We start from the raw sequence: 66,638 nt of genomic DNA on the forward strand, positions 1-66,638 counted from the left end.
AATATTCTCTCTGTGAGAATGTACATAAAAGCTCAATAATGTCTTACAAAGAATTAGAAATGAGTAATAACTTCTACATGCATGCACTGACAGGTTTAGGAACTTTTCAATGTGATATCTTCAGTATTAGTGGTGCAGGAAGGAGAGAAATAGGTGGAGTGCTTGACTAGACACGCAAAATGTACAACGAGGAATTTAAAGTATAAGAAGCTGCTAAAAGTGTTTCCCCCTGCTGTCAAAGTCAGCTAAGTCTGTAAAGATTTAGGGCATGTCCTCACCAGAAAATTGATATAATAATTTACAGTTGCTATGCATGTAAAATATGTAAAAGTGGGGATGTTACAACACCTCCAGGTCTGATGCCTCTGAAATACTCCATACACATTTCAGAGAAATGTATGTTACTATATGATATTAATGAAAGAATAGATCAGATTAATAATTGACTGAAAAGTTAAAGGAACAGTACAGATGAGGTGATTACAAGAATTTATTTGCAGTGTAATAAAACCTACTTTCTGGCAAGTTTTGCACTTTGTAACCAGCAAGTTACGATTTCGTAATCAATCTTTTTGGTCTGCTCAGGAATGTTGTTCTTGGCTATTGTAAGGAGAACCCGGTACAGATTAAGAAGAGGTTCCTGATAACGAAGTGAGGACTGTAAAACAAAGAAGTTTAAAAAAAAAACACTCATGAATACAAAATATTATTTCTAATTCAAGATCTCCTCTACTAAGTACTGTTTAAAGGGAAGTTATATACAATTAACAAACATTTATAATCATAAAATATAATTCATCTAAATTTTAGCCTTTAAAATAAAGAATTAAGTAAAATAGACAAATATTATATGAAAACCAATGAAACAGTTGTTATAATTAAAATGGTATATCTTTAAGTTTGGGTCATGGTATTTCAGTAAATTTCATTTCTATATTACTTTTAATTATTTCTAGAGAGACAAACAGAACTATAAGTGCCTGTTCAAGGTTAGATTAATAAAATTTTAATCTTTGTTTTAATGTAGACTTTGATTATTAGTATACTAATTATTTTAAAACGTTTGTGTATATGATCATTAAATGATTCTTTATTATTTATATTGTATAATCTGCTTTAAACAATTTATGTTTTTAAACTCAGAAATGTGTTCTCGTACCTAAAAAATGTACAATATCAAAGATATAAATGTTGAAGTTCTTATCATTAGAGTAGCTGCTCCCGATATATAATGAGACACTTTTTTTTAAAACAAGAATGATAAGTGCTTTCTATTTTTCTCTTCACATCTCATTTGGTATCTTTAAAGCTTTAAAGAAATAATCAGTAATGTATACAAACTATAAGTTAAATTATCAATATCATTAGATAAAAAAATCATTCCTAGCTTTTGAGACTGCAGTTTTTATATATTCTATTTGCAATAAAAGTAAAACCTGAAACACATACTTGAACCAATTTTCTTCTTCCTCTCCACTCTTCTAAGAGTGGAGTTCAATCTACTGACTGAGGAGTAGCTTCCTTGAAATGAAGGGCAGAGACCTGTAAAACTTAGACTGCTTTCTCCATATCTGTCAACATGTGTAGTCTGGAAGAAAAACAAACACATACTCCCTAAAATCTTAACAAACTACATTTCAGTGTCTGACGAATACAGAAAAACTAGTATATATATATAAAAAAAAAAGTAAACTAACAAAAGAAAAACACAACTGAGATAGAGAATCATGTTAAATATCTTTCTAAACCATTTAAACATTTTTTAGCATGAAAAGAAAACACAGCTGAAAGCAGCATAATAAAAAAACATACTTCTAATTCACTGTTACTAAGATAAAAGAATAATATCTGATGATATGATGATACCCCAAATATAATGTAACATTTCCATGCAACTAGACATGGAAACAATTACATGGATGGCTGGTTGATTTGGTGTTCTAGCAACCAGGCTATGTGCACCAAACATCTGGTTAAAAGTTAAAAGTAAAGTAAAATTATTAAAATTCATTAAAGGAAATTAAAATAAAACAAAACAAAGTTACATTTTGAATTAAAACACAAATAGCATTAAATCCAACTTTTACATCTAGTCTACAGCAGTAAGAAGAAAACTACAGTAATACAAGTTGTGAAGGACTTTTATAGCATAATTATAATTATCATAACTTGCCAGAATGACCAACAGGTAGTTAAAAGTAGCATTAGTCACCTGAAGTTGGTCTTTCCATTCCTGGTTTCAAGTTATTGGATGTTATGGCCATTTTCTAATTTTAGATTGAACTAGATGTACTTTGATCCTTAAAAGTGAATCACATCAAAAAATGTCTAATATATAAAGTAAAAAAAAAAAACAAACTTAAATAGCATTAAAAGATTAATAGACTTTAAACAACTAAAAACATTTCAAAGGTGGACAATGTCACCATCGCCAATAACAATATCTAACAAATAAACCTTGGGACAAAACATGTTTAAAATGGTGCCATAATTAAGTCGTAATGACACCGAAACAGTAAAATGTGGCTTAATGTAACAGACAATACATTGGTGCATCAGTCCCAGATAAAAGAAAACGATGAATTAAAAACTGTGACCAATGTGTAGTCTAGTTAGGACAATTTCCTCTTTCCATTTCTGGTCCTTAAGAAAGCAAGATAGCCAAAGTCCAATAGCACGTTTTATTTAGAAAAGCTTGTTTTCACGTTGCTCACTCCAAGTCGACTGCTAACTGGCATGAAGCTGAGCCTTGAATACAGGACCATAGTCCACGTATGGAACAGAAACAGCAGTGATAGAGCCAGAGCAGACAGATTTATCTGCAGTGTCACCAAGCTCGTTCCTGCAAATACCAATGTGGCCCAGTATCTAGAAACACTGGACAGAAGTAGATGTTAAAGAGAAATGGGCCAGTCGATTTTGAATATCAGTAAGAACTAAGATGAAACAATTCAAGGACCAGTAGAGAACTAAGCGAGTCAGTATAAATAGTACAATTTGAGTACTGCTTAGCTTCTGTGTGATACAGGACAAGAGAAATGACATACAGTTCAGCAGTGAACACAGAAACTGTAGAGAGGATTCTCTGCACAACCACCAAACCATGGCTGAGCCCACAGAGTCACCTGATTTTGAACCATCTGTATAAATAGGAATGGAAGGGTGGTTTGAAAGATGTTCTGCAAATAACATACAGTATTTCCAATCAGGAGTGTCTGCTTTTCTCAGATGACTTAAAGAAAGGTTACATCTTGGGACTGTAATAAGCCATGGTAGGATTAGCTGACCAGTGGATACAGCAAATGTTTCCAAGGATAGACCCAATTCATCCAACTGTACTTGGATACAAAGGCCAAAAGGAGCAATGGCTGATTGTCTATTTTGCAAAAGCATGGCCCACTGAGGAAGGAAAACATAATCCCAGGTGGAATGTTATGGTAAGGACTGAAGTTTTGAAGCATACAGTAAAGACAGTTGCAAACGGCAGAGGTGCAAAGAAAGTTCATGAGATTCTACGTATAAGCTATGAACAGGGGAAGTGCTGAAAGCCCTGGTGCAGAGCTGAAGTCCCTGATGATGATCTTGAAGGCCAAGGTGCTGGCAGAGCCATAGACCAGTGATCCATACTCTAGTTTTGATCAAGTAATAGCCTGATATATCTTTAGCAAAGAACATTGATCCACTCCCAAGATGTGCAAGAGTGGACATGGAGGATGTTCAGTGCTCTTGTACATTTGACCTGTAGCTGCTTGGTATGTGTTATGAAGCTCAGCTTTCAGTCAAAGATAAGTCCACAGTTAGCACAACTTCACCAATATTGAGTTCAGGATCAGGGTGAATACCCCATTGGTGGCAAAAGTGCATACAAACAGTTTTAGAGAGAGAGAATTAAAACTGTTTGCAGTGATCCACTTCAGAAAACAATTGAGGGCAGTTTGTAGCTGTCGCTCAATATACTGCATGTTTGATGATTGACATGAAATGTGAAAGTCATTGACATAGAGACCGTATGCAACAGTAAGAGGGAGTAGTTCAGTGATGGCATTAATCTTTATACTGAAAAATGTGTCACTCAAAACACAGCCCTGAAGAACTCCAAGTTCCTGTAGATAAAAACGGGAATGTGTTGAACCCACATGAACTTGGAATCACCTGTCCATTAAAAATTTTTTAATAAACATGGGTAAATGGCCAAGTAACCCATATATATGGAGGTCTCATGAAATGCCATACCTCCATGTTGTGTCACAAGCCTTCTCAATATCAAAGAATATTGATACAAGATTTTGTCATTTGAGAAAAGCTTCTCTGATTAATGTTTCAGGTTGAATCAAGTGGTCCATGGTGGAGCACTGTCGTTAGAACACACACTGGGTGGGCGAGAGGAGGTTATTTTCTTCAAGGAACCAAACAAGACGAGCTTTAACTATCCTCTCTAAGGTCTTACAGAGACATTTCATCAAAGCAATTGGATGGTAGTTTGAAGGAATCTTCGGATCCTTCCCAGGCTTAGAGAAAGATAGGAATATAGCTCAGTGCCAGGCATCAGGAAAACATTCTCCTGCCAGATCTGGTTGAAAACAATCAAAAAACAGCAAGAGAAGCAGGAGAGAGATAGCACAGCATTTCATTGTGCACATCATCAGATCCAACCGAATGTACTGACAGACTGATGAAGAGCCAGTGTAAGGGGACGATTATAGTCACAGAGACAATCAGCTCAAAGGAAAGAAGTGATTACTCTGCCCAACTGGTGATAAAAGATATGTTGGTTGTGAACTTAATCCAAGAGTCCTTCTGGCTTTGACATATTACCCACCAAGCATGTGCACGGGCCTGTTGGAAAGCGATGCGATTCGAGAATGTGGGATACCTATGAAAAGTATCCCACGTCCATTTTTGAGTCTTCTGTGCCATGTGGCAGGCAAGATTCCACCACAGATGATGATATTGTGGAAAATATGTCAAGGCTTTAGGAATACTTTGAGCAGCTTTCTGTACAATACAGTCAGTTATTGCTGTCACACAGTCATCTATTGATGGCATACAGATGATGGCAGGATCAAGTTCTGTAAGAACAGTAAAGAGAGCAAGTTTGCTTGATCCTTTTCCATTGGTGCACATGGGTTGGGTGGCATTGACCACAGCCAGTCTCTCTCAAAATTGTAGAAAAATTATCACTGCTGCATGGGTTATTGTCAACCCTCCACGAAAAGTGGGAGAATAGTGAAGGGGAGTAAATGGAGAGATCAAAAGCAGTAAAGAACTGACTAGATGCATGAAAATAAGTATAAGAACCACTATTGAAGAGAGAAAAGTTGTGATCAGAGAGCATACACTCTACGGAGTGACCCTCCCATCAATATCAGCACTTCCTCAGAGGGGACGATTTCCATTAAAGCCCCCAGCATTAAAATGGAGATGGCAACTGTTTAATGAGAGCATCAAGGTCTGATTGATCATAGGTCTCTCTAGGCAACAGGTAGAGAGAACAAACAGTGATGATACGACACAAAGAAACACAAATGGCTACAGCCTCCAAGGGTGTGTTGAGTAACAAAGACAGGGTAAGCACATGCTGATCAACCAACAGTGCTACCCCTCCATGCACTTGTCCATCACACAGCCTGTCATTTCTGTACAAAGAAAACTGCTGAAAGGTGATTGTATCAGCAAGTTTCAGAAAGATTTCCTGCAAGGAAAGACATACAGGATGGTAGGAAGAAATAAGTGTTTTGATGTCACCCAGATTAGAATGTAAACTTCAACAGTTCCATTGTATCAAGGTGGCTACTTTTATTTATGTTTAGGCAAATTGGGTGCAGACCATGTTTTATTTCTTTATTGTCTTTATTCGAGGGAGGTTTACCAACCTCAATGGATCCTACCCTGGGTTGATTGGGCAAGTCTTTGTTGTTAGAAGAGGATTCCAGTGACTTAGGGTGCAAACAAATGATCATTTTGCACCTTGGGAAAGGAGAAGAAAGTGTAACCAAAACCAAAGGAAGCAGATATTGGGGTTTGCTGAAATTAATGTTAGAGACAAAGATGGGTGTTGACATTGATTCATTAACTTTTTTAACCATGGATGTCAGAAGACTTTCTGTTTGTTTTGAGAATGATTCTTTTGGAGGTACAGAGAGATCTGTCTGCACTCCCACTGTAGTAGTGGAATGAAGTGCATCAGCATAAGTCAAACATAAAGTGGTAGATAGCAATTTTCAAGCCTCAGGGCAAGTAATGTTTTGAATCGTCTTTAAACACTGTACCTTTTTATTCCTTCCAACCATTTAGGGCAAGAATAAAAGTAAGATGGGTGAGAGCCATTGCAAGTGATGCAACAAGGGTCTGTTTCATACTCAGAGGCACCATAATCCTTGCCACTGCAACGAGCACATGTCAAGGAACCAAGACATGATGTCTCCAGTGATCAAATGGCTGACACTGGAACTATCCGAGAGGGTTTGGAATGTATGGCCGTACCTTGCAGTTAAAATAACCTGCCTTGTTGGTAGCAGGTGGATGCTGTGATGTAAATGTTAAAATGAGGACATTGATCGGCATCAAAATTCCATCTTTGGGAGTGGAGATACACCTTACTGAAGAAACTCCTTGTGGTGGGAGAAACCAGTGGGAATCTCTGACTCAGGATGTTCTTCAAATCCCTATCAACAATAACTTCTTGTTACGAATTCAAAGTTGAATGAGGCATAACCTCAATAGGTATATTGCCTTGGAATGTAAGAGGAATTCACTGTGCTCGAGATGTGGATATTTCTACCAATATGTCACAAGAGCGAATCCTTCTGACCAACTTTGGAGAGCCAGTGAGACCTTCTGGTCCCTTCTGAATGAAAAAGGGAGACATTTGCCCTAAAGGTTTGTCTGAAAGAAAATGTAGTATAATAAAATAAGGTACAGAAGTTACAAATGTTAAAGATTGCTGCTCAGAATCTTCAAGATGTTATTGTTTACTCATAAACTGTTTTTCACTATTTTGGTTAACTTTTTTATTTGGATGGTCCATAATAAAAATGAATTTTTCGGTGTCCACTGTCCCCACCCACCATAAAGCCCTATGAGTGGATGGCATTACAATGCCAAACAAGAACACTGGAGCAACACCAGGGTTTCATGAGCACTATACCCAAACACCAGCATCAGATACAATGTCCACAACACCTGCTGAGAACATCCAACACTGGTACTTGGTTAACCCTAGGCCAAGTGAACCAGCCAACTGACCCAAGGGGAGCCACCCCAAGGCTGCCCATCTACAGGAATTCAAGGCCACAGTGGTATGTTAGGGTTGGACCCCTCAACCATCAGGATCTTCTCCTCCTCTTCATGGGTCACCATGCACAACACACATGTTGGTGGATCTTTAGATCACAAAAGAGGTAAACTAAAAGAACAGAACCTCCCCTGGGAGGTCCCCTCACCAATCACAGGAATCCAGAATGAGGGGAACAACTACCTGAAGAAATCCACAATGGTAAATATTATTCATCATGTAACTACACATGAAAACAATTACTTCAAGATATCCACAATGATATGTGCCTTTCTCCTTGTAATTAGACATTAAAACAATTACTTCAAAGATATCCACAATGATATGTGCCTTTCTCCTTGTAATTAGACATTAAAACAATTACTTCAAAGATATCCACAATGATATGTACCATTCTCCATGTAATTAGACATTAAAACAATTACTTCAAAGATATCCACAATGATATGTACCATTCTCCATGTAATTAGACATTAAAACAATTACTTCAAAGATATCCACAATGATATGTACCATTCTCCATGTAATTAGACATTAAAACAATTACTTCAAAGATATCCACAATGATATGTACCATTCTCCATGTAATTAGACATTAAAACAATTACTTCAAAGATATCCACAATGATATGTACCATTCTCCATGTAATTAGACATTAAAACAATTACAAAGATATCCACAATGATATGTACCATTCTCCATGTAATTAGACATTAAAACAATTACTTCAAAGATATCCACAATTAGACATTAAAACAATTACTTCATATGTACCATTCTCCATGTAATTAGACATTAAAACAATTACTTCAAAGATATCCACAATGATATGTACCATTCTCCATGTAATTAGACATTAAAACAATTACTTCAAAGATATCCACAATGATATGTACCATTCTCCATTTAAGTAGACATTAAAACAATTACTTCAAAGATATCCACAATGATATATACCATTCTCCATGTAATTAGACATTAAAACAATTACTTCAAAGATATCCACAATGATATGTATTCTCCATGTAATTAGACATTAAAACAATTACTTCAAAAATATCCACAATGATATGTACCATTCTCCATGTAACCTCAGAACTTTTATATTTTTGCTTCTTCAGTTTATTTTGTGCCCATTACTTTAAGACTTTTGTCAATATGATTGTTAATCCTTTGTTAGTTACTTTCATTTAAACTCTTATTTCTTAATTCTGTAAGCATGAAATGCATCACTTTTCTTATAATGTGATAAAACAGTTACGTGAGAACATTATATCTACCCTGGTACATACAATTTATCTTGTAAATAGAAATAAAATCAATTGCAATCACTTGATACCATGGTGGAATCCACACTGGTATTAACTATTCCCTTGTAAGTAGATATAAAAAATTACTGAAGAACATGATAACATGTATGGTGATTTATACTTTTATATAAATGGAGATTTAATATAATTACCTGAGAACGTGACTGTATCCACCATTTTCCATGGAGGCTGCTGATAAAGGTCCCATCTGCTGAGTTCTTACAATTTTACACTATGTGAGATAATCAAGGGTGGAACAAAATTTACCACATCAATCCAAAAGTATTTTGAATATTTCCTAGAGACATGAATAATCTTTAAGTGACATGCCTCTTCACTTCTTCCAAATACATTTACATTACTAACATATAAAAAAAATATATATTGCACTTGAATGTTGGAAATACATCTTTGCTAATTAAAGCATTTATTTTCTTATTGAGATACAAAAGTTTATTTATACTATGATTATACTTTAAAACTCAGGAAGGAAACTAAGTTTTCTCAAGAACTTTGCTATAATGTTGTGTATGATTATAACCAATGGCAAAAATCAAAATTAATTGAAAATTTATGTTACAAGATCTTCTACATAACATCACATTCATGGTATGAACTTATTTTCATATGCTCTCAATGAACAGGTAGATTTAAACAGTTTGAATACATCTTTGGTGTTAAATTAACTTATTTTTTGTGGAGATGGTTTACCACAGGTTTGTTACATAGCTGTGCATGTATCATACTTTGATTAAATTGTTGTGAATTGGCACTTGTTGTATATTGCTGAATCATGTCAGTAGAACCTTCCAAGATTTTCACACTATCACAAATTATTGCATCATAATATCCCATGAAGACCATTGTGTAAAGCAACTGAGGCCTCTTTCAGACAACAAATATGCATCCAAAATGCACTTTGAGTTGGTCACTTAGATATATCTAGACAGTCTGAGTGGGAGTTTAGCCATAAAGAGTGTATTCTGGCTATTTCTGAAGTGAAATTATCACAGACTGTATTGTAACAACAAAGTAAAAATTATATAATATGAACAAGATTGTGTGAGCTTTAAGAAAAGGAGACAACAATTTAAAGATTTGGATACAACTGTAATAGCCAACAGTGTAATGAACATTTGAATATATGTTTGACTTGCTTTAATTTACTATTATTTAAAAAAAAGTGAACTCTATGCTGTTTCTTCACTGTTGAAATGCCAACAAGTCAGACACTTACTGTAAAGCATAGGCCTATAAATTCACAGCTGAAGCAATAGAATAAATATTGTAGAGGCCACATATACACCATTTTAACTGGCTTTGATAAGTGGATGGTGAAGGGCAAATAACTTAGCCTTAAAGATGGTGATATATGAGAGTTTGTTACACAACAACAAGACATAAAGAGAGAAACAAACAACAAAAAAGAGAAGAAGAAAAAGAAAGGCTGAAAAAAGAAATGAAAAACTGGAAACTGAGAGAGAGGAGAGACTAAAAAACAAAGAGAATATAACAGTACAACTTGAAGTCACTAAGTTTAACAAGCAAATTGAAGGATCATTAACAATGGGCTGACAAAACTTGATGAATAGAAAGACAACATGAATGATCTAATGAGAAGTGAAAGATTCACCCCTCAAGGTCAAAACTGGGACAAAACAATTTGACATTTTGGCTTAGTTTCCTTTTCACAGTAAAAGGACTACAAGTGTATGTAGGTGTAATATCAGAAGATGCCATGGACTAGAATATGTTAAAAATTGCCTTGCTGAAATGCAATGAAATTACATAGGATGGTTTTTGTTAGAATTTAGAAAAGGCAAAGTTGACACTAGAGAAACTATATTTCAGTTTGTGGCATGTCTACAGCAATATTTCACAAGGTGAATTTACATGGCCAAGTGTGAAGATAGTTTTGAAGGACTGGTAAACCTACTAACAGATGAATAATTCATTATCATGTACTCCACTTACATGTCATTTTTTGTACCAGAAAGAGCACCAAATGACATGATAAAGATGATCAAGCTGGCAAAATAGTATGTGGAAGCCCATGGGGAGAACATAACAGGCAAATCCAATCATAACCATTCAAAGCCAACAAGAGGGATTACAAGCAGGATGCCACCACAGGTGACAAGAAGTCGTCAGACAAATGGGAGATACTACACTTGTTAGAAAATGAGACATATTGTGATATGATTGCAAGTTTGCAACCAACAAGAATCTCAAATCAAGCAGTTAGAGTTACCTACAAAGATGGTGCTAGTAAGATACTAGAGAAGAATGATTGTCACTGTTGCCAGAAATCACATAAAATAATTCATGATTAAACAGTACTTGAATGACAGTCAGTTCAAATTAACAAACGGATCAATCACAACTTATCAGTAGGTGAACACTATGTTTGGCAACAAGAACATGACAGTGAAATGAAACACTGGGAGAAGAAGTGAGAATTACTCTAGTATCAAATGACCAGATAATGGCAAAAGTACATATATGTGTGCTGACTGATGGGACAGTGAGAAAGTTTCCTATAGTAACAATAAAGGGGGAAACTCCATACTATGTGGGAGACCTTGAGACAACACATAAGAAAGCACCCATCTATGACATGGTAATCAGCAATATACCTGACAACAGAAATTTGAAGGAACCAGACAGAAAGGAGACTGATGAAGTATCTGCAGTCACCACAAGAATTCAAAAAAATAAAAGCAAACAAAACATCAACCCTCTGCAAATCTCAAAAAAGTGACATTGTGTATGTATGTCTATGGGAATTGAAGGAAGCACAGAAGAAAGACCCTTCAATGATGAAACTTTGAAACAATGTCTAAGAGACAATTGAGCACAAAAATGAGGAAAAAAAGGATATACAGAACAGAGAATCAGAAGAAAGTGCTGTATCAGATCTATCAAAGCACTTCTACCAGAAGTTAAACAGATCATTGTACCAACAAAGCACTAGACTCAAGTAATGAAGAAGTTGGCCAACAAGTAACTTTTGAAATGACACCAAGGAATAAAGAAGATGGCATACAAAATAAAGGGACTCTACCTAGAATGAATGTAGCCATAGAGCCATGAGATGAAATGTCTCTTATAGGAGTGCTATCCAACACAGTTGCCATGGACTTGATTGGACAACTAACACCTGACATGAGCAATATGTATGTGATGATAGTAGCTATGTAACACTTTACCCAGAAGCCATAGCACTACCAAAGACAGAGAAACTCGCAGAAACCTTCCTTATAGGTGTTCTGCAGAGAAGGGTTTTAAAAAGAAGTCTCAAGTGACAGAGGGACCTAGTTTACCTCAAAATTGATTCAAGAGGTGTGCAGACTCATCAGCACTAAGCAGCTCTTTGCAAGACAGTTGATGACGTCCTAAAGAGCATGATGAAAATGTTCGAGAAAAGACCACGTGACCAGGACAAGTACCTCCAGGCAGTAGTATTTGCTTATTAATAATTCTCGTATGTAAATATAAGATTTTCAGTATTCATGTTACTGCATGGAAGAGCAGTATGAGGTCCAATGCAGATACTGTGAAAACTGTTCACAGAAGAAGAAGAGTCAGAAGTGATGCATATACCAATATGTGTTAGACCTAAGAAACCAACTGTAGAAGACTTGTCAACTCACTCAAACAAGTTTGTATGCAGCCGATGTCAGACAGAAATGCTTCTATGATAAGAAGTCCAAGGATTAACATTTCAGAAAGAAGGTTTCTGTTCCTTAAAGACACAACAAACTCATCTGAAGGTTAGTAATTTTCACACACAAAAAAAATGAAAATCTGAGACCACTGGGTGTAGATGACATGTACAAAAGTGTCAACATCAATGAAGAAATTAATGACAAATTGAAGAAAGAAGTAGCAGTGTGCACCTGTCTCCACAGACAGATAAAGCCAGACAGACTGTGACCATGACCAAGAACTCAGTCAAAGTGAAGCCCTACCAAATGTTCTACATAATAAAAGCCTGATTAAGCTAAAAGTTAAAGTAATGTTAGAAGCTGGAATAACTGGGCCTTTGAATTAAGTTTACTGTTCACTGGTGGTAATCATGAAGACCATGAATGTCTCACAACCATCTGTACAGATTTCCAGAAAATAAACTTTATGACAGAATTTGGCTCCAAACCTATGGGCAACCCAGATGCTATTGCAGTGAAAATAAATGGGCCCAAGTTCTTCACTAAGGTCAATCTCAGAAAAGTGTATTGGCAAAGTTTCAAGAGAAGACAGCCTTTTTTGACACCTGATGAATGGTACCAATTCAAGAAAGATGCCATCTGGATTAATCAATTCAGCAGCAGCATTCAACTTCTTGATGAGAAAAATGTTGCAAAAAACCCACCAACATTGTGTACGATGTAACCATCTGAAGAAACTCAGGGATCTGTTCAGAAAGACACTGAGCAGTGAGATCTGTGACTCAAGAAGTGTTTGGCCACCATACTGACATTTGGAACTTCTTCAACAGTCTGTATGGAAGGAGTTCATCATCCAAATGAATCATCAACCACTTGCAAAGATCCAGAGGTATAAAACTGAATGTGTAATAATCATGAGTTAGGTATTGTACCCCAAGAACTTCTGGTCCCACATTGAATCCAACAAGAGGACTGCAAATGTTGGTGCAAGACTGTATGAGTAGACTTTTTGGATGAACTGGAAACAGTCTTTGTATATAGTACAAAAAATAATTGTAAACACGTTTCTTAAAGAGAAGCTTATTGTTATATCCACACAAGTGTTTAAGTTTAATGTAAGTGTTATTACTTAAGTAGTATAAGAGAGAGTGTTCAATTTAGTTATTTTTAGTAGCAGTAGTTTATAATTACTTTTCTGTGTACGAATCACAGACTGTGATTTATACTTGCTGTACTATTGCATTATTTTATTAGAAACTTCTAAATTTTTCTCATTGTTTTGATTGAATATTATTTTATCACAATAACTCATAATGTGAAAAATGTTTAAGACCTCTGTGAGGTTATAAAAATGTGTGTCAAAAATGTAGTTTGGGTTAGTTTGATTGAACAGATAGATCTAGCCTGTGTGATTGTGAGTTTAGCCATAAAAAGCATATATTGGTGATTTCTAACTTGAAATTATCACAAACTATATTGTAACAACATAGAAGACAAGAATTAATTTGTTTTGTAAATTGGATTCTAAAGTAACTGGACCAGGCTATGTGGATTTTGATGAAAAGAAGACAAGTATTTAATGCTCTAGATACAACTGTGCTAGCAAATAATGAAAAAAACATTTGTTTATACATTTTAATTGTTTTAATACATTATTACCTGAAATAAGAGAACTGTATGCTGTTTGTTTGTTATTGAAATTTGTTGCCAAGTCCCAGACACCAACTACAAAGAATCCAGCCCATATATATATATATATATATATTTATATATACAATAAACTAAAACACCCTGACAACAAACAAGGTAAACAGATGCAAATCTCTATGTCACCTGTTCCAAATAAATAGCTAGATTTAAAATAAAAGCCATAACTAGGATAAACAAATGCACATACTTATTTTAATCTGTTTCAAATAAATAGCTAAATTTAAACTAAGAACTATTACTATGATACAGATACACATACTTATTTTCATCCCTTTCAAATAAATGACTAGATTTCAACTATATACAACAACTACAATAAGTAGATGTACATAGTTCTTTAAGGGGAGCCATTTTCTTTTCCCATGATGTAGATTTAGTTTGAATATTCATACAGTGTAGATAATATATATACATACATACAATAACAATTACAAAATATGATACTTTTGTTGATATTATATTTTCTTGACTAATAAGTACTAGCAAAAAAAGACTATTTGTTTTTAAAATTACAAAATAGTTTTCCACTACAGTTTATGGAATCAATGAAATGGACAATCTTAGCTCAACTTTTACTATGTAAGAGAACTCATAATTTTTCAAACTGTGTGACTTAAAAAGGACATGAACTCAAGTGTTCTTGTTTTAATATATATTATTTATTATTTGAATGTTTACTCACACAATAATATTCCAAACATAACTCATAAACAACTTGATATATCTTATATATGAGTTCTGATCAAAAAGATTTCTTCTGTTACAGGTGCCAGTACAGAGGCAGTAAGCTTTACTGAGGTGTGTACAAAGTACAAATAGTGATCTACCTCACGGATAAACCACTTATCCAGACCTTATACCCGTGTTCAAAGACAGAAGCATCTCTTGCTTCTGTTGAAATATAAATGGACAGAAAATAAAAGCAACATGTTTGCATCAAATTTTTTATGAAAAATGGTACAGTAGGAACAGAAATCATTGAAATGTTAAGAACTGCTTTTAATTATGATTGCTTAAGTAAAACTGTTGTTTATCAGTGGATAAAACACTTCCAAGATGTCCAGAAATCAGTCAAAGATGACGACCATTCTGGGCAATCACCGACATCATCCACTGATGAAATGGTTGCTAAGATGAAAGAAAATAGTCAAAGTCATCAAAGATTAACTATTCATGAAATTGCTGACAAACTGAACATTTCCTTTGCATTATGTCATGTGATTTTAGCTGAAAAACTCTGCATGTGTCAAGTGTCTGCAAAATTTTTTCCAAGGCTGTTGATGGATGACCAAAAGTTTCACCATCAACAAGTGTGTGAGGATTTGAAAAGAAGGCTAGAAATTGATCCAAATTTCATCAACATCATTATTACTGGTGATTGAGTCATGGGTACACAGTTATGACCCTGAAACGAAATTTCAGTCACCCCAGTGGAAATCTCCATCATCACCACTTCCAAAAAAACATGACAGTCTTGATCAAATGTAAAGACAATGTTGATCGTGTTTTTTGATGTTCAAGGTATTGTTCATCATGAATGCGTGCCTAATGGCCAGACAGTTAACCAAGCATTTTATAAAAAGGTCCTAATTTGCTTGAGGGAAGAAATTAGAAGAAACTGCTGCGAGCTGTGGAAAATGATTATTGGTTTCTCTGTCACGACAATGCACCTTCACATAGTGCTGTATCTGTTCAAGAACGTTTGGCAGAAAGAAACATTCCTGTGATACCACACCCCCTGTAATCTCCCAATCTTGCCACATGTGATTTTGTTCTGTTCCCAAAAATCAAAATTAAGTTGAAAGGAAGGTGATTTGATGACATTCCAACCATCCACAATTGTGTGAAAGCAGAACTTAGTCACACAAAAGTTGAAGGCTTTCGAAAATGGCAGGAACATCAGGACAAGTGTGTATTAGCTGGAGGGATATAATATATTACTGATGTATGTACATTGTTCTGTGCAATAAAAGTGAAGTCTTAGAACTTTTTGACCATACATCATATATTGCAAATAGTGGTCTCTGTTCAATCATTTGCCTGTCTCCAGTTTGAAAAGTTGCACAAAGAAACAAAACTCAACATTTACTTTTGAAATTACAGAAGAACAGACATGGATAATGTTGATGCCAAATTTTATTTCACAAACAGGATATTCTACATTAAATGTTAGAAAGTAATCATACTGTCATTCAAATTTCAAAATGTAACATAACTTAAAGAATAAAAATGTACATTTACCATATGTTATTGCTGAGCACCACTTAGGATGACTAAAATGCTCAACAATTACTTTTGCAGTGTGTGGTACTAATATGTCAGAGGCTTGACACTGAGTGAAACCAAGAGTGCAACACAATAAACATTTTCTTAAAGTCTACAATATAATTTAAATTGAAAGATCCAATGGGTCATTTAGGTTGGGGCTAGAAGGGGCTCAGCCCTAGGGCTTATGGTCTTAATGGAGGCCCATTGTAGGACCCTCAAAGATTATTAGCCACTAAGCACATACAACCTTTGTATTATTTGAGATAAGTATGTTTGTTTGTTGTAAATAATCTAACTTTAAAATTTACTTTCTTAATTAGTAATTTTTACAATTACTAATTAAGAAACAAGGGCACTTGGCAAAAAAGTGTCATCCATAAGTTACTACATATTAAACTTGTTATATAAATGACTATATATTAGTTATTAAAGTTTCTCATACCTTTTCTTTAACAGAAAGAAGAATTTTTCCAACTGCAACTTCCCAGTTATCAGAAGAAATCTGCTACAAATTTGATAAATAAAAAATGGAGTTACAAAACTGTACTAAGGTACAGGTAACATGGAACAATTAGCAGGCAAAAATATACACATTCTTAGAATGAACTTCATTTATTACCTTTTAACTGAAACTATATTGACTATTAAAATACACATAGCTGCACCAATTATTAATATTTTGTATTTTCTCCCTTGTTTATAATTCCTTAAAGTGTTCTGCAGAATCAAGCAATTTTCACTTTTCAAAGTTAAATGTAAAATAATAAAAAATAAACTTTTCTAGAAAGTTCATCATTGAACCACTGTCCTTTTTAGTTGGGAAATTACAGCTCCACAATGATTTACAGATACCAATCAAGAAAGAGACAACCTAAATGGCACCTAAAGATACAGTTATGGTTGGACCTATGTTAAAGAGTCACCATTAAGATAACTGATCACCAACTTGTTTCATTGTTCCTCATGTTAAATAAACATCTGGTACCACTGGAATCTGTGGTAATTAACCTGAACAGAAAATAGAGAGAGAAGACAAAGAGGGAATCAGAAAAATTTTGTCAGCAGTTATTTAAAATGTAAGCAGTGATCTGTCATCGCACTCACAAATGGTCCCTATATTAAACAGAGAGACGACTGGGTACTTACTGTCTTGCAAAACAGCACATTCTTCTTGTGAAACTTAAAAGTCTTATACAAGAAGTTCAAGAACAGAGATGGAAGCCACACAACAAGCTGTTTTCTAGATTATGGAAAACAAGGAACTGCAAATAGAAAGTTCCATGACATAATATCTGATAATAATTTCCAGGCAGTACTGTATAAAGTTAAAATTTTCCAACACCATAAATGTACTTACAATAAAGACTTAGATCCTCTCACATAACAATTTTTTTTTCAGGTCATACTGCCCTCCACATGCACAATTTGTTACTCTCCACTAGCCTTGAGACTCACACCTCAATTCACATTTCCACATGCTATTGATGAACTGTAGTATAAAAATGAGCATGAGACAACTTTCCACCAATAGGGGTGTGATGTACTATCCTAGCACAGCTGGCATAATCTATAATAATTATTCAATTATCACTTTAAATTACTCAATTAAAGATGTACTGGAAGTAAACAAGAAGGGTGGGAAGTGTGACAGAGGTAAGTACCTATACGAAATACATTTTCAACATTGGAAAACCTTAACATTAAATACAATATCTGACCTTCCCTCACATTAGAGTTTAAATCCCACACTAAAACAGTGGAGAAACCAAAACAAAAGCAACTTAAGTGAACTCCCTTCAGAAAGTGCCTGAAGAAAACAGATGGAGCACAATACCCTATACTACAAAAGCATAGGAACACACATGCAGGGTATAGTCTTCACCTGTAGTGAAGATACGTGTCACCAAGAAAACAAGTCCAGTATGGAAAATGGATATGCTTGATGGTGTAGTAGCTAGGTGCAATACAAAGTACATGGTAGGTTAACTCTAGTCCAAAACCAGGTAGTATTGAATACATGTCTTCTAGTCTACAGAAGGAGAAGGGTCCCAAAAATCTTTACTTCAATGGCAGGAAGCAGAAAGGAAAAGCAACATTTTTTCTGGCAACTTAGATACGGCAAATGTTTGAAGACCCAGTACACAACTAAGAAAAGGCTACCTGAGAACTTAACACCTGGGAAATGGTAAAAAAAAAAAGGGAATGCAAACATGGTGGGTCAACTCCAGTCATAAACCATGTAATGTCAGGAATTTTTTGTCTGGTCCATGGTAGGTGTAGGGTCCCTATCATTCATACATGGGAGGCCGTATGCTGACTGGTTATATGTGACTCAAACACAAGACTGCATGAGAACTGATATTCAAGTGATAGTAAAATGTGGGAAAAAGTTAGCCAGGAGTAAAATGCATGAGGCAGACTTGTTTAACAGAAAACCATACAATATTGGGAATTTTTCATCCATTGCTCAGTAGTAAAAGGATACACACTATATGCACTAGCAGAGCACCACCACCCTACTCTCTACTGATTGAAAGTTGTCATGCACTTGACGAAGCCTTCATGGTCCACCACTCCAGCAGTTAGAAACTGGTAAGTTCCAAGAACTTCCATACTGCACTGAAAGGGAGATATACCATGTAGAATACAGAGAAATGAAACACTTTACAATATTTTAGTAAAACTACACAGGCAGATGAAAACATATCAGAACAAAATAGGGGTGGGGTTAAAGGACTTAAGTAACAAGGGCATTATGCTCCTAACAAATGGTAGCAACAAATCAACCAAATATGAAAGGATAATGCTGAAGAAGATAAACACACAACTGTAGAAAAGATAAGTAAAAGAGCATGCACCAAAACACCATTGTAAGATTGGAGATTTCTACAGAAATAAGGTGAATGAAACAAACTTGAGGAAACTAAATTGTTCAAAAGAATAAAAAAGGTTTAGGCAGTTTCAAGTCAGCATTGGTACATGATTAGGATGCAGGTAATAATAAAAAAAACTGACAAAATTCCTTCCATCTCAAACAAGAAACATAAGTGGAGATATGTCATGTACAAAAGAAAGGCAGAGGCTTCATGAACTTGTCCACCACTTGCTGTACAAAAGCTGTCACATCTGCCAACAGACAAACCCAATGCTTATAAACTGCCCAGTCATGAAATGATGATTGTATACTTCAGAATGGAGGAAGTCAGCTGTGCTAGAAAAGTGTGTTACTCTCTTACTGTTGGAGGGTTGTTGCATACTTATTTGCATGGAAACATGAATCTGGACAGAAGTCTCAAGGCTAGTGATAAGCAAAATTTATACAAAGAGAGCGTAACGCAACTCTAGGAAAGCAATTATGTTAGTATAGGAAAGGTATCATATCAGTAATTCAGTATTTTCCCATATGGATGACAGAAATAAAGAAACTGTATAGTAAGACCATCCTCTGTCACTGTGTGCCATACCACATAGGGGTAAAAGTAAATGAGACAGTTAACAAGCTCTGCCATATCCACTCAATTCTAATGAAAGAATATGGCTCCACGTGCATTAATATGGCAAAAGTGACAACCATAGAAAGTATTCCTCACAACATTCAGAAGAAAGGAAACTGTATGATACAGCAGTAAAACTAAAATACGAGCTTGTCAACAGGACAGTAAATAAACAGAAGTCGATTGGTAAAGTAAGTAAAGGATTCCTCCTCTACTTGCTGCCAGACAGCCAGCTCTACAAGAAGGGTCATTGAACCTCCTGGTATTATTAGCAAGTGCTATTCTAAACAAATTTCTAATAAAAAAAAAAACAAGATTCACTGTTATTTATATTACAGTACTACATCTCTAGTGAAAAGACTTTCAGTGAAACCACGAATTTCCAGTGAAGTGGCAGTAATGAGTTTTTCAATGTGTTGTATAAAACATTATTAATTGAAACTTTAATCAATAAAAGTTTGAATATAAAAATGACAAACTTTAATCTTACTACTTGTAAAACAATGTTTTATTCATTTCTGTAAATTGTACAAATTATAGTTTATTTTATCATGATGCAATTTTATTATACATGTTGCAGGCACAATAGTTTTTAATTTTTTTTTCCATAGTAAGAGATAAATAAACACTCACTGTTTTAACAAATCAAACTGATATGTCTCTTGGGACAGTTTCTTTAGATAAATGAGGACTTACAATGCTCTTCTGTATCAGAAGAACAATTAAACTAGTACAGAACTATGAATAAAGAAGACATTTATGTACAAAAGTATGAATAAAGAAGACATTTATGTACAAAAGTATGAATAAAGAAGACATTTATGTGCAGAAGTATGAATAAAGAAGACATTTATGTGCAGAAGTATGAATAAAGAAGACATTTATGTGCAGAAGTATGAATAAAGAAGACATTTATGTGCAGAAGTATGAATAAAGAAGACATTTATGTACAGAAGTATGAATAAAGAAGACATTTATGTGCAGAAGTATGAATAAAGAAGACATTTATGTGCAGAAGTATAAATAAAGAAGACATTTATGCACAGAAGTATAAATAAAGAAGACATTTATGCACAGAAGTATAAATAAAGAAGACATTTATGCACAGAAGTATAAATAAAGAAGACATTTATGCACAGAAGTATAAATAAAGAAGACATTTATGCACAGAAGTATAAATAAAGAAGACATTTATGCACAGAAGTATAAATAAAGAAGACATTTATGCTCAAACAGTTGTGCCAATGAATGTAGCTAACAAATCATCCTAGCCACTACATTAATTTAAAATTTGAAAATACTTTTAATCTTATCGTACTTACTGATTTTAGGAACTCAGAAAGGCCGTCCCAGTCTGCTAACTTCCATGCTGATTCTACACGAAATGGATTTATCTCATTTGACCATTCTGGTCTATAAAAATAATGCAACAAAGAAAATTTATCTAAACTTTCACATTTTTCACAAGAAAATGTCGAAGTTTATTTAGAGTTAGTGCTAGTACAAAGCATTATGAATATAAGAAAATAATTATAATTAACAAATGAATCTTATTTCCTGTCAGGTGTATAGCTAGACAAATTATAAAAGAAGAAATACCCATGTTTAAGAAAGCAACTCTATTTCCTGTTGGATGAAAATAACTTAAAAAGTGTGCATAAAACAAACAAACACAAACCTCTCATTTAGAAGACCAGTAGCATAGGTAAGTGCTGTGTTTGACTGATCTAAACCCATCAAGCATCGAAGAAGACCCTGATGGTGACTAATTGTGTCTGATTTAACTTTTACAGCTCTTTCATAACAGGAAAATGCATCTTGTAGTTGACCTATCAAACATGATAACAGAATTTGAAATTCAGCAATTTGATCTTGATGAAACTTTGTAGAATTGATAGCTACTGCCTGTTGTGGAGACACAAGTGTAGAGGACAACGTTTCAAAAGTCTTCTGCTTTTTGTCTTTAAGACTAAAGGCGGAAGACTTTTGAAATGTCATCCTCTACACTTGTGTCTTCACAACAAGCAGTAGCCGTCCATTCCACAAAGTTTCATCATGAATATTCTGCCTAAACAATCTATCAAACAATTTGATCTTATATTTAAGTACTTCAAGCAATAAAACAACAAATTTATTTTTAACAATAGTAAGAGTTCTAAAGGTTACACCTAATGAATCATTTAAAATTTAGATATAATGATGACAGATTTTGTTTATATATATCCACAAGACCAAGAAGAAAAACTTGCTATTTAAATAATTGTTAATTAGAATGTTCCAGAAGTTATCTGAAATACATGTGAAATGATATCTTCACTTGTCTTTGGTGACTTCATGTATTCTTGTTTTATCACAAGGTTAAAATAGCAATGTGGGGATTAACAAAATTAACAAAAGTCAAATAGCTTAAGATAAGAGCACCCATGTATATATACACATATATGAATTTATGAACTAAAAACAAACAAAGAGACCACTATATAATAATTACCAAATATATCAACATGTAATTTTTTACTTTAAATACATCTTACTATTAAAAACAGAACAAATACATTCATTTCATAAATTATCAGTAGTAATATTAAAGCAATGTAAAGTAAAAATGGGGTATAGTCTGAAAATAAAATAATAATTTTAAAACACTAAAAAAACAATGAAATTTGGTTTGAATGTCCAACTGGACTTTCCAAATGAGCTGTAGTTTCAAAGCATTACAAAAGATTCAAGTAAATTTGATCTAAGTGTGAAACTGTAACTCTGGTGCCAAAACAATGGTACAAGGCTTCAATTTTTAATGTCAAAACGACAATTATGACTTGTCTGAAGCTTCAAGCTTTATTGTCAAAACAATAAAGTTGGTTGAAAGATCTAACTTTTGATGCATAACACTCTGATAAATTTTGTTTTAAATTAAATTTGAAACAATACACAGTATAAAAAAATTATATATGTAAAAACTGTTGGTATGGGTAGAGAAAGCATTATGTAGAAGAGCGAACAATGTTTCGACCTTCTTCAGTCATCGTTGTACATAGCTTTCTCTACTCATACCAGCCGTTTTTTACATATATATTTTTCTCTACAAGTGGGTTTTGTCGTCATCACAGAGTAAAATAAAATTGTTTACAACAAAATAAAATAACAGAGAAATTCAGCCTAAATATGAAATTGTAGCTTCAAAACTAATACAATACTTGATTTCAGAATAACATAGAAGAAACATTCCCACACTAGCAGTACCATAACAGCAGAAAGAAATGTTTGGTTAGTAAAGAAAATATGAATTCATGTGCCTGCAAAACTTTGTTGATGAGAACTTAGCTCATAAACAGCAGCAAGAGAAGTATTTCAAAGACACTGAAATTATTCAAGATGCCAGTTTTCCAGACCTTTTGTTGGATGTGAGCAAGAATATACATTTCATATTTAAGACACAAAAAACTGGTTGTTACAGCCCAATTACATAATGAATAACTAAACACATTAAAAATATAAAGTGCACAAAAACCTCTCTTTAGTGCACACAATGAAGGATGGAATAACAGGGGTATGTATAAACAGTTATTAATAAAGATACACACTTAAACACGATGTTTTCTGATTTCACGTACAGAAGTACCATTTGATAATCACAATGATCCCCTTGTCGGAGTCTCATTAAATTGACTGTGGATTTTCTTTGGCAGAAGAGAACCTGTCAAGTTAGTGAATTAAAATTAGGTCACTATATCATAATCAGGAGCAAGTAAATCAGAAAAACCAAAATATAAAAGATGTTAAGATAACAAAGCCTCAGCAAATGTTTCCCTGATGCTAGAGATTCTACACCAGCCTTAGAATGTTGGCTTTCTATTATTTACACATAATGTGGTATTAAACATCACAGATAACTACTGGCAATTTCTGAAACAAGAGGATGTGATATGTGGGCATGTCACATTGGGTCTGATTTACAAATTTACAATTTCTGGGATGTGTAACCAAATGAGATCGAAGACTATAAAAGTTATGCTTTGTGTGAGTGATTACAACATTATAAGAAATTATGTTAACTTTCATAGCTCTTGATGCAATGGAAAATGAGTTAGAGAAGAGGGTATTACCTACTGAGCAAATGTCAATTCTCACACTATGATGCTTGTTCTGAAAAAAGATAAACCGATCGCCAAAAGTATTACTTACTTGGCATGACACAAGATCTTAGTGTCTCACAATCAAAATTTAATTAATTTGTTATAACAATTAGAATAGCATAAACATCTCAGCTAATAATGCATATTATAACAGTATACAAGTTTTAAGTTCTTAATTCTAAAGGCAATATTTAAAAAAACAGGATTTGTCAAAAGAGACTTCATAAGCTGTAGCTAAAATTAGCATGTAAGCATATTTCTTTGATGGAATTAAAACATTTCCATCATCTTTAAGTCCATCACCAATAATCCTCTTTAGATTACTTGTACCTACATCGCCAAAGCTCCCAATGTTCTGTAAGGCAACAACAGAAATAAACTGTAAAACATTGCTTCACTGCTTTAGCAAAATCAGTTTGTTTATTTTTTAGAGCCAGTTTTCATGTGTAACTACCACAACTAAGCATTGCATAAAAGTACTGCAACTTGAATGGCTTCAACAATAATGTTAATTAATTATTTCTTTCTATTGGCATTATCAAGATCTGAAATCAACTGTACCCCATTTTGCTTTTACACTTTACTAGAGTTTTGAATGCTGACAAAGTATGTCCATCCACAGCAAACAGGTAAGCTGTTTAAGAAGTTTTCAATATGCCTCTTTAGCTTGTACACCCAGAGTTAAGTTATCTGAGGATGAAGAGAGATGCTGGAAGCAAAAACATCATCATCAGTAATACCAGTGTTGTCATGAAGACTTATCATCATCTTTGGACAACTTTTTAAAACATTAAAAGCACAAGTGTATAATTGTATAAATTTTATGTTGGATACAATGTAATAGAATAGATTAATAAAAATAGCATAGCTTGAATTAATAAAATAAATGGATAGTATATCTGTGTAAAAGAAAATCATAGTGATTGAGAAAACAGAAATTCACCAAAAATAACTAGGTTATAGACTTACCAGTTTATAAAAAAACAACAAAAATCAATTAGTGTGTGTGTGTGTGTGTTTTCTTATAGCAAACATCTGGCTATCTGCTGAGTCTACCGAGGGGAATTTAACCCCTGATTTTAGCATTGTAAATCTATAAACTTACTGCTGTACCAACTGGGAACAAATCAATTAGTAGATAATACTATACACAGGATAAAATTTAATTATGTTTAAGTTAGTACTCAGTAAATAAAGACCACAAAATCAGTTCTCTAATTACCTTAGTATATGCTAATTTGAATTACTAACAAACAACCAAATTTAAAAGTTCACAGATAACTCAAAAATCAGATAAAAACACATCATGACACACAAAAATCGATGTTTAGGTGTCTTTTTTAAATAACGTATAATATGAAAATTTAAATATTAACATACAGTTTGATACCAAACTTAAGAAGTTATAAAATAGTAGTTCAATAAAATTTTGAATGTAAGTTGACAAGTGCAATGATGTGGCCTTTGACCCATGACCCATCTGGAAAGGGTTAACAGTTACATACATAAAGAAATATTTACTTTTACATACCAGTTGCTTCATGACCTAGAATCAAATCATGAAGTGTGGGGTCTTCTTGACGAGATGCTGCTACTCCTGCCACTCCATCTGGTTCATCAAGGAGGATGTACAGTTTCTAAGACAAAAAAATAGATGCATACTGATCACAACTGAAAAAAGTAGTAATAAAAAACAATGCATTCATCCTATATATATATAAAAACATTTTTTGCATTTGAATACTGAATATTCTTAGATTCCTTATTCTTATAAAGAGTGATTCTGAAGTTCATTAACAGGTAAGGAGAGGCACAGGATCAGAAATAAGGTACACTGAGTCTGCCCTGTGACAGTACCATTGAAATAATGGGAAATTTTGTTGATATGAACCAAATTATCAGGAGAAAAGGTGTAAACAATAAAAAATAAAAACATTTTAACATGAGTACTCTGAAAATATTCTTTGAGAGCTATAATTTTATGTATATGTGCATGTAAAGTTGTACTACAGAAGATGTAAGTCTGACAGTAGTAAAAGTTATAGCACAAATCTGAGTTTAAGGTACAAGCCCAGAATTTTATTATACAATTAGCTCATTGAAAGATTGTAAGTATTAAACTTTACACAGTTTGGTTTCTATTCATCTCATGAATATTGCAACTTCACATAACACACACTGCAGATTCACACTTAAAATCTGTTTCAATGCAAAATTACCAATATCTATTGTTTTCCTTAAACTATTATTTTGTCATTTGAAATCAAACAGAATATTCTGGCATGTGATGTAATCTTAGTAGTATTAATATTTCATTATACAAAATTACAAGAGATATCATTTCAAAATTATTTACCTGCAAGAAAGCCAACTGTAGCCGTGATGATTCTTGGTTATTCTTGATTGATAATTCTAAATACATTAAAGCCCGAGCATAAGCTTGACAAACAAAGGAGCTAAAAGGTCTTCTGGAACACTCTTCAGGAAGTCATAAACAGACTTATAGTTGGGATCATTATGTGGGTCCACAAGAGAAATAACAACTTTGTCAATTCATGCATTAGCAAAAGCAAATCACAAAAAACGAAAAATACATTGTCTTTACATGTAAAACATTTATTATAGATTAAGGAAAGTTGGTGTATTCATTCTATGCATGAGCTTATGAATATACAGAACCACAACAGTCATCATGAGGTCTTAGTAATGGGTCACATCTCAATAACTGAGAATAATTCTATTCTGTTAACAACAGAACCAAAACAGCCATCTTGAGGTCCTAGTAGCAGATTACATCTCAACAACTAAGAATCGTTTTATTCTGTCAAGAACAAAACCCATAGGACCTCCATTAGGTCACCAATAATTACAAACCATGTCTTATTATGTAAAGAATAGAATCACAAAAATTTCTGTCAGGTCCAAGAAAAACAGGTCACCTTGCAAAATGTGTAATAATGGGTTTTTATTTGTCAATAACAAAATCTTAACAACCTCCATCAAGTCAAAAGAAAATTGGTCACAGCACAATAATTTGGAATTTTATCTATTATTTTAACGATAAAGTTCTAAACAGAAGTTGATATCAGTTACAAAACAGATGTTGAAAGCAGCAAAGTTTGAATGAACTATAATAGTACAGATTGTACATGTAAACAACTTCAGATCTTTGAAGCTTATCAGAAAAACAATAAAAACCACTAAAGATGAATCCCAAAATACTGATGTTGCAATAATTTGACTCTACAATGAACTGAAGCATTTCATGGAGTATGTTGATATATATATAGAGCTAAAGGAGATGTGGCACAGAAACTGAAAAATTGCAAATGAATTCAACATTGAAACTCTGCCATCATTTATTAGCTGAATTTCTACTTTCAAGGGCAAGTTGGCAACACATTTTGGTGGTTTCCACAAGATCATTTTATTATTAAACTGCAACTTACTTTGCTTGTTTTGAGAAATCGAATATTTTGTAAATTCTGGTTTTATTTATACCATAACAATCATCACATTTGCTTCCTTTCAGGATGAAAGCTCCAACACATCATTCTATAGTTTCTCCACTTTAAACCAAAATCTGCAAAATTGTCAGCTTATCAGATTTTTCAAATGAGACTGCTGACATATCTTGTTTCTGTTAAATGCAGTCAAAGTTTTCATCAGTGAACCAAGTTGAAGACACAATATACAATACAAGTACATAAGCCACATACAAAGATGAATTTCTCTTCATTATCAATGTAGTTCTAAAGTTTACAGGTTACATATTTTTAGAAGTTACATACAAATATCAATGAATAAGGTGTAACAGATAGTTTATACATGCTACTTCATTTTATATATGAAGGATAGCTTTTGCTAGAGACAGATCAGGAAAAAATTATGATAACTAGCAGTAATTTGCCCTTTTGCTACAGACTCAGTATAATATACAAGTTCATCTACACATTTGCACACATTAAGTATTTGTACTATAACTTTTGATACAGCACATGTACCTTCACAAAATCTGGTAGACATTAGTACAGATACAAGTATTTTTTTTACAAAATCAGATGTTTCATGAACTATTTTTATAAAAGATCTGTTTGTGAAAATTGAGTCTGTTTCATTACTAGTATGAGTGCAAAGTGATTTCATGTTATGAGTTAAAAACTGTTCTTCATCCCAAAAATCTCAAATATTATTTGCATAATCTCTAAAACTTCCCAAATATATTTCAGATGTTTGATTTCAGCAAAACTTTATACATTATGTTATTTTCTACACTCCAGCTGTGGGGTCTGTCACTTAACTAGCTTTGTAACTATCATTAAAAAATTAGGAAATAAATAATTTTATTTTTTTAGTGCTATGATGATGACATATTGTAACATGAAAATACAAATGTTTAGTTTAAGTAGACTAAGTCTCATAATGCTATATGTTACATATATATTTATTATGTTACTGACCTTCCAGTCATGCCTAGCTAGCATTGTGCAACTTGCATTGATCTGGTGCTCTCATATTACATATCCAGTAACATAAAACTGACCTTTAGTCTTTTCTGTCTTGGCTGTGTTTTAGTGGACTAGTATTTTGTAATATACAGACACATTTAAATTATTATACATTATATATATGTATATACATTATGACTATTTAGAAATAAATTATTAAACTTTTCTTAAAATATAGAAAAAAAATGGGAAAAGCAAACAATTATCTCTTCTCTCTACGATCTCTGTACTTGGTTGTTGCTGGACATAAGTTGCTAAGCCTTTTGAAATTTCACAAGTGGAGGATATCAAACAATTTTTTTTAGGTTTTATACATACAGTTGAATAACCAAAAAATCATAAGTAACTACACTGATACCATAGAATTCCACTTAGTAACTAGATTTATATCAATTTTAAAATATATGAAACTATGAGCAGACTAAAGACACAACCAAACTCCTTGAAAACTTAGATTGAAAGAACACTAGCTTTTTCGAAGATTAAAATAGCTAAAACCACTTTAGGAACATCTTAAGCTAGTGATTGGTTATTCACATGTCATATACTGTAGTAAGAGTATATAATGGACTGTTTCAAAATTGGAAAGAGTTGAATAGAGCCCACTGTGTTAAAGACCTCATACCTTTTATTTTATATTCTAGCTTGTTAAAGTTAGTAATCTGAGTTCTAATTTGTATGAAACTGTGAACTTAGTATTTTGACACCACAAACATCTAATTTTAAACTGTGCAGCATTAAACATAACATGTGACTCACTAAAATCAATATTTATGTTCTTTTAATACTTATTTTTAAACTAAGAAATTAACTCATACATAACATTAAATAGTAAAATTATAATCTACAATTTGATTCCAAACTTACTGACATAAATTCATAAAATATTTGTTCAATACAATCTTGAATGCAAGTCAACAAACACAACAAGATGGCCTTTGATCCATGACCCATTATAAAAGGATTAAACATTGTTAAGTCCTTAATACTGCATGAAAGTTAGACCACACAGTACTGAATATAATGCACCAGATTAAGTCACAGTATAACTATACACTTGCTACATGGATGAAAAGGTCCTGTCACAAACTACAGCTCTTGAAAGAACATGATGACTTGTTTGTACATCTCTTGAATGTTAAAGACCTAAGTGACATACATAGGTTTGTGTACACACTACCATTTAAAATATTCAATTGCTCTTCATTAAACTATAAGTCAAACTCAGGGTTTAGATGGTAATGTATCAAAAATGGAAACTAATGCTTTCTTAAACTAAAATGCACTTCCAATAATACTTACCTATGCAGACATTACAGCTATTTCATGATTTCTAAGGATTCCATATTTTGCCCATCTAAGCACTGAAAATACTAACTTCAGTCTTTTATACCCAACTTAAATACCTTAGACAAGTTCTAACTAGCAAACTGCTCCACAAACTTTAATGTGCCTTCTAACTAGGTACTGTATATAACCATCTCATCCTGACAACACAGTCACTTTTTCTGAGAAATACATTTGGTTTTAGTGGGAAGATAGAACAGGAGAGTGTCAGTGAAGGTAAGTATTATCGAAAATACATGTTCAGTTAACTTTCGAAATATACCATCTACTGACACTAGAATCCCATGTTAAGAAGGTGGAGGGGCTGGTGCAGGCATGATCCATACAGAAAGTGTCTTCATAGAACAGGAGTATACCAAGAAAAGAATAGTACAAGAGTGGGAGAACTGAACTACCTCCAGAACAGATATGCTCTTCACCTGAAACTTAATTTTTATATCCAAGGTGGAACAGAATACGAGTAATCATTCGTATAGGTTAGCCTCAACCAGGTAGCCAAGGTTGGATTTAGGCAGTCATGAAACCTGTATCTCATGTTAGTGGTTAGGGTTATTGGACCACAATGTTTTGTGTGTGTATATAAATATATATGACTGGATCTCAACCTGTAGCCAAAGAATGATGCTTTACACAATGAGAAAGTAACAACAACTAAGTGGACAAACCTTCTCCTCTACCTAAAGGAATCTAAAGGCAACACAACAGTTTTAGAAATACAGGCTAGACTAATAATGAAATTAATTTTTCTTAAAGAACACTGTAGAAAATTTGTTACCCAAAAGTTATTACCACCACTAGCTTCTACAGATGAAAGTCTTGTAGTAAATTCAATTATTTTACATGAGAAAATATTCTGGTAACTCTGCTTCAAATTTTGAAATTATTACCCTAATAAATCATTACTTATTTCCTAGCAAAGTGACATTTTTATGTTGTAAAAACATAAATAAGGCTGTTAATCAATAACTAGAACAGGCATTTTAATTGTTTTATAATATTTACAGTCTTTAATTTCTCAAAGAAAAGAACATAAAATACCAGTAACTTAAGCTCATGATTAATTAATGAGTATTCCAACTACCTTTCCCTTTATTTGCAGGCTTGGAGTTATTCTGGTTACTAGATCTCAACATCACAAAATACTGATGACACCAAACCGTTAAACAATCCAATATTGAAAACACAGTCTGGGCACTCAAGTGGCAAAGGTCAGTCTTCTCATGAAACTTCAATTTGCTCTGTTCAGCTTGGTCAACATGGCTTAGAACAGCCATAATCTCTCTGTAGATCTATAGACCCAAATACATAAAAAGTTTTGCTTTTCTTTTTATAATAACACATATTAATTCTAAATTTTAGTGAGATTAAAATCTACCTTGATTATCAACGTTAAAAAATTATTTCACATTCCATTTTGCTTTTAAAAATTCTACTACTAAAATATGCAGCAAAATATTTCATAGATTCTTGTAATTTATAACATCTATGATAACGCAAAACTGCTGTGAACACATTATTCAGCTCACATTTTCAGTTCATTTTGGTATAAATCAGTCATCTTTACACCTCCACAATTCTGGGGATTTCATCTTAATATGTAGGACAACCACCATGAACAACAAAGGCAGTACAGCACTGATGCTGTATACTCGAAATCAGAATGTTCATTAAGTTCTAAGGCATCAGTAATCACTCCATTAAAACAAATACCTTCAGGGCATTTTCAGTATTCTGAATTATTTCATAGGATGTGATGAAGCTCACAAGAGTATCTCATGCATGAACAATGGATATGAAGACTGGTGACACACTTCACTCAATCCCCTCTTTTTGAAGACGATGTACTGATTACTTCTACACAGTTAGAATGAAAATCATAATTCATTATGTGACAGAACACAGGATAATAGAATTTAAGGCATTAGTAGTCCAATCAGAAGATCGTAAAACAAAGTCTTCCAATGTTCATTACTGTCAACACCAACTTGAATCACCATCATATGTACAATGTCTCCATATGAATATGGTATTTAACCTGACTCTCAGATACTCATCAAATAAGCACATAGCTGTTATGTGGTAGCAGGGTGAGACATAGCTCACTTGTAAAATTACTATTCTTATATTGTTGGTCCACTTGGTATGTTCTTGGCACAATAAGAAGCAAGTCATTTCCTGCTATATGTGAGCATAATGCACCTTAGTAGGTGTGTGAAATACAAGCTATCCTCGTATAGTCTCTATTTTAGCAGTCTGTATACTTACAGTGCCAAAGTAAAAACTACAGACATTTGACACAGTCTAAGAGCAAGTTTAACCAACCAAACAGAGCTTTAGACACCTGACTCAACCTAGATGCAGTTTTTTTAAACCTATCTGCCTGTGCATCATTTACTATTGCAGTAACACTGTAGTCTTACACTGCACAGCATTCAAAAAACAAACAATGTTGTCTTATATAATTATATAAATCAAAATCACTGTTCAACTGGTATTTTTAATGCTATAACATTTGGTGTAACATGCAAAAGTGGATTATAGTTTATTTTAACATTCATGTTTTTCATATTACATTATATTTGTTGAAAGCTATGACAAGACTTCAGTGCACATAAGCTAAGTAAACATGTACGGTAAATAAAAACAAATTATTCTAATAATTCAAACTATTTCTTCTTGAATGTTACTGTTAAGTTTATAGCACTCATAAGATACACATAAATAATTTAATATCTATTAAAAAAAACATTATTAGATATAAATTCATGCTGTCCAAGAATACTCTTAGCAAAAATATTGTTAATTAGACTGACAAAAGTAACGTTGATCTCAATTTCAAAGATCTGACCATAGGTCACTCATACATTTTTGACAGTTTTATCTTTGTTTCTGGCAGTGACAGTTGTAACTGGCAAAATAAACTGTCAAAAGAAATAATGTTACTTTCAATCAAGTTGAAATTGACTAGATATGTAAGATGGAACTAGGATTTGTAATCAACAATAAGAAAGAAAGAAAATTTTTTGATAAAAGGAAGTACTTTTAATATTATTTTGAAAATAGTTTCTCACAATAGAATTCACATCCTGAAAAACGACTGAAAGACTAAAGTTAAGTAAAATGTTCCAAAAGTCAGAATACCTTTGGCTGACTGATGGATAATTAACCAATTCAGAATCTTTTCTATTTACTGTAAACATCAAAGCAGATGTACTGGTACTGGTATTTTCTTTCTGTTCCCTGCTTTCTTACCCCTTAAAACATTTTATTACCAGATCTAAACAAAATTAATGATTGGCCAATCTGATAAGAGAAGATGCAGAAGTCTGTCAAATGGCTATCAATGCTAAGCTCTGTCTTTAAAATCTCACAGCCTATCAGTTGTATTACATTCTTTACTTCTGAAAAAAGAAAATGTCATATAAAGAATTATGTACATTTACTTCTATACTTTATATTATTTCTTAAAACAAACATCTTCCTTTTCTTCATTGCTTGCATCTTGTAAAACATTAACCATGATGTGAGGAAGAAGAAAAACTGTTGTCTTCACATCGTTTTTGACAATCATGAAGCATGACTGAAAAACTCTAGCTGTATTCTCTCGCTTTATCTGAGAAATTAAATACACAAAACCATATAAATTTTATAAAACTAAGGGCATTTAAAACATGCTAATGAGCATGGAAAAGTTAGTTTTAAATTGAAATGATTTTGGTTGTTTTTCTCTATGGCATAATCTGTTCTCAAAAAGCAGTTTTATAAAAACTATTCTGCATTATTTCTTTTCTTTCCATTAAAACAGAAAATTAACATATACAAAGACAAAATGAGAGAATTTTAAGTGTAATGTGGTGATTATAATCTAGTACTTGTCTTTGATACTACAGTAGTCTACCCCCCAAAAGAAATTCTAAAAGTGTATACCACCTTTATGTTCTAAACATATTTGTAGAGTAAGTTTCAATAATGTGCTCCTAATGGGCTAAAACTGTGACAAATGTTACAGAACTGTGTGCACGTTACTTAATAGTTGAAATTAACATTCTCCTGAATTAGAAAAGGAAATGAAACTCAGACTTACAAGAACTGTGTGAACAGATATGTTTAGCTGAACTGTGAGGTGCCTCTGTTTCAGTAATACTTTTATCTACACAGTCTGATCTCTAGTTCAAATTTTGTCATGGTTTTAATTAATATAATAATCACCTATAACAATAATATTGATTAGCAACCTAATTATCTCATTTCTTTTATCACAGAAAAGTGCTTCTTACCTTCTGGAGAAGACAAGATGCCCAATTACAGGCCCAATCTTTAAAAGTGCTTCCTAGTTTGCTCCCATATATTGGGCATGGAAAGGAAGTCCTCTTGTTACTAGACATAATGTACCTATCAAATAATAACAGAAAACCTGATGAACTTTTTTTTTAACTTTTATTAAAAAAGCAGAACAACTTCAATATTCAAATAACTTTTCAGTTTATGTGAAATATTAAAAAAAATTGAGTTTTTAATGTTTAAACTATGCTAAAATACTGTTGAATTGTAATGTTTTATAACACAGTAAAGATAAAAGAAAAACATAACACAATGAACAATGTTAGAAAAATAATTGATAAGAAAGAAAATAACTGAAAATTACTGTCTAAATTTCATTATAATAAAAAATAAAATACATACCTAGAGTGCTGCAAAGGTACCAAAATTTCTTGAACCTCTTCTGAAAACCTGTTCCAAAGACTACCACTTGGTCTCACAATTTGTGACAACTCTCCACTTTGACAAGTATATATCTGTAAGGTTTCCTGCAGTGCATAAGATGCACAGTCCTACAAAAAAGAAAAATGTGTACTTTACATAAGAAAACAGTCATAAACACAGCATGAAAAACTTCAGTTCAGAAAGAAAGAAAAACGTTAGGAAGTGGAGAAATAAAATAACAATAAATACACACAATACCATATGTTTACTGTGAAAGGCCTACAGTATCATACGTGACTATGTTTACTGTGAAAGATATAAGGTATAACGTGTGACTGTGCTTACTGTGAAAGATATAAGGTATCATGTGTGAACTGTTTACTGTGAAAGATATGTAAGATGATTATGTGTGACTGTGTTTAATGTGAAGTTAAAGAATGAAAAATTCTTTAGTGAGAAAAAATACAATTTTCTTGATATAAGATGAAAGATATACTGAAATGTATGCAGTGTAAATGAACAGTTTGTCTTAACTACAAAAACAGACAAGAATGCAGAATGACTGTGTTTACTGTGAAAGATATAAGGTATTATGTGTGACTGTGTTTAATGTGAAAGATATAAGGTATTATGTGTGACTGTGTTTACTGTGAAAGATATAAGGTATCACATAATCTTTTAATCAATAATCTTTTTGTTGTAGAGAGAGATTTAATCTGATGTGACTGTGTTTACTGTGAAAGATATAAGGTATCAGATTCTGCAAGACTGTGTTCCTCAAAACTGTGTGTAAAGATATAAGGTATTATGTGTGACTGTGTTTAATGTGAAAGATATAAGGTATTTATATGTGACTGTAAAGATATAAAGTATCATGTGTGTGACTGTGTTTACTGTGAAAGATATAAGGTATTATGTGTGACTGTGAAAAAGATATAAGGTATTATGTGTGACTGTGTTTACTGTGAAAGATATAAGGTATCATGTGTGACTGTGTTTACTGTGAAAGATATAAGGTATAACGTGTGACTGTGTTTACTGTGAAAGATATAAGGTATTATGTGAGACTGTGTTTACTGTGAAAGATATAAGGTATTATGCAAGACTGTGTTTACTGTGAAAGATATAAGGTATCATGTGCAACTGTGTTTACTGTGAAAGATATAAGGTATTATGTGTGACTGTGTTTAATGTGAAAGATATAAGGTATCACGTGTGACTGTGTTTAATGTGAAAGATATAAGGTATCACGTGTGACTGTGTTTACTGTGAAAGATATAAGGTATCACGTGTGACTGTTTACTGTGAAAGATATAAGGTATCGTGTGTGACTGTGTTTACTGTGAAAGATATAAGGTATTATGTGTGACTGTGTTTAATGTGAAAGATATAAGGTATCATGTGACTGTGTTTACTGTAAAAGACCTAAAGTATTAACAGGAATATGAGAGGATAATGGATGATGATTTCCTTGATAAACAAATCCCAATTCAAGGGGAGTGGAAGACTTGTAGTATGCATAAAGAAAAAGTTCACATACAAAGGGCAACACTAAATAAGAACAGTTAATCTTGTGAGAGATGGCAAGTACATTGAAAATACATTTTCAGTATAGGGAAAATTAAGACTTCTGATATGGTAATTATCTACTCTCACAATATTAGCTAGAATCTTACATTGATAACAAGGAGGGACCAGTGTGAGGATATGACAAAAGAATATTTTAAAATTATCTGAAGGATATCTTGGAAATGAAAGAATCAGATCTGAAGATCATAGAAAGGGGAAGTGGACCATTTCTGAGCCAGGGATACTCTTCATCCGATTATGGAACGTGTGAAATATAAGGGAAAAAAATGAGAGGAGTACATCAGAGTGAGAGAGAATGTGGCAAGAAAGTGGTCATAACCAATACTGTAACTCAATCTCAAAATAGGAAAGGCAGGTAAACAAAAGATACACCCCTAGGTGTACAGCAGCTTGGATGCAATGGACTACACATAGTAAATCAACTACTTTCAAAACATGCCCATGGGATACCAACATCCATGTGAGTGTAGAATAAAGAGCATACCCTCTTTACCTCAATCCCATGAAATGGGGAATTGAAACCCACTCTAATTCCTGGGTATGACACTAGGATTAGATCTGAGCTATTGAATTGGTATCAACAGAATGTCTGTTGCATGTAATCAACTCCCATAACTGTGAAATGGGCCAGGACCATCCATAGACAATATCATACCCCTAATATTAAGATGAGAAAACAAGAAACAAGAGATAGCCAATGACAGAACCAGAACAATTTCACAAATCATTGCTGTGACCCACAGCCAAGATGGAGGAAATTGAGTTAGGAAGATAGTTAACTTGAAATATGTGTGAGAACTTAAGTAAATGAGTTCACTCTAAATTCAAAACCTTCTTATAGTGTAACAACATTTAGTTGAGAGTAGGATGACAGTTTCCAATAAAAGGGATGAATTACATCTTGATGTCTCATTCTGTTGTCAATGGTTATCATAAAGAGAAGAATATCACATCATCTACACCCATAAAATACCACCACCCTATTCTGTAATTGATTGGTTATTGTGAGTAACTCATTCAGCTGGGTGCCTTCAGGGTCAACCACCTCAGCAATTTGGAACTGGAGTTGTAAGGATGCCCATACTCCACTTGAAGCAAGGAAGGTGACAATGTGGTGGTGAAATCCAAAGCAGTATCACCACATAACCACAAAATCTTATTTTGAAAAATCAGACCATACTGAGTTATTAATTCTAGGAATGATTGGGATGGACAACAAACCCCTTCTGTTTTCCCATTCAGTCCAAGGGTGATACAGTCTGGGATGGGCTTGGTTATGAAACACAAAATATCATGAAAATCATGAACCTATATGTGATTTTGTGGAACACCCCATCTCAATGGTGAATGTGTGAAGCCATGGAAGATAAATTGAACACATCATGGAAGTACAGTGTGGATTTAAAGTTTAAAAAAATCCTGGTGTCTGACCACAGAACAGGATCAAAATAATGATGAATGAAAAGAAGACCTGTGAAAAGAAAAAGGAAAGTATAAATAGAAACTTAACAGTCAGTCACACAGAATTATGAAGAATGGCTACAGGTGGAAGATAAAACCCCAAACAAAGAGGAAACTGCAATATAATGGAAGACTTAGAATGGATGACAAAGGCAAGCAAGGGAAAAGTGAAATTGTCAGATCTGATAGGAGTATACCTAGAACAAATTCCAGGAGAAATAGACCAACTGAAACAAAAGATGGACCTAACTGGCAAAAAAAGTAGGTAAAAGATCATGAACAGAGGAGGATTGCCAGAGGATAAAGAAAACGTATCCTGGTAGGAAGCAGTATGTCAACAAAGAGCTCTCACTGAGCACAGAAGCCTACACGGATAAAGTCAAGGGGAAAGATGGAAAATGGAAGAAAAGGAGGAATCACCATCTCGAGCTGCTAACAATAATGCCATATCCCCAAAAGTGATAGAACCTTGTGAGCAGTAAATACAACCTTAAAAAAAAGAAAAAGCACTTCCAAACCTAAGCACTGTCAAATGAGAAGTGATAGTTCAGTAGAGGAGTGTAAAAGGAACCACATATGTCAAATGAGTATGTCACACGACGATTCGGATGAGAAACACATTGAAATCTTACAATTCCAAAAGTGGGGAGCAGAAGGTTTGTAGCATGTGTAAAGTTCACATATGTGAGAAAAGATAATCATTATATTGGAATTTCATATTTTTTTTAGACCTAAATACAGCTTACTTACTAAGCTTGATAAATTATAGTGGAATTCTACAGTACTGATATTGTAACTTATGACTATTTTGTTTATTTAAACTGTATATTTGTTACCTGTAAATAACAGTATTGTAAATACGTATATAATGTATAATAATTGAAATGTGACTGTATTTTGCACAATCCTTTTCCACTACAACACAGTCAAAACAGGTCACTCTGTGGATAGTAAAATTAGTTCCATATAACTTAATACAGTAATATGACACATGTGCACTGCTTCACTGTAGCTTCTGTATTGTTAGGCATGCATGGATGAAAGGTTGTTATAATAAAAATAATAAATATATATGAATGTATAATGTTATAAGATTTAAGCTATTTAGTCTAAACATTTGTGTTTTCATGTTATACTCTGTTGTCATCCCAGAATGAAAAGGGCAAAATTTATATATATACACACACACACACATATTTTTTTTTTTTTGGTTACAAAATCAGTAAAATCAACCAAACCTACACAGAGATTCATTAGTAAAATAAAGGGCAAAACATAATGTTTTTCCTTAATAAACATTTGATAAGTTTTTGAATGTTATATTTTTGTATGTGAAATTTGAAAATTTTCTGATGCATGAAAGTATTTTTCATCTCAAAATGTTGGATAAGAAACATGCAAAAAAGAAAAAAAGGCAAAAGAAAAGCTTACAACTTAATAAAAAAAAAACACAATATTTTGCATAACAAATCTTGTAATATTTATTGATAATATACCAAGTTCCATCAAGATATATTTATTAATTTAAAAGTAATAGCTTGAAAATTGTATCAAACACAAAATGATTATAAAGCCAGTCCCAGAGACTAAGCCTGTGTTAAAAAAAAGTCACATATACAATCAACATAGATTCGTTATACAGTACAGTTCTTGAATTCTGTGTACACCAAAAGGTCTCCTCAAGAATAATTACTTCTTGTTACAAACTTTAGATATTGGCACTTTATTAACAACCCTATAATCTCGAGTGTGTCTAATATTTTTCACTATCTACAAATACATGAAGCTCAACAGGTCTTTCACTCACAATAATGAAAAGTCCAAAGCAATATTGCAACTTTATCAATGGGTGCTTCAGAACACAGGATACAAACATTCTCAGTCTACAAAGAATTTTATTTCAACACATTAAGTCTATTTGTAAGTAATGAATGAGCTTATAAAAGTGAAACCTGTTAGTCCTAAAATTATGCAGATGTAGCTTAACACTGTTTCAGTGAAGAAATTCCTTCACTTTTAGAAGTATTTTCTCTTCTCTAAATACATTTCACTTAGAAACAAAAGTGACATTTCTATATTTTTTGCCCTCCCAGAAAACTGATCTGCTGATTCCACACAAAATTCTATGTCCTGAACAATCTTAATGTTCCTACTGACTAGTGATAGTAGTGGATTTGTAAAGACAACACTGAGGTCTCTTCTCCCTGGTTTCACTCAATTTTATGCCACTAAAGATGGTTAGTTTATGTTTTCACTTCATGCTCTTTTTTAACAAAAAAAAAAAAATTTCTGCTGGTGCCTGGCACACCTTTACTACTTCATATAGCTGGAAGGTCTTGTCTTAGGCTCCATGCAGGTTGGCAGAAGTTTATCAACTGTAGTAATGTTGTTAACGGAGTTACAAAATGTTATACAGGGTGTTCAGAAAGTCACTGTGCAGTTTTGTAATTATATGTCTATTCAGTCTATTTCAAGCCAGCAACTGACAGCAGTGTTTAGAAACAAAATAAGAAGGATCCAAGCCAACAGGGGTCACTTTTAATATTGTTTATAATTGTTATTCATATTTACCTCCTGTATTCTATATTGAAACATGTCTGTTAATAAATATACAAGTGCACAGTGACTTTCTGAACACCCTGTACAAATGATCTTTTGATAGTTTATTTATTCTATTTACCTGATGACGATTTAAAACTTTCTCCATTTACAGTGTGTTTCAGTGGCGAGTTATGATTGTCACAATCTGTATTTTGTTCAAAGCATATATACAATCCAAAATGGTATGCAGTATTTGAAATATATAAAAGCACATTCTGCTGTCATTCGTAAGTCCAGGATTTGGTAACACACCTTAAAATGTGGCTTATGTTTTGTTGCACTGAACTTCTTCACCCATTTGTATCCATATTTTGAAGACCACAGGAGATTCAAAACATGTTTGTCCATATTTCAGAACATCATGTTACAAACCATTTGTTGGGTAAGAAAGCAACTGGGTAATGTAAACTAAATGTTATATCTCACTGAATATCTAGTGATTACTGTGATCAACAATTTGTTTTGAGATTTCTGAAAAAATTTAATATCTCATGTATAGTGAAAGAAATAAATGGCAAGGTTCATAGATAATTAAGATTATATTTTAAACTAATTTTTTTAAAATAAATGATTAAGTTTTAACAAATGAAAAACTTAAATTTAAGTAAAGTGAAAATAAAGTATTTTTCAAATCTGTGCAACTTTTGTATAGGTAGTCTAATTATTCTAACCATTTCTCATAAGTATGTCAATGTGAAATAAAACCAATAACACAGAGTCAAAAGACACACTTCAGTATAAAATAACCACTCACTTGTATTCTGGTGTCTTCAGCTGCTAGGAAAGACCTAACTAGCTCTTGAACCAAATCATAAGCAAAGTTTTCATCTTCTACACTTAAATAAAAAAATGAAGACTTTTGGTTCTCACTCAATCTCCTCATTTCTAATCTAAAAACAAAACAAAAGAAGATAAACATTTATTTAAGTTTCAACTCAAACTTCTCTACTTCAAAATAATCTGTATTCCTATATGTATTCTTGAGACAGCTAATATGGATATTAGAACTTTAATTAACATAAAGCACAGAAGAATATTTTGATCTTCTCATGTAATCTTCAGGTTAACAAAGAGAGAGTTTGCAACTGACTCTGCTTTATGTTAATTAAAGTTCTAATATCCATACCAGCTGTCTTCAGAATACATTTTTACTTGAAGTGTGTTTCTCATCTTCACGAATGTATTCCTATATATTACAAATAACTTATGAACTGTTGTTTAGAGATGCACATAAATTATTCATGCAAGTTAATGTAAAAAAAAAAAAAAAAAATGAAGGGCTTTCCAACATCTTTTCTAAAACTTGTCATTTACTAGGATCTATTTTACTGATTTTAACAGATACACGAACTCCAATAAACTAAGTTTATTATATTTTGTAACAAAATAATTGCACTGAATACAATAAATAAACTGCAGTGAGTCCAATACAGCTAAAAACAATAGAAACAGGTTACTGAATAAGTACTACTGAATTCTTCAGTCTTCATGTTCCCTTAATTATACTTTTTCAATTTCAGTGCAATAACAAGTGATATGAGCCTTGCATCTTTTCCCTAAATACTGTTCTTTACCTGCAGTTTGCAACAAAATCAACTTGTATTTATTGAACACATTACTTCAACTTGCCAAAAGGATTGCTTTTAAACCTGACTGACTGCTTAAACATAAAATACATCACCATGCAAAATAATTCAGTAAAGTAGATTCAGTCATATTGTCATGAAAAACTTCCTTCACATTATTATGTACATAACCACTATTTTAGACTTTGTGATGTTTCTATATAATTGTATTTCATGACTGTTAAGCACTTTCTCATTTTATTATGGCAATTCCACCTAACAAAGAAATGGAAACTTTGTTAATCAAAACAACTTTGATATTTCTACATTGTGTTCAGTTGGTTGGTGTTTATTGGCACAAACCAACTAGACTATCTACACCAAACAAGCAGTAAAATAGGAAAAAGGAATGTCTTATAAAAGGCAAAAAAATAAATTAAATTAAAACAAAACAATGTCCAAAATTTGGATAAAAGATTTAAATAGAATTAAAAAGGCAAATGGCCCATAAAAAGTTAAAGACATGAGGAAGTCGGACAGTGTTACCATTTCCAATGTCAAGGGTAAACCCATACTTAAGGCATATCGAAAATGAAAAATCATCACTTATGATTGTAATGATGGCATGACAGTAAAACATGGTTTATTGTGACTTGAGTGTTACAAAGGCCACACATTGGTGGCTCAGTCTCAGATGAAAGAAAATAATGAGTTAAAAAGCTGTGACCAATGCATAACCTAGTAAGGACAACTTCCCCCTCTCAATCATTTGGAGAAAAACCTTGGCAGGTTGTACAGAGACACCTCACTTTGAACCATCTGCATAAATAGGAATAGAAGAATGGTTTGAAAGATATTTATTAAAGAGATAGTACATTCAATTGGAAATATCTGCCTTCCTCAGATGACTCAAAGAAAGATAAACAAGTGGGAATGATAATAAGCTATTGCAGTATGGGCTGATCAGTGGAAACAGCAATGACATCCAATGACACACCCAATTCTACCAGTGCACCTGAATATGAAGGCTAAAAAGAAGAGTGGCAGACTGTCTATTCTAAAAGAGCACAGCTCACTGAGGAAGATAGAACCTCAAGGGAATGCTGTGGTAAGGATTAAAGTTTAATAGCATATTGCCAGAAGCAGGGCTGAAAAACCTGGATCTGGGCAATCACTGGAAAGAATGGTGGGAACAGAGAGAGAAGTAGACACTGACTTGCCAATTCACTTATCCAAAGAGGGCAAAATACTCTTCACATTGTTGGAAAATAAATCTTTCTGCACTCGCACTGCAGCAGTGGTACATAATGCAGAAGCATATGTCTGAAATGGAGTTGGGGAAAAATAATTTCTGAGTTTCAAGCTAAATGTTGTCAACTGTTTTAAAACACTGTACCTCTTTCTCCTCCACCCACCTGAGACAAGGACAAAAGTAAAAGAAGTGACAACCACTACTTTTAATGCAATGTGGTTCCAGTTTGTACTCATATGCATTGTGGTCTTTGCCACCACAAAAAGTGCACGTCAAAGAACTACGATGTGATGTCTTTGAAATCAAAACTGCTGGCACTGAAAAGATCAGAGAGGGTTAGGAATATATTCTCACACCTTACAATTCAGGTAGATGTCAAGGGAGATAGATCTAACAATTTAAATGTCAAAATTACGACACTGGTTGGCAGCATAATTCTGTCCTTGCAAGTGAAGAAATGGCTGCACAACAGAAACTCCTTGGTTGGGGAAACAAGCAAGAATCTCCAACTCGGGAATGTTCTTCAAATTACTCTCAACAATTACTCCTTGGAAAGAATTCACAGTAGCCAGCGGGAGTAACATCAATGGGTATATCCCCAATGGCCTTAAAATTCAGGAGGTGTTCACTGTGTTTTGGGGTTGATATTTCCACAAAGATGTCCCCAAAACATAGCTTCTTGATGGACTTGGGAAAACCAATATTCCACTCTAATCCCTTTTAAATGAAAAAGGGAGACATATGCCCTAAGGATTAATCAGATAAAGAATGAAGGATTAAAAATTGAGCTACAAGATCTGATGGTTGTGGTGATTTTCAAGGATTACGAAATTCATAAGAGTGAGAGGAAGATTTACTACCCATTGACCCTGCCCACAATGGAGTCCTATGAGACTACACATTACAATGCTAAACAAGGACATTGCAGCTACACCAGGGTTTCATGAACATCATACCCGAACACCAACATCAGACACAATGTCCACAACATCTGTTGAAAACATCCAACACTGGTTCTCAGGTTAATCCTGGCTGTCTGATCCTGGAAGGGGTCACCACAAGGCCACCCATCTGCAGAAAGTAAATAAAAAATATGGAACCTTTCCTGGGAAGACCCCTTACCACACAAAAGAATCACACCAAGCACATAGTGTTCAGCCTTTAAATTTTCTTATACAATAATATCTATTATTTAAAACACAATCCATGAGTTAGGGAAACATTTATGGTGGGTTCATCCTTCTCTCAAAGTTTAACAGTACAATACAAGATTTGGTTCTTCTGTTCTGTAAAGCCATTTTCTTTGCACTAGGGAGGGGACACTATACTTTACTTGTTGATTTAAGATAACTAAATGTGGGGGATGCAAAAAGAAAACACTTTTACTACTTTGTGCAAGAGGAACAAAATCCAGCCAACTATCAAAAAAAGGACAGAGTGACACACATGTAGCTTATTAGATTTAGGGCATGTATCTGACTTTACTTTACATGCATGCTTTTGAATCACATGTCAAAGTTAATTTCATTATTAGTATAGATGTATATGTAGATTTTCCTAAGTAATAACAATAAACACATGTCAAAGTTAATTTCATTATTAGTATAGATGTATATGTAGATTTTACTAAGTAATAACAATAAACACATCCAACTTTTTGTTACTGATCATGTTTTTATTAACCAGGAAATCACTGCTCATGGTCCTGCAAACAGTTGTGGATTAATGTTATAAAACATAGCCCTAGTCATTCTTATTCCTCATATCAACTTCCTTTAAGGTGGGTGTAGTGTTTTGTGTCTGTGACTGTGCTGTGCACATCGGAGGAGACACACTCCACTTCAGAGGTGCTACCTGGAAGGGCTGCAGCAGTTGTCACAAGTTGGTGAATTAGTGAAGAGAAATATGTGATTTTATAAATGAGAACAGAATGTGATTATATGTAGTTCTTATTGGTGTCTTTTATCACTTCCTTCAGCTGGACAGAAGATTCATCAATATCAAGGCTGCAGTAAAGGACAAGCACTTCAATCTTGACTTTTCTTGTTATGGCATCAATGTTTCTCATAGCAAATACAAAGACACTGCCAATGATACAAGTGTTCTCTAGCCACATATCAATGTTCTTAATTACTGTGTCAATGAATGCCTTTGTCACAGAATCAATTTCATGTTCAGTTAGTAAGATGTCAAACTCTTCTAAACTTTTGCTGGCTTTCTCATGTTAATTAATACCTTCAGTAGTTTTCAATTTTTTTCTGAGAGCTGATTGTTGTATCCATCTTGAGCCTGATCACTGAGAAGTCTACACTGTTTTTCACAAAGGTCAGGACAAGCTGGGTGAAGGGTCTCAGAGCATAACACAAGAAGCAGATGATATGGATCATGGAGTATGATTTCAGATTGTTTTTTTTCAAGTCCGTTGGAAAATGGTCTCACGTTCAGTTGCACTTTTTCACCACAAGCACCTATATCTTTAAAATCCATCATCACTGCTGCATAGATGTCTCTGAGAGATGAAACAACCTTCAGGTTGGACAGCCATCTGGTGTGAGATGTCTGTTTCAGTCATTTTATGTTGCCATTATCATGTCAGGTATGAAGATTCTCAACTGATATTGAATAGTTGCTGGAAGGCTTGTAGAACCCGTACACACTACTGAAGACTTCTTCACTGTCTTTTGCAGTAAGGGTTAGGTAATGGTTCTGGCAATATACATTGATCAACTCAGGTTTCAGGGTTTTTCAGTCTTTTAGCATTGCCAATGTTGTGTCTTATCATTTTATTATGCTCATCACTACTAAATGCCACAAATAAGTTCAATTTCATATCTTTTTTGTCTCAGCAAATACTATCTCTAATTTTCCATTATCTACTTGCATGTCTTTTAAAAAGTTCACATTCACATCACCATCAACAAACTTCACACAGAAAGCAGATGTTTCTTTTTGGCACTTCACTATGACACTAACGCATAGACTGGGCTTGTACTAACATACTGCTTCAAAGTCTCTACAATATCAGCATACATGGATGCCAGCAACTCATCAGATATAGTCTGACTGCTACAGATAGCATGCTCGCCTTGACTCAGGCGTGCAAGAACAGGGCTTTTTAATTCTGTTATTACAAAGTTAATCGAGTCTTCACATATAGTCTTATGTGGAATTTGTATTTAACTAGAAAACACAATAGTTTGCTAGCACTTACAGTGACTGCTCTTTTCTAGGCAGAGTTGGTTTTTTAAACATAAGTAAGGTAATTAAAAAATGAAATAACAAAGTTTGCCAATCATTAAGAAGCAGTTTTTCTGCCTAAATGACATAAACCCTTTAAACCATGCAAAGAAATTAAATATTATTTGAATTTCACTGAGAATACGTAAAAATCAAATATATGATAATGACTTGCAATTTAATACTCAAATCACTTATACATAAGTTTACTGGGCTTTATCAATTAAGAAGTTTAGGTTAAAACATCTTTAGTAAGATCATCTTTAAAAAAATGTTTTCATTGCTGTCCCATGACCAACTCACTAAAATACCCTAACTCAAATGTTTTTGCCGTTAGTTATAAAAACACATTCTAAAGTTACTGGTAGTCAACCAAAAAAAAATTTCAAAAATGCAGACCTACCTATCTACCTAAAAAATTCTGGATAAAGAAACAACAACAATTTTTTTTAGGATGGCCCATGTTTTATATCTGTGATCAAAATATATTTAATTCAATCTATGACCATTAGATCTATTCATCTAGAATTTACATAATTATTTCTATCCATCTTACTGATGCAAACTTACCTAAAAATGGTCTCAAAAACTTATTTATATTTTTAAACACTAGAATGGTAGTAACAATAAGAGATAATAGTTCATGAACAATCCTAGCAAAGAAAAACAACAATAATAATTTTAAAACAATGATCATTAATCACTTTGTTTTTCCTTTGAGAAAGGAATGGATGCAGTGGTTTGGTTTGGCAATCTTAGCTCTCTCATATTCAAGTTGTTTTAATTTCCATTTAATAGATGGGATGATGCCTCACCAACACTTACGATTTTTATGAAACTAATAAACCATATTATGTTGTCAAAACAAATTTGTATGATTACAATCAGTACACACTTCAACGTCTTGCACTCGGCAAACTCTACTGAAGGTCAGGTAATTGGATGCTTTAGAGGATCTCACTTTTGATATAATCAGTGTCTTTAGTTTCATTTTATCTGACATGTGACCACTTGAAATTCCTTTATAACAGGAAAATGAATTTAAGGAGGTTGAAATGTTACTTCTTTCCTGAATTAAATAAGTTTGCTATACCTATATCAGCCATTTGTTCTATATATAAACAACTTGTGCCTAACAGATTAGAAAAGCAGCAGGGCACAGTGATTGGTCAAAAAGAGCAGTGAGGCAGACAAAATGGAAATGACAGGGCAGTCTGCTCTGCTGTTATGCTTTAGATGTAACTCTATAATAACAGAATTCTTTTAGCAATTAAAGTAGGTTTCTTGAGGTCAAAAGATCCAGTGCTTTATCACTGTACATATTTTTTGTTTGTACTGAAAACTGGAAACCATGAGACCATCCAATTCCTCCAAATCTGATTTCATCGAACTGTATCCTGGGTATTTATTTATATTTTAAAAAACAGTTATTCTGATTATTTTATTTGTTTCAAGGGTGTTTAATACTGTAGAGTATGATGATTACAAGTAAGATTATAAACCAGTTTTTAAACACTATATTCAAAATAATGCTGAAAACAAAAAATCATGAAAACACAAGAGTGTATTTAGAGTCCTGAAAAAATTATCACTCTGGCCCAAAATGTCTCTTAAAAAATCCAAGCTCTGTATAAATAATAAGTGATTTAAACAAGCAAATCTGGAAAACTGTCTATAATAGCAAGTATCTGACTATTTCATGTTCGGTGTATGATGTTCATTTTATTATACTATTTCCATTATGATTTCTACTCCTTTTTCTCTTTTTATTAAAAAACATTAGGCAATACCTAATAAAGAACTTAAGCTGTTAATTCTTACTAAAGTGATTTTGCTGAAAATGTAATTAGGAAAATTACTGAAATATCAGGGTTCTTTATCGAGTCAACAATTTTATGATTTTAAATTTACATCAAACATGTTTTGAGCTTATATTACATGAAGACAATATCCTTCCAAAGATAATAACTTGACACTTGTCCAAAGCCTGTTACTGATCAATGTTACAAGGTCAGAATATTTCCCATTTTATGAGTTTTATCTTCAAGTGGTTCTTTCTTGTGATATAGTTAACACATTGATATGGTTTGTCATCAGTAAACATGGGAGAACATAAAATTGAAACTTTCAAAGAGTTTTCTAAGACCTCCAGATAAAAGTAATGAGAGGTACAGTGTGAACTCAGTATACAAGTAGAGATGGGCAATTAGTGATATCTGCTATTCAGTTAATTCTCTTACTATATTCTTGGTCAATTTGACCATGTTTGTAACCCCAAATTGACTTTTAGAGCTTCCATATTATAATTTGTAATACATTTTGTGTATCTTCATGAAATTTCACAAGTTTCCCCTAAACATTGCAAGTCTTCATCTGAAAATTGTCAAATTTTGTGAGAATATCTTAAAACCTCCTAAATGTATTCCAAATGCTTCTTTTTCAAAGTAAAACTATTCAAAGACTGAGCGCAAATAATTACAGTACATAGATAATATACTTTAAAAAACAGACTTAATTAAAATAATGCCATTCTTTATGGACAGGAATAATCATTAACAAAATCTCATCAGTTTTTGTGAAGATATCTTAAGAAATTTCAGAGTTACATTATACATATTGTTGCACACATACCAGTTACCAGTCAGGAGATGAATGCAAAAAGATTACACCTACATATTTATTCTGCTATGAAACAATAGTATAATTTTGTTCTACCCAATTATATTTAAGTTCTTTTATAGTTGTTTTAAAAAAATAGAATAATAACAATTTATTTGTAAAATATACCTATCTTAACAAAGTTTGAAAACCATTAATGATTAAATAAAAATAAAAGTAGAAAGTCTGTCAAAATAATATATTATTGTGTTAAAAAGTAGCAGTTTTAATTTCACACTAGCTACAGTAATGTTTTATTTTTACAATGACCAAATTTTCAGTATATTTTTTAAATAAAAGAATCCACAGTAATAATATAGTACTGTGTATTAATCATTGAGTCCTAAAGTAGCATAAATAAAATGAAATAATGTAAAAACAATGTTAATACATTCAATAAATTATTAGCTGTTAGGTTATAATCCAGCAATATAAAAACATATATATCTATATTTCAAGTAATGTGATTGGTATGAAACTAAAAACAATTAAAAATAAACATTACAATTTTTAAAGGTAAAATTAAATACTCATAATTATTTATATTCAGTCAAAACGTATAGCACTGGTAAAGCAGAAGCCTGCTTTCAAAGTTTTTACAGATGTACTGCATACATTTTCACTTATTTTAGACATCAATAATACGATAAACATGTTTCTAAAGAGAAGTCTATCTTCTAAACAATGTAAGACTGAAAACAAACCAATGAAGTATTAATATATTGTTAATGATAACTTATCACAGAAATATTTAAATGTTTTCACATTATTGTGTTACTTTAGAAAAATTCAGTTATTGGCTGAAAGATGGATTGCTTTTTTACTCCAACTAGGATGATTTCAGAAAACCTGCATTTAATGGTAATTTATAGCTCAATAAAATAAAAATGTTGACATTTAATGTTTGTTTTTTCTGATACCATATGGTAATGTTAGGACTTATGAGTGTTTTTTAATATAAATTTCTGAAAAACAATAGGTGGAGAGGACTTGCCCCTCTCCCAGGTGCATGCCTGAACATACAACAATAAATAATATTTATTAATTTTTGATAAAAAGGGTAAAAGTAAGTTTGCCCTCTCCAAAACCCTTCTCTGAGAACCATGTCTGCTTTATACAACACTAAAAACAAAAAAACAGTTTCACAATTATAAATTACTAACATAATATAATTTTCAAAAACAAACAGTAAAGGTACTCTTTATATAACATTTAAGTAGCCAGAGAGTTAGTGGTGGGTGATGCTAACTAGTAGTCTTCTCTCTAATCAGTAGTAGCAGTTAGCCTTATTACATTTAGAATAATAAAGATAGGGTGAGCACAAGTCGTGGCAATGTGAATCAATCTCAAGACCTCCACACATACTGTGTAGCTTTGTGTTTATCAACAAACATAATAACAGCATTTCGATTATTGGATAGCTGGAATAATCGAAAGCAGTAACAACCTGGAAACCTTAATATTAATTAACTAATTACTGAAGGAAACACTGACTGATGGAATCTCAAATCACAGGTAATCAATAAATAGATTAAATTCTATAAATATGCAGGTTCATCATTTGAACTCGTTACATTTTAAGGAACCTTAGAACAATAGATTTGTGACAGAGAACGTAATCATCCATGTAGAAACATTCCTTTATTTCAGGGTAGAGGAAATTTGAATAAAATAGTCTTTGAGCCAGGTGACTTGTTAACATATTGACTGTGAGAATCTTTCAATCAGTGCCTTCTGTTGGTAATTACTTTTGGCATCAAAATAACCTTTCACATACTCTCCTTAGTTCAAGTACTAAATATTACAGCTCTTCAATGCTATTTTTTCAAATTATGAACTTTATGATAAGTCAACTAACTTTGTATTAATCTTGGATATCAAAAAACTTAACTGTACCTCCCATTGTCAATGGCTCCCAGTTCACCAATGCATTCAGCCAAGGCTAATCGAATTATAGGATCTGTTTCTCTACACCTTGAAATAATCTATAAAATATAACAAAATCAGCCAAAGGAAAGAGCAACAATTCAAATAAAGTACAAACAACACACTGGCTGCCTCAATGTTATAAATTTGTTATTACAGCTGTGCCATTTGCATTATAAAGCAATTAGGCTTAAGTAATTTTATTCTGTGGTTTTATCTGATAGTATTTGACTATCTTAGACTGTCAGTATATATATTTATACCATGACCTGCTATGTGGCCCATGATCTGCCAGCAGGTCACACTGAAATTCATCATATATTTTATACAACGGTTCAACTAATTCACCGTTATTTTCTTTTTATATTGGAATGTCTAAATGAAAAACATTTTTATATTGGAATGTTTAAATGAATATATGAAAAACATTTACTTCTAAATCATGTTACAGATTAACACCTCAACAGATAGTGATGAGTCATTTAGTTATTTTTCTGATATGAATAGTTAAGTGCCAACTAGTCCTGACTCTAATAAATCCACTATGTCAGATGATCATTGCCAACTCTCAATTATGCCAGATGCCTGTAGTCAACTGGAATCTACTAGTCAAAATGACAATACTGACAATGAAAGTAATGATGCCATACTCCCAGCCAATGCTTGGCATAAAGTGGATGGAACTCATTGCAAAAACTTTCCTTTCAGTAGTAGCCCAAACATATTAGGAATAATCCATTCAAAAGATATAGAGAGAACATTATAAGTGGTAAAAGATGAGGCATTCCTGATGTGTCATATGGCATTGGAAACAACTTTAGACTACACGACAAGGAGGCAAATTACAACTGAAACTGGCAGGTGGTGTGACCCACGAGCTGGTTACATGGCACGTCAATACAAATTAGGTGTGACCTACCAGCAAGTCACACAACAGCTAATGTATTAAAATCTATTCAGCATAACATTTGATTTTGCATCCTTTAACTTTTGTAATTATTTAAATCTTAAAATTACAAATAACTATGAATGAAGATGTTAAAATTCATTCAAATTCAACATCTGATAACAGAACATATGTCTTAATACAGATATTATGAATAAAAAAAAGTTAAATTTGCAAAATAATAATTTTAATGAGACTTAAAAATGGAATATCTGAATTTTACAACTTGCAATAAACATGTAAATCAGGTCAGTAGATAAAAGATTAAATTTCAAAATAGTTTAGTGAAGTTAAAGACTATTAAAATTTACAAAAGTAATCTCAAGCTTTAGCAAAAAAAAGAAAAACAACCAAAATACAGATAATCAATAGATGCATATTATTTGGTAACTCTTCAAATATTTAACGTATACATACATTCTAACTGCAAAACATTCTATAAACAGTATTATAAATAACAATTACACTAACTACATGAAATTACTTACTACAGACATCAACTGTGATATAAGTGGATCTGCTGATTCTTGCTCCAATAGATACTGCAGAAGTTCACTCTGAAACAAAAACATCTCGTCAATTTGTTTTTAATAATTATATTACATATTACTTGTCTTAACAATTTATAATCATATTTTATTTTCAAAGCTCTATGCAAAATTTTTCCATTTATTTCCTTATTTATTTTGTATTTATTGCAAAATCCCATCTCTTAAATGAAATAATATTATAGCTTTAAACTATCATACTTTTTTTAACGTGAATACACCTTTACTCAGCCATAAAATTTTGGTACATGTTCTTTGTACTTCGACATTCTAGACAAATGTGACATAGGCAGCCATTTTTATTTGGAGTAGCCTGTTTCTGTATATGATCAGTATAATAAGCATGCCTTTAATATTTTCCATTGCCTTTGGCATACAAATTATCTTCAAAGATTCGCATAATGGACAATTTTAGTTCTCCTTTATTAATAATGAGAAAGGTTTCCTGATTTTAGTGATCATAATTATGGGAAGTCCTAACATAGTTTGAACTCAATAGTTTCAAGTGAAGACAGTTTTTGTTAGAATAATTTCTGTTATTATAATCAGCAACTGAATTTGTTTACTCAACCAATTGTTTTTTCATGCTGTTGATTGCTGAGAAAACTTGAGCCTATTTTTTTATACTTATGGTAGTAATACACTGCATAGTTTTTATTTAATTAAATAATGCACCAAATAACATGCAAAAGCAGACTACTTCCCCTAACAAATTCATCCATGCTAGTTGTTAAGTTTCTCATAGAAACACTGCTTGTACTCTGTGTGAAACTGATCCTTCTCTATTCAGAATATAATACATTATTTGATAAACAAAAACCTTGACTTTCTACTTGTTATAGGTAATATATAATTAAATGTAAGAAAAAACTATTAACAAACAGGATGTGACAGGTGGGTCTGATTTTCTATTTGATAGCTCTGTAACCAAACAAAACTGAATGCCATAATAGTTATGGTTTATCTAAACAATGACAATTTTTATAGTGAGTAGTTCAAACTTACTTTAGCACTTTTTCGAGGGCCAGTGGATACAATACATGAAAGATGGGTTTTGGATAAAATATGCCATGTGCATCACACTAGGAGGAATTTTGAATTATTTCTAAATATTGCCTTGTAGAATTAAAAACTTAAAACTATTAAAATACAGATTATTAAATAAACTTTTATAATATACTAACTAGTATAACATAAGCAAAAAATATTTTAAAAGTTAAACTACATTAAAGGGTACCTGGGATGAGAGGGTTAATTAGAGTATTTATTGCATGATAACATATAACAGTATGTATGAAACATTCTAGAATACTGGCAGGTACATGTTTGACTTGTTTTAATATATTATTTTAAAATAAGCGGACTTTGTGCTGTTTGTCTATTGTTGAAATTTATCACCAGCAAGTTACAATTACTTATTGTAAAAATATCCTACCAGAATAATACAGTAGTAGGTGTAAACAACAACAGGAAAAGTATGCCTGTAAATGCACAGCTGTAGTGGTGATCACATGTTCCTCTGATATGTTATTGCTCCTAAAAGATACAGAAACACAAGATAAGCAAACTGGCAGAACAGTATATGGAAGTTCATGGAAAGGGTAAAACTGGCAAGTCCAAGAATAACCATTCAAAGGCAAAACCAATGTTGATTGACCATAATCATGATGGCATCAAAGCTGATATGTCAAAAGAAAATGAAACAAGAGATACATTACTTGTTATAAAACAGGACACACTGCATATGAGTGCAAGCCTGTCACCAGTAACCAACTGCAAAAAATCTCAATAAAAGCAGCTGGAACTACCTAGAAATATGGTACTCACAAGAAAAAAAAAAGGGTGACTTTCACCATGCGTGCTGCTGTCAGAAGAAACAGAAAGCAAACAGCTCAGAATATTCATCACAAGAAGGAAATGCTATCATCATGATCAAACAGTGCATCACTGATAGTCAGCTCAAGTTAGTAAATATTTCAGCAGTGCCAGGAGTGATTAGAGAATCTGATAAACATCGAAAGATATCAACAAATTACAGCATGCCAAAAGTTGAAGACAATGTTATTGACATGAAAGTAAAATTCTACAAGAAACATGGTGCAGCATTGATAACCAGCCTAGTATCTAATTACCAGGTCATGGGAAAGGTATATTTGTGGGTGCTGATTGATAGTATAGTGAGAAATTTCCACATATCGAGAATAAAGATGGACATTCCATACTACTTGGGAGACCTTGAGTCAATGTATATGACGGCACCCATCTAGAACTTGGTAATCAGCAATATATTTGGCAGAAAAGGTTTACAAGAATGAGGCAGAAAGGAGACTTATGAGGTATTGTGCAGTCACCAAAAGAGCTCAAGAAAAGCAGAGCAAGCAAGACATCAAGCTTCTGCAAGTATCAACAGATGAAGCCCTATATGTAGGTCTGTGAGAACTGAAGGAAGCATAAAAGAAACTTTGGGACAATGTCAAGAAGAAAGTTAAACATAAGACCAGAAGGGTATGCTGTATTAGAACTATCAAAAGAGCTCTACTGGGGAATTTAAAGAGAACCACAGTACCAAAAGAGTACTACATTCAAGTGATGAAGTTGGCTCATGATATGATTGTGTGAGAAAATTTAGGAGCAGAAAAAGTGGCAGAAAAAATCACCAACAACTTTCATTTGGTGAGGGTCATCAGAGATGTGACCAGTTTCTACAGGTCATTTGACATCTAACATAGGACAGTAACAAGTAGAAAGGTAGCCAAGATTCCACAGGGTGAAATGTCTCTCACAAGATAGCTATTCAACAGAGTAACTGTGAATGTTATTGGACCACCTGTGCCTGGCAAAGGAAACTGGTATCTTAGGTTTATGTTAGTGGATATAAAGGGAAAATCTCTTAGTAGGAATCTATTACAGTCCACCAGATGAAACTGAAGAAATTAAAGAAAACCTTTATGGCAAGATTAAGATTCCAGCTGTTAATGAAGTCATAATTATAAGTGATCTTAACTTCATACATTGAGAAGTACTAGAATCAAACCATGAGGGAGAAAGGATCCTGGAAAATGTTCAATATAATTTCTTCACCAAATGGTCAAGAAACTTACTTGAAATAATGCTATTTTAGATTTACTGTTAACTTCAAATACAGAAGTGGTTGAGAAGATAAAAATTTGGGAACATCCAGGTAAAGTGATTTTGCAATATTAACTTTGGTGTTTTTCTGCATTTGGAAATTGGTAATAATGATATTTTGACTCCTACTTTCAAAAAGCAACTTTTAAGGAATGCAACAAGAATTACTTGTTGTGTATTGGGCAGTTGAGCCATTTGGGGACATTGAGCAAATATAAAAATTTCTTTAGAAAATTTTACAATATTCAAAATAAATATGTTTCATACAGAAAGAAAAGAGCAGATGCAAGTAAAAAAAAACCATGTTAGCTGACAAAGGATAAAACAGATAAAATTAAAGAAAAGCATCACAAATATAAGGAATTTAAACTGATTGTTATTATAGAAGATCAAGAAGGTCAAATAGGTAATCAGGACATCCAAAAGAATGTAAAATAATTTTTGCTTAAAACATAAAAATTGACAGTAAATACATTAGAGACAGACAAAATGTAAGGATGATGATCGGACCCTTGAGGGATGACAAAGGAAGACTTGTATCTGATTATTATGAAATGGCTAAGTTATTAAATTCTGCTTTTTCTTCAGTTTGTACTAATGAAGACTTAAGCAGTATTCCTCATCTTGAATAACTGATAGACAGAAACAAAGATAAACAACTCAGTAACTTTCAATTTCTCAGGGAGTGTACTGAAAGGCAGTCATCCTTTGGAAAGTTAATAAACATTGATAGCCCTTCATAACCCAGCAAGTACTTTTGGTACAAAAAACATCTAACTCACTCACTAAATCAAAAAGAATTTTTTTTTAAATACATAAATTATTATCTATCTTTAAACTCTGTCTGACACACTTTTATTTCCCACCTTCTTACTACCAAATTTTAGGTCACAGCCCATGTGCTAAGAAACCCTGTATCATCTCAGACTGGGAACATTATCAGTCATGCCTCTGTTCTAGTACCAAATTTCTTTAAAATAAAAATCATAGGTTGTTGCTTGAATTTTAGACAATCCTGCCAGGTGGAGAAAGTGAAGCAGTCAAGTTGATGATGATGCTTTTAGCACAGATAAGGCCTGAAATTATGAAGTCTTACCTCTCATGCTTTTACTTCCTCCAAGGTATGACCGAGATGAAATACCAGGGAAAAGGTAAGGTGCCTAATCTGATGAGAAGACACCTAGAAGAAATTACTGGAAGAAGATGATAAAAAAAAATACGCCAACTGAACTAAAGCTGAACCCAACTGGTCAGGAAGGTCATAAACACAAGATGTCTGCCAAGGAATGAAAAGGTACTAGGGAAGGAAGTTGTGTGGGCAACATAACAATAAAGAGCATGGAAAGGACAAAACAGATTATCCAAACCTGACTGATAATATAAAGATGGGAAATAGAAAGAAGTGAAATTGGTGAAAAAGAAAAATTAATCTTCTGAAATGCAGAAGTTTTGGGAAGGAAAACAGATTCAAGAAAAAAAGAATACATGTGTAATGATAAAGAGTATGTGAAATTTCAACAGTAAATAAATCTGACAAATAATGTCAGCATGCTAAAAGGAGAAGTAAAATAGATTTAATCAATAAAAACAACATATTGACATCCCAATCCAGAAGAATAGCATGCCATGGTGGATGACATATCTGAAAGGAATTTGACAAGAAGGAAATCACAGGAAAGGTAAGAAATTTATGGTACTGGATAAATAAAAGTGAGGGATAAGGAAGCCAATAACCCACAATCAAGGAGACAGAAGGCCCCTGATCAAACAGCCAAGTGAGGAAATTTGTAATATAAGAAATAGCAAAAACCTCTAACACAATGATCAATAGTGGAAGAGATTTCACTTATGCTGATAAACATCCCTAGAGGAATGAAAAATGGAACAAACTAAAAGAAAAAAACCTTTTGGGATAAACCAGATCAACTAACCAAGGACTGAATATAAATCAGCCATAAAGATATAACCTATGGAAGACTGGATGAAACACCAGTGATCAAGGTAAACATAGAAGGGATTTAGAAGAAAGGAAGAGATAATGGAGGGTAAACTGAAGCTGGAACAGCTACAGAAACTATGACTGTGTCAGCTAAGAAGGAGCAATCATAAGAACTTGACACATAGTGGTAAGGATGATTGAAATCACCTATGAAAAAGATGCATGGAAGGATAAACATACAAGTTTTGTTGGTCCAATCTTCACAAAATGGCAATAGGATGAGGAAACAGAAAACAAAACAGAGGTAATTTGGTACTGATGGATATGCAGATGCATTCAGGTGAGGAGTATCCCACTGATGGCATATCCAATGGTAAGCAAGAAGATCAAAAGACCACACTATTGGATAAACTTTTTTTGTAAATGTTGGGTGAATGGTTTGACCACCCAATAATAGACATATGGGGCCAAAGCTAACTTGAAGGGCAGAGTGTGAAATTTATAAACTACTCTGTCATGAATAATCCAAAGATAATACTTCAAATGAAGAGATACCAAGATATGCAGGTAAGCATTAGTAATATCTACCTTGGCCATCCACAAACCCACAGAAAATTCTTAAGTAATCAAGGCAGAGGCAATCTCTTGAAAAAAACAAACCTCAGGATCAATTTGGATTACCTGAGAAAGGAGGTGGATGGTAGACAAGCACTGCAGGAGAGTCAATAGGATATGAAGAATAGAAAACAAATTGTGGGATAAACATGATCTGCCTCCACGCTTATTCTAATTGTTCAGAATTTATAAATGAACATTCAGCCTGATAGTAGACCAAGGAGGTATCACGAACAAAGAAGGATAGAGAACATGAAATCAGGTAAATGGATAAAATAGAACATGCCCAAAAAATAATGTTGAAAAAAGCCATATTAGGTCTAGCTGATTCTGCAACAGGGACAAAGGATTTGTGTGTTTGGAGTTAAGCAGAAAGCTACACAGTGTTCCATCTGTGCTCTGATAACCACAGGTATCACAAAATGGTTTCTATGAGTGTAGGTCCACAGACATACTGTTGTGACACTGGAAGGCAGGGGTGAAGGAAGACCAAGCTAAATCATATATAAGAAAAAGGCTGTCAAAATCCTCATCAACCTGAAAAGGTTTGACATGTTCAGGAAGAATAAGGGTAGGATGAGGAGAAGCAAGTTAATTCACTCAATGAACAGTTTCATGGCAGATGATAGTTGACAAATCCAAAGATATATATATATCTATTAAAGGATTAGATACTGTAGCATGAACTATAACATCCTATGATTATTAGAGTGAATATGTACCCTAAACGATAACCTCCTGTAAGTATTAAAGGAGTGAATATGTATCCTAAATGATAACCTCCTGTGTGTATTAAAGGAGTGAATACTGTAACCTAAACTACACCTCCTGTGTGTATTAAAGGAGTGAATACTGTAACCTAAACTACACCTCCTGTGTGTATTAAAGGAGTGAATACTGTAGCCTAAACTACACCTCCTGTGTGTATTAAAGAAGTGAATACTGTAACCTAAACTACACCTCCTGTGTGTATTAGAGGAGTGAATACTGTAACCTAAAATACACCTCCTGTGAGTATTAGAGGAGTGAATATGTAGTCAAGACTATAACATTTTGTGTGTTTCATAACATTATCATTGCAATATCTATAAAAAGATGACAATGTTCCTATTATGATTTTTCGTTAATAATTATTCAACATCATATAATGTATTGTGAAAAGAACATTCAGGACTGAAATGTGTTTTAAATATTTTCAAGTTATAATGCATTGCTTTTATCATAGTGCTTACCAAATTGCTAATTCAATTTAGAAAGACAAAAGTTTACTATATAATTGGTACACAAACAAGTGAATAAAGTTATAAATCTTAACTATCTCAACTTAATCGTTTTAAATGTTGAGAAAACTTACTTGATGTGAGCAGAGAAGCTGTTTCACTTTCCGCAGTGCATGGAAGCATACTTCCAGGTTTTCATGACTGACACCTTTCAGTGAATGGCTTAGTAATGAATGAAAATCTGCTTGCCTATAACAGAAAGAATAGCTAAACATAAGATAATGTTTCATACTGAAGTATTATATATTTATTTATTGAAAGATTTAGTAATGCAAGTTTTAACTTATGGAAATTAATTGGTTTTCCTAAGCTTTCTAATCTTACCATAAACTGTTCCTAAGCTCTACTCTACAAAATATTCCATGCATTGAATTTTTAACTATGAACTCATCAGAAAATTATTTACCATGTTTATATTTACCAATACAAGTTCTTGAACAACTTTAACTTAAATCTAATGTACAAACAGATATACATACATATGCATGCGTGTCTGTCTGAAAATAAGAAAATGTTAAAACCTCTTTTGTTATTAAAGTACTTTATTTTCTGCTATTTTAACTGCAAAGTTAATAGCACATTACACAATAACTTAATCCAAGAATTATTGATGGGTTCCCACAAGTTGTCAACACTATAATTAATTCCACTAACTGCTCGAGTATTGTAGTAGGTAAAATCAAACTAACTCAAGATCATGTAACATACAAATCCCACCAGTAATGAACACCATATAAACACCTCAGTAACCTGAGGTATAAAACAAATTAAATTTATAAAAATATATTTACTTGGAGGGTCTATCTATGTACTCCTTTAAGACAGTGTTAACTTCAGTCAATTCAGCCAATTCTGGAATGAAGTATAAGTCATGGAAGTACTCATTCAGATTCATCCTGTATGGATTGTAAAACAGTAAAATGTATTTCAATATACAAAAGGAAAATATTTTTGTTATACTTCAGAAATTAACTGTTTTGTGCAAATAAAATGTAATCAAATTAATCACTACAAAAGCAGTTTTATCAACATTTACTATTATGGAAATAACACTTAATACTGTAATCATTTGTGTCAATAAAAAAACTGAATTTCAATATAACTAATAGGCTCCTTTTTCTTTTCTAAGATGACACTTGAGGGTTAGATATTTGAGTCAAGATCTACAATAGTGGTTCATAACAGGGATTGCAAAGGAATTTACTTAAAATTCTGATATAAAACCACTTTAAAAAATCAAACTTATTCTTCAAACAACATTCAAAATCTTCATTTTGAATAGCTAAGATCACCCAAACATAAATTAATTAAGTGATTTAATGACTGTTAAAAATTTGTTCATATTATTCTTTCACAAGCATATAGCAAAACTGGGCAGGTATTTTGAACAAAAACTAGACAGGTTTACTATATGAAATGCCATGAATGTCCATGATGTATTTAAAGTTTATTATACTTCACTAGAAGTTGATTTACACAGTTATAAATACATAATAGAAGCAATGTTGTTACAAGCACCTGTCTTTGTACTCAACACTTGTTAAATGTGAGTTTATACAAAACCTCAGGCACAAAACTACCTGGCTTAATCAGATGGGAAAAACAAAAGCCTATGCAGCAATAAACTGGTGGAAAATATGTAACATTCAACCGAATGCATGTAGACATATGTGGCTGACAAGTTATTCTTCATAAATGGAAATAAAAACTTAAAAAATAAGATTAGTAAAATTGTTAATGTAAAACAAAGGAATGGGGATCAACAAAAATCTACAGAAATAGGTGGAATCAAATTACAAAGGTTATGTTTTCAGACCTACAACTAGAAATGCCAACAAAAAGTAATAAAGAAGACTAGAAATAGTGTCCACATTATTTTCTAAAGCTATATTTACCTATTTTAACTCCATGTTTACAGCTTATCGATTTTAGAACACCTGTACTATTTTGATGATCTCTATTCCACTCTTTTAAATTAATAATTTTACAAATATTATTCATTGAATACGACTTTAGTAGAATCTGTTCTTCACTGTATAAATAAAAGCATAAATATTCTTCACTTCAATAAATGCAAAGGATCAGCCAGAAAGTGTTCTGGACTTGGAAGGATGTAAATAGGCCTTTACAGTTACAACATATCAAGAGTGTTCTTAAAAATGAAAGAACCTACAACATCAAATTACTATGAAAGTGGTGCATCTCAAAAGGACACAATGTTACATCCTTATGAAAATAATTTTGATTTTGAACACCTTTGGTAGACCTGTAACATTGCATCACCATGAAAGTTTTCTCAGCTCTAAATGTTACAAGACCTGTAATATTAGGTAGTCATAAAAATGTTTTGGTTCTAAACGATGCAAAAGACCTGTAATAGTCATGAAAGTGTTCTTGGTTCTAAATAATGTAACAAGACCTATAATGTCAAATAGTCATGAAATTATTTTGGTTCTAAAATGATGTAACAAGACCTGTAATATCAGATAGTCATGAAAGGGTCATTGCCCTTGAAAGAAGCAGCAGGATCTGCATTATTATATCTTCATGGAACTTTCCTTGGCTCAGAAAGTTGTAATGGGACTTGTAATGTTATGATTTGATTTAACCCTCTCATCATGAATTCAGTTAAAATGACCAAACACAGGACCTCTTTGCACTCATTTCAAGTCTTAACGAAACTTGGTAGTCTTTCAGTTAACATTACAAGTCTTTCACACACAACAAAATCATATTTTTTTGAAGTATTTTAACAAACTACAATAAAGGTTTGTCTGTAAATATATTATGTATTTGTTTTGAGGATGCAGTGTGTAAAGATTAAAAATATTTTTTCTCGTCCAAAAAAGTTTCAGTATTCCTTTGTGCAATTTATAAAACCACTTAAATACATTTCAAATGTTTTTCCCAGAAAACTTCATATTTCACCTTTCATTTTCTCTACCCTATCTTAAAACCAGATCAGTCAGTTTGATTAATCTCCTAACCACCATTAAAAAAACTAAATTACCCTCTTTTATTCTTAGAATTGTAACATGAAACTGCTTTTGTTTATCTGATGTAGTTTTAAGCTCATAATAGTGCACATACATTTATAATCAAATATTGTTTTCTTGCACTTTGAACCTTTCCTAGCTACTATCTGTGCCATTATAAGGTTTAAATCACTTGGAGCACATGCAGTTCATTTGGGTGCCTTGTGAAACACTTTATCATATTATTTATTTTACCTAATTTAGTCTTTACTAACCTAAAAGATCCCTACTTTAAATTTTAGTTTTTTTTATAATAATAAATAACAAACAAACATGAAAATCAAGAAATAAAGTATTTACCAAAACTTCTTGTTTCTTGCTGTTGATTGTCAGTGAAACTTAAGCCTGTTTTTTATACTAATGGTAGTAATGCACTAAACCATTATTATTTATTTAAATAATATACTGAAGATCACAGATTAACTATGTGACAAAAGACTTTACAATTTTATCCAAGCTAGTCATTGTGATTCCTGTGGGAACCAAAGTTGTATTATAAGTGAAAATCATGCCAACCTAATCAAAACATAATTTAACACATCAATTGACAAAAGAAAAGCTTGACTTTCTACTATCTACAAATAATATGTAATTAAATGTAAAAGAGAATTAGTAACAAATTCTGAAAAGGAGGATGTGACAGATGGCAAGGGAGGATCTGATTTTCTATTTGATAGCTCTGTAACCAAATAAAATTGAAAGTAACAACAATCACAGTTAGTGAGAGATTTGTTTTAGAATTTCGCGCAAAGCTACTCGAGGGCTATCTGTGCTAGCCATCCCTAATTTAGCAGTGTAAGACTAGAGGGAAGGCAGCTAGTCATCCCCACCCACCGCCAACTCTTGGGCTACTCTTTTACCAACGAATAGTGGGATTGACTGTCACATTATAACACCCCCACGGCTGAAAGGGCGAGCATGTAATCTGAGGGTCATGGGTTCGCATCCCATTCGCACCAAACGAGTCGCACGCCTTAACACGCTTGGCCATGCCGAGCCGTTAGTGAGAGAAACAACAATTTTATAGTAAGTACTTTAAGCTTAATTTTGTACTTTTCAAGGGTGGTGGGTAAAACAGAGAAGAGAAGGAAGAATACTTAGGGAAAATTCAGGATGTCTTTAATATTACCTTGTAGAATTAAGAACTTAAAACTTACATACTATTAAAATATGAATTATTGGTCAAGTTCTTATGTTATAATAATTGTTGTATCATAAACAAAAAGCAGTTTGGTAAAAGTTTGAATGTAAAACACTAAAACTTTGTATCATGTGCAGTAAAGGACACCAGGAGAGAAATAGCTAACTCTCTCAACACAGGGTCGATTTATATGACCAACCATGTGACCTCTTTGTACTTGTTTAAAATATTTTAGATTTAATACTTTTAACTTTCAATATAGTGTGTATATCTTCACAAAATATGGCAGTGTTTAATTTTATATTGTAAGTCTTTAACATACAAATATATCATATTTTTTAGAAGTATTTCTAATAAAATAAAATAAATATTTATCCATAAGTATATTGAGTATTTTTTTATTTTTAAAGTCCATGTGTCAAGTAATTTTCACATCTAAATTAAAAATACTTTTCCTTATCTCAAAGTCTCAACATTCCTTTATTTAATCCCTAAGACTTCCTAAATACATTTGAAATGGTTTCTTTTCACAAAATTTGATAATATATGTATATTATTTCTCTAACCCACTTCAAAATGAGATTGGTAATTACGATTAACTGTGCAACCATAAAAATAAAATAAAATCTGAATTACCTACTTTAATTTCTATAATGACTTTGTATAGTAATATAACAACCCATTTGTTTATCCTAATTAGCTTTAAGTTTGTAACAATATGCATTTATTTATATTTAAATTTAATTGTTTTATTGATTTTGAGACATGACTTACTACTCTCTGGATGCTTATAAGTTGTAAATAACTCCACGAATGTGCAGCTCCATTATGCTATTGAATTACATTACCAACGAGCTACTAAAGCTAGTAAAAGCAGCTTACATGTGAGCCTCAAGAAGCATCTTTATTTTATTATACATAAAAAATAACCATGAAAACAAGAAATAAAATACATCACAAATATTTTTTTGTTTGCTCTTGGTTGTTAAAGAGAGTTAACCCTAATTTTTGTATACTATTTATTCATTGTATTGCAATTAATGAGTTGTATTTAATTAAATACTACTCCAAACAATATAAACTAATAACATGCAAAAAGTATACAAATTCCATTACCCCTCAAAATTTTTCTGGCTTTCTGACTAGAACAATGGTCATTACAAATTAATCCAAGCTAGTCATTAAATTTTTAGAGGAACATTGTTCATACTCTGAGAGAAACTGACATTTAACTGTTCAGAATAGAATGTTATACAACACGACATTTGATAGATGAAAACCTTGAGTGTCTGCTGGTTATAGGTAATATATAATTAAATGTATGAGTGAACTACTAATGAATTATGAAAGAAAAGATGTGATGGGTGGGTGTGGCAGAATGGGTCTGATTTTATATTTGATAACTCTGTAACCAAACAACGTTGAGGACTATAATAAAAGTGGTTTACCTGAGCAATGACAATTTTATGGAGAATAGTTTATGTACAATTTCATACTTTTTTAAAGGATGATGACAGGATAGGGAAAATTCTGTATTTTTTCAAATATTACCTTATAGAGTTAAGAACTTAAAACTTATATGCTATTAAAATATAGATTATTAGCTAATATTTTATGCTATTCTAATTGGTATAACATAACCACAAAGTTATTTAATAAACATTTTAATGTATGACACTAAACCCTCGTGTTATGCACTGTAAAAAATACCTCAGTGAATAGGGTAAAAGGATGCAATGGGATACATAGCATCATATCCTCATTAAAATGTTTTTTGCTCTGAAAGATGCAGTAGGGCTTATATTATTACATCTTCATGAAATTGTTTGTGGCTCAGAAAATGTAAGAGGAACTTTGTTCTAAAGGATGCAACAAGACCTGTAAATCAGATCTTTGAAAGTGTATTTGACTCTGAAAGATGTAAAAGGTCCTCTAACATTAATAGAGAGTGAGAGTGCTCTTTACTTTTAAGTAGGTGACAAGAATTGTTTACCCTCACCATGATTCTGAACAATCATCAGATCAACAGGAAATTGCTCTTTTACTATAAAATTTAATATAATGTCTAGCATTAAATTTTTAAGCAATCATACATTGCTCTAAAGTGCAGATCTGTTATTAATTCATACCAACCATCAGTTAAATGCTCTTTTATTAGATATAAAAAAATGTTTGTACAGAATTGCTCTATCATAGAAGAAAGAGAGAATATTAAACATTTATCTTATAAAGATATAACAGAATATAATCCTCAAAGGTAAAGTGCACTAGTAGATATATCATCAATATTATATTTTCATAATGTGTATTACTAAAATTGTTTTAGTACAAAAAACATGAATATATTTATGAAAGCTTTAATTGCACCTACAAAAATGTTGATCTTGATTTGTGTCTCTAGCACAGATGCTTTGTTTTTGTTTTAAGATATTCACAGAAACTTATTCATTGGCCATCTGCACTAGACACCCACAATTTTTTAACTGACAATTTTGAGGAAAAACAACTAGTTATCAAAATCCACTGCTAACTCTTGTCTGACTACTCAGTATGATTTGTTGTCATGCTTACAATGCATGCACAGCCCTCAAAGTGTAAAGCATGATTTTATTTCTAGTAACAAATGGTGGACAGGCATATGAAAAAGTCAAGCATATTAACCAATAATCTAAAGTTGTAAAAAAAGAATAATATAAATAAATATGAACTTCATACAAATTGTTTTCAACAACTAAAAGTGGAATATAGCAGCAACTCCTGTGGGTGAAACTGAAGAAGGGGCAGTAAAGCAGTCATCACCTGGTTAAGAAGGGATCCAAGAGATTGCAATCCACACTGACACAAAGAAACAAAAGGTTAAATTTGTATTATATAATTTTTTAATGATTAGTCATACTTTCATATGCCTGAACATGCAACTATGACCAAACCCTAAAACCATGATATTTTATGAAACTGAAATTAGATGCCATATTATAAATATAATAAAAAAACTAAAACAAAAAACATAAACATGTAATGCACATAAACAGCACTTATGAAAACCAGATTTTGAGTGAGAACTGATAACAAAATGGACAATTTCTATTTTGGTCCTAAAAGATGTTATAGGATTCTTAACTTTAACTCTTTCAACATGGCCTGGTCAATTTGACCAACCATGTGTCCTCTTTGTACTCATTTAAAATTTTATTTAAAATACAAATATAGCATTTCATAGTTAATGTTGTTACACAAAAAAAAATATTTTTGAAGTATTTTCTAATAAACTAGAG

The 66,638-nt window shown here is 32.6% G+C and overlaps 1 protein-coding gene across 1 annotated transcript; it reads right to left on the reverse strand.

Annotated features, from left to right (window-relative positions):
* Positions 1-21,435: 21,435 nt before the first annotated feature.
* Positions 21,436-60,082, reverse strand: LOC143242571 (serine/threonine-protein kinase atr-like). Its single transcript, XM_076486042.1, has 11 exons — positions 59,979-60,082; positions 59,262-59,376; positions 52,165-52,233; positions 50,701-50,789; positions 40,847-40,982; positions 34,420-34,568; positions 34,014-34,128; positions 33,212-33,349; positions 30,818-31,025; positions 25,413-25,518; positions 21,436-21,574 (listed from the first exon to the last, which is right to left on the reverse strand). Exons 1-10 carry the CDS (start codon positions 60,080-60,082, stop codon positions 25,499-25,501), a joined length of 1,143 nt encoding a protein of 380 aa, XP_076342157.1. The 3' UTR covers positions 21,436-21,574; positions 25,413-25,498.
* Positions 60,083-66,638: the final 6,556 nt, after the last annotated feature.

This window comes from Tachypleus tridentatus, unplaced genomic scaffold (genome assembly GCF_004210375.1).
Source record: "Tachypleus tridentatus isolate NWPU-2018 unplaced genomic scaffold, ASM421037v1 Hic_cluster_2, whole genome shotgun sequence".
Lineage (NCBI taxonomy): Eukaryota > Metazoa > Arthropoda > Merostomata > Xiphosura > Limulidae > Tachypleus > Tachypleus tridentatus.

Excerpts from the sequence above, each read along its gene's own strand:
- LOC143242571 (XM_076486042.1), bottom strand. The coding sequence starts at position 60,082 with ATGAATCTGAATGAGTACTTCCATGACTTATACTTCATTCCAGAATTG. Across the intron at positions 52,234-59,261 it reads AGCTTCTCTGCTCACATCAA|AGTGAACTTCTGCAGTATCT; the intron begins GTAAGTTTTCTC and ends TTTTTGTTTCAG. Across the intron at positions 50,790-52,164 it reads TATCACAGTTGATGTCTGTA|ATTATTTCAAGGTGTAGAGA; the intron begins GTAAGTAATTTC and ends TATATTTTATAG.